Below are 72,089 nucleotides of genomic sequence, written 5' to 3' on the forward strand. Positions count from 1 at the left end.
CGAGTGGGACTTAAGGGGTTATTTATCAGGGTGGTGTGGTGCTCTCCCCATCATGGAGGCACCCCGTTGGCAACAGGCTAGAGATATCTGGCTATCCCGTGTTTTGAGACTCGTAACTGAGGCTCCACGGACTCTTTTTTTGCATATTTACCACCATTCATACCAGTAGAACCATCAAGACCTCTATAAAGATCCGCACTCTGTGACTCAGCAGTAGTACGTCTATATGCTGGAAACCTCCTATTTCGGAGTTTCCGTGATTATGTGTTCGCTGTTCTTATAGGTCGTGGATTAAAGAGATTTTGGCAACCACACACGCTGGTCCTATCTTGTTTTCTGGCAGTTCGTCAACACGCAATTAAAATGGAGGATCATGTGTATTGGAGCCTGGGAGCGGTAAACTGGCATCACACTCAGTTTATGGAAACCTCCTATACCATACGTGGGACCGGTATGGGTTACATCCTCATTGTGATATTTCTTACCAGCTTAGAACCCCCAACCCCCCCACCCCCCGGCGTCCCCAGCTGTAATTGTACAGTGCAGGGTGAGTATAGGCCTCTGGCCTTATATTCATATTTATTGCCGATTATTCAGATCTGTTTGTTTAAAATTTCTACAGCAAATCGGCAACTGTTATAATAATAAGCCCCAGAATCTGCTCTGGTTTTTGTGCAGAGTTGCTGTGGATGTTTTTCACAGGTAATCTGGCTAATGTGCATTTACACTTCTGTTTACACCTCCTGTTAGGATCAATGCAGACAGACGACAGACCTTGCCCTACAGGGGGATTCCCATGAAGACTTCTTCTCATGACGGGTTACACAAGATCCAAAATATTATTTAACTATCGGAAATTTACATTTTTACCCCCTATATCTCTGGCTCTCTGCTTCTCCTGGATTGACTACTTTTGGAGGATTGTGCCGTGGGAGTCATGTGGAGGAATCTGTATTCTCAACAAGGTCTGTGTTCAGTGGTTTTATACCTGTGATAGGACCCCATCCAGTGCCATCACTGCAGTGAACCAGGGAGTAGCCGATCGCCAGCTCTTGGGGTCAGGAAGGAATTTATCCCCCTTGTTTCGCCTTCCTCTGGTTCGCACCTTCTATTGCAGTAAATACCAGTAAATCCTATAAATTAGGAATTTCCCCTCATTAGTTATAAAATTATTTATTTCCACTCAATGTGTCGGTGTCTTCTTTACTGTGTAGTGTCGTTCATGTTAAAAATCCCTTGAACGCTTTGGAGATACAGAGGGGTTAATTTGTCAATATCAGCATCTCCCATGCTGGTCTTAAAAATCCCCCACCAGCACCCAGGTATGCAGTAACACCATTTAATTTTATTAACATATCGACTATGGCTGATATAGACCTCCCTCTCTGGTCATACGGGTTATGTCTCTGTGCAATGACTTAGCGCTTTTAACATAAATCAGACCCATACCCTTTGGGGAAAATTTATTAAACATGGGGGGAGATTTATCAAACATGGTGAAAAGTGAAACTGGGTCAGTTGCCCCTAGCAACCAATCAGATTCCACCTTTCATTTTCTTAACAGTCAGCCAAGAATGAAATCTGATTGGTTGCTAGGGGCAACTGAGCCAGTTTCACTTTACAACATGTTTGATAAATCTCCATGGTGTAAAGAGGAATTTGCTCTGTTGCCACTAGCAACCAATCAGATTCCACCTTTCATTTTCTAAATAATCTGATTGGTAGGGGCAACTGAGCCAGTTCTTCTTCACACCAGTTTGATAACTTCAGAAATAAGAGAGACATTGATATGCAGCAGATTTATTAGGTAATCACAGTGAGAATAGAACTCTCATAGAATATAGATGAAAGGTAATCTCTCAAGATTAAAGGGGGTTATCCAGCAAAAATCTTTTTCTTTCACATCAACTGGTTTCAGAAAGTTATATAGATTTGTAATTTACTTCTATTTAAAAAATCTCAACTCTTCCCATACTTTTCAGCTGCTGTGTGTCCTGTTTTCTGTCTGACACAGTGCTCTCTGCTGCCACCTGTCTGAGACAGGAACTGTCCAGAGCTGTAGCAAATCCCCATAGAAAACCTTTCCTGCTCTGGACAGTTCCTGTCTTGGACAGAGATGTCAGCAGAGAGCACTGTGTCAGGCTGAAAAGAAAACATTTCCTGCAAGACACACAGCAGCTGATAAGTATGGGAAAACGGAGAAAAAGATTTTTTTTTACCAGATAACCCCTTTAAAGTTGACTTTATTTGAGATTGAAGATTTTCTGAGTTCAGTCCAATGTCTGTAAAAATAAAGAAAAAAAAAGTGAATCATATTACATTGTGTATTATCTCTTTGGTACATGGTACATGGTTCAACTTCAAGGTGGAATATAATGGACAGCTATGACTGAATAAGCTATATTCCCTTTAGGTATGCACATTCTGATTTTTTTGGACAGATCCACATAAGGTGCCCTGCCCATACATTTTCCATCCTCCCTATTTACATAAATGTAATTGGTTTCTATTTTAGTCAATCTGGTTTCCATAAATTTTTTTCTAAAATATGAATTAATGGGTAAATGCTTTTTATTTTTTTTATTTTTTTTATTTTTTTGCTGTAAGATTTTAGGTTGGATTTGAAGGACCTTTTTTTTTATATTTTTTTCCCTTATTAAACCATGTGCCTTTTCCGTCATGACTGTGCTTGGAGATAGAAATGATCTGGCAGTGGGTTATATGAAGGAAATTGGTAACAAGTATTTATAAGGTAACTATATGAATATAAACATCTGACATATCATGGCAACAGTGGAGATTGGTAATGGATGTCCTCGTCCCTAAGACTACAGCTGAAGGTGATGCTTCTGTTCACTTATTCAGCTCTATTGGCCATATACAGTACATTGCAGGAAAGCAGAGCACACTTTGCGCTAGAAATTCTTAAAGGGGTCTTAGCATTTGGATCCCATCCAAGCATAATGGTCCTGATTTACTAACGTGTTTCCATCATCAAATTGACGGTTGTTACTAGTTGTTCCCTGACTTTTTTTTTTGTTTCACTATATTTACTAATGTAACGCACCACCGAAATCTTTAAAATACGACACACCCTTCGATTTGTGCTTTAAAGGACAACTCCCCCCTTAATTAACAAACATTACAAAGTTCTATAACTTTGTAATGTGTGTTAATCATTAACTTGGAACCATCCTGGCTCTTAAACCCCCCACCTCACTGTCGACCACGTCCTCTTCTCCCGCCACCATTTTGTGACAATGTTGTCACAAGCGTGGGGCGGGCCTGGTCTTACTCTTCTTCAGCTTTTTCCTCTAGAATAAACAGGAGCGAAAAGGCTACTGGTGCGTGTGCACACCGGCAGCATTTTTATTGGCTGAAACACATTATGTGGCTTCCAGCTTGATCAGCTCTGATTGGCTGAGCAAGCTGAAAGCCATGTGATGTGATCCAGCCAATGAAAATGGTACCAGTGTGCACGCTCACCAGTAGCCTTTTTCACTTCCATTTATGCCAGAGGAACCCGGAAGTACAGAATATCCAAAGACGGGGACCACGGCCGGCGGGAGTTTTGAATGGTGATTGACCCAGGACGGATGATGAGTATAAGATCTGTGTCTCTTAGGGTCCTATTCCACGGGCCGAGAAGGGCCCGATCAACGATGTAAACGAACGGTGATCTGCTAGATCGCCGCTCGTTTACTGGGCCTATTCCACGGCCCGATGATCGTTGAGCGAGGGCTGCAGGGACATCGTTACCGATGTCCTTGCAGCCCTTGCAGCATCATACATTACATGTCCAGGCTTCTTCTCCGCGTTGTCTTCATCCACCGGTCCCGCGCGCTCTATCTTCACAATGGCCGGTCAGCTGACAGGCCACACTCAGCCAATCACAGGCCGCGGCGGTCCCGGCCTGTGATTGGCTGAGCGCTCCGTCAGCTGACCGGCCATTCTGAAGATAGAGAGCCCGGGACCCGGGGATGAAGACAGCGCGGAGAAGAAGCCTGGACAGGTAATGTATTGCTGCTGCTTGTCAAATCGTCGGTCACCCGTTGCTCACCGCTATTCAACCGTAGCGATGCGCGGTGGGGGAACGATGATTTTAGGTCTGGCCCTAAATGAACGATTAGCCGATGACACCATCATCGGCTGATCGTTCTATTTCACCGAATAATAATCGGCCGAATCGGGCCAAATGGGGCCGATCCGCCCGATTATCTTTACTGTGGAATAGGGCCCTAAGTGTGTTGTTTTTTTTTTTACTGCTGGAGTTATCCTTTAAAACCGAAAAGTGGATGGGTCTCTTTATAACTCATCATAATCTACATATTTATTAAACAGGTTTTACATTCTAAATATCAGCAACTTCTAATGTGACGGGATGGTCGTTTGAAAAGCCCACCAGATTTACTAAGGGTGATAGGACACATTGATAGATCTGACAGTTCGGGAAACTAAGGGCCCTATTCCACCGGACGATTATCGTTCGCATAATCGTTAACAATCTCAAACGACCGCTATTGCAAAAGACCTGAAAATGTTTACTCATTTCCATGAAACGAAAATAGTTACTTATGATCGTATTTGCGATTGTTTTTTCTTCACTATTTATTCGCAATTGTGTTCGTATCTACTGCGAACGACCGAACAACGTCTTATTTAATGCGAACGTTTTGCAACGACCAACGATAAAAATAGGTCCAGGTCTTATAAAGCGATCAATGATTTCTCGTTCGGTCGTTAATCGTTAACTGCATTTCAACCGAACAATTATCATTTGGATTCGAACGATTTAACGATAATCTGAACGATAATCGTCCGGTGGAATAGGGCCCTAAAACCCTGGGGTGTAGGGTTCTTGAAAACCAGACAATCCTAGTAACTCAGGGCCAATGTGTGAAACAATTCGATAACACTATTTCATTTAATACATACGTTTCTCATTCTTTTTTAACGGAGTCGACCTTTAACGTCTCCCACTCCGCCAACTCCCCCAAGAACATTTTTCTGGTTGAAAAAGATACAGAAATATAATTTCAACTAGATGAATAAGTGTGAAGAAAAACATACATCAGTATAACATTATTTAACACTAATTCCATATCATGTCATACAATTACCATAGCGGTTCTTTTAGCGATAATAAATGATATACTATTGTGTGGCATTACAATGCCAGTGTGAGAGAGTCCCATAAACTATGCCCTTACCAGAGAGAGCCTACCTAGAGAGCATACCTAGTACCCCAGGGCAATAAAAAAAACAAATGTCAAATGTTGAAAATGTAAATATCCTTCTGATTGATGACCCCATGATGGCGATTATTTAGGTATTACCCTCTCCTTCCCCCACGACACGTAAAAACTGGCGCACAAGAAGCACAAACATTGTCCCAACAAGAGATATCTTGGATAGTCAGAATAGCGACCTTTAAGATGTTTATTCTTCTCAAGTTTCTCTACCTTTTTAGGTCTTTTTCGAATTCCGTGCCATCTTCTCTCTTTAAGCAAGCACAAATAAGCCTTTCATGCTTTATCTGAAAGGACAAAAAGCCGAGAATTGCAATGTCATTGACCAGGCATAAAAGTATAGAGAGGTGGGTATCCCAAATTTATATAACTATTACATCTGTACAGTTGTTTAATTACCGATATGGCATGGATCAGCATTGAAAGACATGTAGTACTTCCGATTACCCTAAGAACATTATTATCAATACCTTTCTGGCCCACAAAATTACCAACCAAACACCCGTTAGTGGTGTCCTCATGGGTATTCTATCATAAAAAATGTTCAACAAGCAAACAGGGTTCTAAGGAACTGCTTCCTTTAGACCATGGGTCTCCAAACTGCGGCCCTCCAGCTGTTGCAAAACCACAATTTCCATCATGCCGGAGAGCTAAAGCTTTCAATTTGGCTAGCCAGGCATGATGGGAAATGTAGTATTGCAACAGTTTGAGGGCCGCAGTTTGGAGTTTTAGACTAATTTGCTTACCTAGCCTAGGAAGGCCAAGGGCATAGCAATGATTAGTCAAGTGTTGGACAAGACTCCATTATTCCCTACCAACAACCGAGCAACAAATATTCTCTACCCTCTTCAGATTTCTACAAATACCTTCAAATCTGACACCTTAAAAATTATTTAACCCATTTTGAGCTATTTGTTTCTAGAGAAGCCCTGCAATTTCTCTCAACGAATGTTAAATGTTTAAATAATCTATATAAATATCTAGATGGAAATGATACATTAGTAAAGCCTATCCTATGAGAATGTGGCAGAGAGACCTTGACACCGCTTTCTCCAGTGAAGAATGAAGAGGAGCTTTTAGAAAAATACATGGATCCTTTTGTTGCTGTGCTCATGTGGAATCAGCGTTGAAAACCACACTACAATGGTATCTTACCACCAACAGACCAGCTATCAAGTACACCAATTCCTTAAACCTATGTTGGCGTGGCTGTGGTCATAAAGGGACATTATATCAGGTCCTGGGGCAATGTCCACTGAGACAGACATACTGGTTATTTTTGTTGTTTCAGCTAATATCCAATGGTCGTCATCTACAGTGTTAGGCTACAGTGTTAGGCTATGTTCACACAACATACTTTTCTTATTTCCACAGCCATTGTTGCTGATTGCAACAACGGCCGTAGTTAATACGAAAAAATATGTTGGCTTGCTGTCTATGAGGTCCCGGCCGGGGCATATACACATAATATACGTTCCGGCCGGGACCCCTAGCAGCGCCGCAAACAACACTGTCAGTTTTTTGCGGCCGCTATTCAATGAATAGCGGGCGCAGAAAGCTCTGTCAGTGAACACTTTGGAGCGAGTGGTTGCGGCCGCAAGCCTCATAGCGTGCTGTGGGGAGTAGGGATGGTGCGAACCTGCCGAGGTTCGAGTTCGTATGAACCTGGACTCTCGGCAATGATTCCCGCTGTCTTCCCACTCTGTGCAGCGGGTGGATACAGCGGGAGGATCGCCTGGAAAACTGGGATACAGCCTATGGCTATGGCTGTATCCCAGTTTTCTTGGCAGTCCTCCCGCTGTATCCACCCTCTCCACGGAGCGGGCAGACAGCGGGAATCATTTCCGAGAGTTCGGGTTCTCTGCGGCTGGGATGATCTTTTCAGAGACCGGCCGCTCTGTGACCTGGCCGGGTCACGGAATGTCTGGTCTCTTATGCTATGTGAACATGGCCTTACTCTTCTTAGGCATGGACCACTAATCAATCCACACTCAAAAATTTTACCATTGCCAAAACAGTATTAGCTAGGAATTGGAAATCACCAGATGTCCCATCTCTGGAAGAAGTGATAACTACAATTAATAGAACATGCACCTATGAAAGTATAATAGCATTAGGTGAATGCTCATATACCAGTCTACCCACTATACGCCTAGCTTCCAGGCTACCAATAAAATGGATAAAAATAATTATTTTCTTATTTCTTTACTACCTTCCCTCAAAAATGAATCCGGAACTGCTCAGACCCACACAATTCTTGCATACAATGTAATGCATCAGTTATAGCTTAATTCACACAATAGTAATATTTGGTTACTATCACCACAGCTTACTCTTTCGCCATCAGGAGAGCAGCGAGTGGCATCTTAGATATGTAAATGAGGCTGATCGTCCCTTCTGATGAATATTCATCATTCAATATTTATTAGAAGAGGCGGGCCCGCTGGGGGCGGATCGATGCACTGAGAGTGGTAGTCCCGCCCCCAGTGCGCCAAACCGCCCAGATTACATATCTAATAAACTACAAAGTCCCTAAAAATTTGCGCCAAAGATCGAAATAAATATAAAGGAACTCTGTTTCTTACCCCAGTACACAGCGAATTGTTCAAAGTGCCTTTAACAGTTGTATTATCCTGAAAAAAGAGAATAAAATATATATATTTATAATCCTAATCATCTTGAATCAGAAAAATCTGAATTTTCTATATTCATCATCAAATCTGTCATCTCTAAAGGCTATCTTCCCACACAGTAATCTAATACCATGCAAACTCAGGTTGGAATTAATAAGCACATTCATTATTTTGATGTTTATAATCACTTAGGGCTGTAATTCTACGCGGTCTGTGTGCACTGCCGGTCAATTTCCCATTGATTTCAATGGAGCTCATTATTATATTGAAAATCCGGCCACATTTTTACTAGAGATGAGCGAACTTGCCGGATTTCTGGATTTCTGCCGGAGATCAGAAATCTCGGCGTCTGATTCCCGCTGTCTGTTCGCACCATGCAGCGGGTGGATACAGCGTAAGGAACGCCTGGAAAACTGGGATAGAGCCTGAATTTGCTGTATCCCAGTTTTCTAGGCGTTCCTGTCGCTGTATCCACCCACTGCACGGAGCGAGCAGGGAATTCGTACGAACCAGAAATCCGTCAAGTTCGCTCATCTCTAATTTTTACCTCAAAATTATGTCTGTATTATGCTTTTATTTTTCTGTGTGTGGGAACATAGCCTAAGGCTGTACAACAGCCAAATACATGAATGTTATGAATCTTTTAACAAATTGCTCTGACTTTAAAAAAAATAAATAAATAAAAGTTATGATGTCATCAGATTGAGGTAGGTCCCGATAAACTCCACAGTGTCAGGGCCCTTCTTACACTTCCGTTATTGGTTGTTAAAATGCAGAATGACTGTTCATAGGAACGCTCCCTCCTAATAATTAACCAGTGATCGGGCGATGAAAACTTTATTGGCCAAGGTAAAGGGGGGCTGTGATGAAATGAATCGGCCGTGCAGCTCAGACTGTAACTGATGGGAGAGCCGCGGGAGGCAAAAAAAATCAGCGCTGGGTATAGGGACCTGCTTGGCCTGTGTAAAAGGGCCCATAGAAAATGCTCTTAAGTGGATGAAGTACAGACATAGAAGGCTCAGAATAATTACCAAAATATCGTGAAGTAAGTGTTTCAGATCTTCCTTGACCAACTTTCTAACGCCATCAGTAGCATTTTCCTGAAAAGCATCATTATGAAACCAGTCAGTTCTTTGGAAGAATAAGGAACACATTCAGATACAAAAAGGAACATGTCAGCTGTGATTAAAATTCTTCCATATATCTGCATAGGCACGAGCAGCAGAAAGTCATTCACTTCGAAAAGGGGTGAAGTGGAGTCATAGTGCAGAAGCCTACTCTACGCTGGATTTATTAAAAGGCAAGCACCTCTTGATAAATTCAGCAACGGGAAACCAGCAAAAGCACACATTGATACATGTGTCCCTAAGTAAATTGACTGTAATCCATTAACAAGGATAAAAAGACAAGTTTGGTCAGCTTTCCTAGAACACCATTCACACTAGGCAGGAGCACGTTGCTATGGCTGAAATTGTAAACACAAAAACACAGAAAAATGCAACAGCTCACCACAATGCAAAGATGCAACGTGCTCCTGCCTAGTGTGAATGGTGTTCTAGGAGAACTTTTTTTTTTTCTGTATTCCAGATGGGGGGGAGTGGCTGCCTCTACTTGGTCGGGCACTCCACCCATCCCACCCAGGTGGTGCAATTATTTTTGCAGGTATAAGGGTCTATTTACACAGAAAGATTATCTGACAGATTATCTGCCAAAGATTTGAAGCCAAAGCCAGGAATTAATTTGAAAAGAGGAGAAATCTCAGTCTTTCCTTTATGACCTGTTCCCTGTTTATAGTCTGTTCCTGGCTTTGGCTTTAAATCTTTGGCAGATAATCTGTCAGATAATCTTTCTGTGTAAATGGACCCTAATGCTGGGTTTACACGGAGCGATTATCGGGCGAATTTTCGCGATAACGATCGAATTGGAACGATAATCGTACGTGTAAACGCGGCGAATGATCGAAAAATCGTTCATTTTGATCTTTTAACATGTTCCTAAATCGTCGTTTGTCGTTCTCAAAAAATTCGCCGATCGTTCCGTGTAAACAGTCGTTCACTGATTTTACCTATGTGTGAGATAGGCTTAAGCGATCGCAAAACGATCGCAAAGCGAATTTTCTGTACGATATATCATACCATCTAAACGCTGATCGTTATAAAAAAAAATCGTTACTTCGAAATCGTACGATCGGGCGAATTATCGCTCCGTGTAAACTTAGCATTAGGGTCCTTTTACACAGAAAGATTATCTGACAGATTATCTGCCAAAGATTTGAAGCCAAAGCCAGGAATGGACTATAAACAGAGATCAGGTCATAAAGGAAAGCCTGAGATTTCTCCTCTTTTCAAATCCATTCCTGGTTTTGGCTTCAAATCTTTGGCAGATAATCTGTCAGATAATCTTTCCGTGTAAAAGGTCCCTTATGGTGCGTTTACACAGACAGATTTATCTGACAGAGCTTTGAAGCCAAAACCAGGAACAGACTATAAACAGGGATCAGGTCATAAAGGAAAGACTGGGATCTATTCTCTTTTCAAATCCATTCCTGGCTTTGGCTTCCAAAATCTGTCAGATAAATCTTTCTGTGTAAATGTACCATTAGACAGATCTTGCATGCCCAGAGCATAGGCGTACTATACGCCATAGAGAGGCCATAGTACAGTGTAGGGTCTGCCCCGAGCATGAGGCTACCTTATCGTGGTGGTTTATACTGTTTGCAAATGGTAACCAAGAGCCTCATTATTTTTGTGGGAATTTTTTTTAGCAGTTGGGGGGGGGGGCTGCTTTTAACTAATTTTTATGTCTGTAGTGGGTCTGTATCTTGCCATTGTGGTGAGCTGTTGCATTTTTCAGTGTTTTTGTGTAATCCATTAACGTCACCATAGACTACGGAATAATGTACAGAAAATTAAGCATATATATATATATATATATATATATATATATACATATATATATATATATATTACTGTAACTTACCAGTGCCTTCAGTTCCGAAACTTCCCCCACATCACACATTGCTTCATCCTTAAAGATAAAGTGCTGATTTTAGTATGTGGCTGTACATGGTGGTGACCCTTTAGTCTCGGTCTCAAATAATAAAATACAAGCAAAACACGGCAGTAAAATATGTAGACATTCAACCATATATCTAATGTAATAATGTGCTACATTAACCCCTTAGTGCTGCAGCTAGTTTGGGCCTTAATGATTAAGCAAAATTTTTAAAGAAGTCTGACCTGTCTCACTTTATGCGGTTATAGTGCTGTAATGCATTAACATATGCTAGCAAATCTGAGATTTTTTTTTCCATGACTTATTGTACTTTATATTAGTGGCAAAATTTGGTCACTATCTTTTTCAAAATATCATGAAAAATCACCATTTATTTTTTCTGTTTTTTTAAAGTAACAAACGTGCTATTCAGCATGTGGTAAAAATAACATAATTATTGTATTCTCTGGGTCACTACGGTTATGTCGATACCAAATTTGCATAGTTTTTTTTTTTATAACTATTACCAATTTTTTTTTTTTTACTGTTCCCACTTTGGCACAATAGAAGCTATCTTCCTGAAAAAAATGACAAAAACTGTCGCCACGTTGCATGATCCATAGCGTTCTTATATTATACGCAACAGAGCTGGTTTTGGGCTCATTTTTTGCGGGAAGATGTGTAGTTGTTATTGATGCCAAGATTTAGATATATACAACTTTTTGATCTCTTATTTTCTGAAGTGGATTGATAAAATACAGCAATTCTGGTACATTTTTTTTACATTTTTTACAGCATGTGTCTTGCGACATAATTAATTATGTAGTTTTATAGTTTGGGTCGTTACGGACTTGGAAATACCAAACATGTATAGGTTTTGTGTTTTCTATGTGTTTTTATGTAACGCTTTATTATATATGGGGAATGTAATGCATTTTTATTATTGGGGATGGCTGGGGTCAAACTGTGCTCCATGCTCCCTCCGTACCAATATTTGGTGTCTTCTATATTTTGGCCTTAAAGCGAATGTACCAGCAGTACATTTGATTTAAGTTTATCACATGGATACACCCACTTCACAAAGGGGTTTTCCCCAACTGGCGGCAGGTCGCCCCCCCCCTCCGGTGCTTTAGCCCCAGCCAGTGCCTGGACATAGAGCGGCCAAAATTTACCACTAACCTAAAGTACAATATGTCATAATCTCAGAATCAAAAAGAAAAGTTATGGTTGGGTTGTGATTTTTTTGTCGCAATCTTAAGTTTTTATTAGTTTTTATGTTAATATTTTTTTAAATAGTTTTGTTTTTATAAAAATTTTTTGTGACAAATGTGACAAAAAGTCTGCAATTCTGGTGCCTCTTCCTCTTTTTGTTTAGGCCTTTCACCACACAGAAATAGTATGGTTATAGCTTAATAGATTGGACAATTGTGCACGCTATGATGCTTATTTATTTTTACATGTTTTATCTGTAAAACAGTAAAATGGGATGATTTTAACTTTTATTAAGGAGGGCTATGTCATATTTTTTAAAACTTTTTTTAATACTTTTTTTTTTTATCTTAGGGGACTGTTACATGCAATGATTAGATAGAACAAAATAACCTTCATGCTTATGTATAGAACCTATACATCCATCATCTCCTTGGTTGAACTTAATGGACATGTGTCTTTTTTCAACCATACTATGTAACTATGTTATCAACTCTGCATGCTTACCAGGAGACAATGCTCTTTGTTATGCAACCATTCAATCAGTATAATGTCAATGTGTGCTTACAGAGGTTTTGGTGCTGTGCGACAGGAGAGCTGACCATACAATGCAAGCATTCCCAGGATTTCCTGCTGTACACATGCACAGTGAAGACTTGTCCCACTCCATCTATGCTCAGGAATAGCTGTCAATACCAAGTCATGTCTGTGAGCCCGCAAAGTACTGACACTCTCTGTGTTTGGTCTCTTTTTTTGAGCAGAGAAAAGACCAAATATCGGCATGGAGGGTGCCAGGTCCACACTTTTACAGGGAGGGAAAGTGATTTAAATATAGAAAACTTTTTTGTGACAGTGCCACTTTAAAGTCTATGAGAAAACTGTCTGTGCACACGTTGTAAACAAAAATGTTCAGTTTTACAATGTGTGTAGAGACTGACAATTTTGTAATACCGCAAACAACCTGAGGACATGGGTGGCGCTGTTTTTTTTTTTTTAACCTTTAAAACTAAATAGTCTAAATAAAAACTCATTTAGATAACTTTGTGGTACATCAAAATATATAACTAACACAAAACTAACCACGACTATACAAATGCATGTATGTAAATCTCACCAAAATGTCTTTGACAGTTTTCCAACTCAGACCAGCCCCCTTTCTAACCTGTATGAACAAAGCACAGCTTATAACATGGATGTGAAAAACTGTTATCTATTCAACACGGACGCTAATTTAATTAGTCTTCTTAGATTGATATGGTCTGTGTAATCTGCATAATATTGTATTTAAGAACCTTCTATCTGACCTAGAAGAGTCCTGGGTCCCTGCTTATGTCACATATAGTGCTATAGTGCATAAGTAATGGCCGCAATTGGTGCATGACTACCAGAACTAATCATATCCTCTCTCTGTCAGTTCTTTTGGATAATACATTTTCCAGTTTGTAGAGGCTGGTGCTAAAATGACACTGCACATAATGATCTCTGCATAGGATGAAATGTCAGCATGAATTCAGCGTTTTTGGATAAAACTTTCCTCTAAGCCTTAGGCCTGGTCACACCTGCATTTGTCTCATTCACGAAACGATCCGTCCATACTAAATAAATAAATAAGCATTAGCTGATGACCAAACTGATTGCAACATTATCAGTTTTTTTAATGGTCCATTTGAGGGCTGGACTGACCATCTGGCATTTTGGGCAAATGCCAGACGGGCCAGTTCCCCTTCATGGGCCGGTCCAGTCTTCCTCTGGGACTTGCTACTTCCCACACATACCAGCTGCACAGCTGCTCAATAGGTTGTGCAACAGCAAGTATGCTTCAGCCAAAGGCTCACTCACCTGGGCCGTTTCCGTCTTTAGGCCAGCCTCCGCTTCCTACTCTCTCTTCTTACTCTCTCAGATGCACAACAGCGCTCAATAGGCTGTTCAGCAAGTGGGGAGGCTCACTTTCCGCCCACACATCACGAATGCTGTAAATCCTCCTATATTACTAAAACTAGCCTCCTGCACAGCTGCTCCTGTTCTCCAGAAGGAGCAGTAATACTAGTAGCACTACAGTTAGTAGCATTAGTAGCCAATTGTTGGGTACATAGTTTTTCTTTTTTACATGAACAAACCAGTGGCGGCCCGGGAATGCCGTTGCTGCTGCCCTTTTTTTGGAACCGCAGCCCGGTTCCCGCGTACAGCGCCAGTCTATTCCTGAGCACTGGTCCAACATGAAGCACGGGATGGGCCCGATGTGACAACCTCCCCTCTGTGACATGACTCCATTGATTCTAATGGAGCTGTGTCACACAGAGGGGAGGGGGTTTTGTCAAACTGGGGGCCGGCAAGCCTGTCTCCAGTGCTTCATGCTGGGCCGGTGCACATTACTGACCCTATGATTGGGCCAGCATTTATAAATAACAGTCATGCCGCTAATAATTATTATGGAATCACAACTTATGATATTTGATCATTGAGCATCTCCTTTGTTTGGCTGTGTTCACACACGCAGTGGAAAGCATATGTTCTAAACCATGGCCCCTTTTGTTCACCAATAGTCACATGATGTTGTCAATAATCCCAGCCACTTTGCCCATGGAGTTTTGGCCTCAAGTGTTGCTCTGCGTTTGCAAAAGCAGCTTTAAGGCTATGTTCACACATAATATTTAAGCCTATTTGGCAGCATAAAGAAAACATTTTCTTACTTACCTCACATGAAAGTTGCTGTGCTAGGGATAGTGTGTTCTGAAAAATAGAGTGCAAACAATCACCCAGTGAGGCAAAAAGTATATTATATCAGTGTTGTTTGTGCTTGAGCAAATTCCACTAAAATAGAGATTCTTACTATAGATGAGCGGATCGCTGTTTGATCTGCGCTCCACTCATCAAGGCACCACTTTTCAACACTGCTCCACTCCCTGCCACTCCACCTCAGGTGCCAGGGAAAAGCTGGATCCAATCCTCGGAAACTGGCAGAAGTTTCTCAGGATTCGCTCATCTATAATTTTTACTAAAAACTGGAGAAAAAAAAGCCCTGTTTATACGCTGGGGTGTCATCAAACTGTCCAGGCACTGCTAGTGGTGTAATCCCTGGCCAGTTGCTCTGTCCTATAACTTCTCAATAAGACCACATTCAACCTTAAAAGGTTCAGCTCAAACATAACTTTTGATTTGTTGTTGCCCATGGTGAGACTAACAATACCGTCTAAACTTGTTATTGTCTATTCAGTCTCCTTCCCCCAGTTCTTAGCTGTTGCTTTCTGCTGAAGACACAATAATCTGTGTGTCAGCTTTTCTCTTCATCTCCCTCCTCCCTTCTGAGATGGCTGATGTAAACAAGGCTGTATCTGCAACCGTGTAGCTTCTAGATGCTGAGAGGGTTAATCTGAGGTCAAGTAGCTAATGAACTCACTGTGATTAATTCTCCCGGTATTACAAAGTTGCCATTTCTGAAAGGAGGGGAAGGTGTGAGAGACAGAGAGAAAAGCTCACACACAGTTATTTGTGTCTTCAGCAGAAAGCAGCAGCTGAGAACTGGGGGAAGGAGAATAGATAATAACAAGTATGGAATGAATTGTTAGGCTATGTTCACACTACGTTAAAATAAGGCCGTAGTTCTCGCCGCAGAACTACGGCCATAGTTTTGAGGGGTGGAACATAGCCTTATTTTCAATGGGATCTTGGCCGGAGCGTACACACATCATATACGCTCCGGCCGAGATCCCATGCGGCGCCGGAAAAAACTGACAGGTCAGTTTTCTGCGTCCGGAATTCAGTGAATTCCGGCCGCAGAAAGACCTGTCAGCCGCTCCGGCGGCTTGCTTCACTGTGTGCTATGGGAAGCTCTGATGCGGGCTGGGATGATCTGGGCTGAGACCGGCCAGGGTCACGGAACGGTCGGGTGTTCACGTAGTGTGAACATAGCCTAAGGCCGGGTTCACACTACCGTTTTTTTATTTGCTAATGGAAAGCATAAACTGATGAGCAGACTGATGGCAAACCGATTGCAAAATGTACATTTTTTAATGGTCCATTTGCATTTTGGCTTTAAAAAAATGACTTTTGTACATCGATCAGCATCCATTTGCATATCCGTTTATTTTTTTTTCTTTTGGTTTGTCACTTCTGTGCACGCTCAGTAAAAAAAAACTGATGAAAACTGTTAACTTGCAAACGGATGTAAACGGAAATACTTTCTGTCTAGATCCGTACTCATTGACTATAATGTAAAAGAAAAAACAGAAGTGCACTTTCCATTTGTGTTCCGTTTTTTTGAACGGAGAAAAAAAGGTGCATGCAGGATTTTTTTTCAGTTAAAAAAAAAAACAATAACAGAATACTTACACAAACAGAGCTCAATACAAATACATAGAAATAAATAGGGCGTTGGACAGATATGTCATATTATGTTGATCTACTTTGAAAATAGAACAGCTAAACAAAACTGTGGTGGAGAGAATAACGCCAGTGTGAACCAAGCCTTAGTCTCAACAACAGATATTTGAGTGGAATACCCTTTTAATTTGACTTCTGTCACTATAGATCACCTTATTAAAGGAGAAGTCCAGCCAAAACTATTTTTTTATATTTTAGTACTTATGGAAAGTTAGACAAATTTTTAATGTACATTAATTATGGGAAATGCACATATAGGGCTATTTCCCTTAATTTAGTAGATCAGGGAGACTTCAGATTTGCTAAAAAAAACGTGACGTCACGAACCAGGGGTGTAATTACAATGGAGTGTCCAGCAGGGGCGCACTATATATAGAAGTCAATGAGTACCATTGACTTCTATATATAGTGCGCCCCTGCTGGACACTCCATTGGAATTACAATGGATGTGTATGTAAATGTAATATACAGTGTTTTTGATTGAATACATTTATGGAATACTTTGGGGAGCAAGTGTCCTTGCTCCCCAAAGTATTCCATAGATGTAATCAATCAGTACATCACAGTAAGCCCGCCGAACCGCCGCCGCCAGCCACCACCGAATGCCCGCCGCCGCTCTGGACTACACTCAACCACTACTCTCATCACCTGCTCATAGCATGAGCAGGTGATGGGAGGTAGTAGCTGGGTTATATCGCTGAGATCGCGGCTGCTGATGCCGTGCAGAGGAGCCGCTCATCACTGTGCAGCAGCTATCATCCCCCTCCGCTCCCCCCTCCTGCTTCTTCCGGGATCCGGGCAAACTTTACACTATCTGATGGCTGACTCCCCACCCGGCCGCAGCTCTCCGATCACACGTGCCGGCGGCCAGGCGGGGTGTCAGCCATCAGATAGTGTAAAGTTTGCCGGACCCGGAAGAAGCAAGAGGGGGGAGCGGAGGGGGATGATAGCTGCTGCACAGTGATGAGCGACTCCCCTGCGCGGCAGCATCAGCGGCGGCGGCGATCTCAGCCATATAACCCAGCTACTACCTCCCATCACCTGCTCATGCTATGAGCCAGGTGATGAGAGTAGTAGTTGAGTGTAGTCCAGAGCGGCGGCGGGCGTTCGGTGGCGGCGGGTGTACGGTAGCGGCGGGCAGCGGCGGTTCGGCGGGCTTACTGTGATGTACTGATTGATCAGCTCTCCTAGAACACCGTTCACACTAGGCAGGAGCACGTTGTCATGGCTGAAATTGCAAACACACAAAAACACAAAAAAATGCAACAGCTCACCGCAACAGCAAGATACAGAACCACCACAGACATGTGGGGACCGCAGCCCCCCCAACTGCCAAAAAAAAGTTTGGGGGGTTTGGGGGGGGGTTGGGGGGGGCTGCTTTTAACTATTTTCATGTCTGTGATGGGTCTGTATCTTGCTGTTGCGGTGAGCTGTTGCATTTTTTTGTGTTTTTGTATGTACTGATTACATTTATGGAATACTTTGGGGAGCAAGGACACTTGCTCCCCAAAGTATTCCATAAATGTATTCAATCAAAAACACTGTATATTACATTTACATACACATCCATTGTAATTCCAATGGAGTGTCCAGCAGGGGCGCACTAAATATAGAAGTCAATGGTACTCATTGACTTCTTTATATAGTGCGCCCCTGCTGGATACTCTATTGTAATTACACCCCCGGTTCGTGACGTCACTTTTTTTTTTAGAGAATCTGAAGTCTCCCTGATCTACTAAATTAAGGGAAATAGCCCTATATGTGCATTTCCCATAATTAATGTACATTTGAAATTTGTCTAATTTTCCATAAGTAATAACATATTAAAAAATAGTTTTGGCCGGAGTTGTAATTTAATGTTAAAACACTTGTGGTTGACATGAGCAAACACAAGAAATACATTAATATGTTCATTATAGCCCCTATATAAAAAGTGATTGTGATGTGGTCTTGAATCTTTTTTTGGGCCTGACCAGTCATCTAGAGTTTCGGAAGCATTCAGAGTAGCCGGCTGAGTGTGGACCATTCACTACATTGAATGGAATTGGAAGCCTGTAGGAGACCTGTTGTTTGTCAGTGGTTACCTTTACTGTGGTGCCTGGTTCCTGAAAGAAGATAAAGAGAAGGTGGATGAGCAGATACCATGTGAAGTTTGTGTGACTTTAAAATTATTGCTGATTTAATAATGAAACATCTGAACATGGACTGAATGATTGAACAACATAGAGAGAATGGCCCAACACCAGAGGACAATGGAGGATTTGTGTAATAGGATCCATGGTATAACATGCTTTATGAAGGTTAGTTCAGCTGTCATATTCAGAACACTGATGTATATTCCTACCTTGACAAGGTTATTCAAACATTCTGATGTAAAAGTTGGGTTGGCCTAAAAAACATAAAGAACATATGATCACCTGAATTTATATACACTTGTGATAAACTCTCATTGTGGCTTTGTATTATTATTATTATTATTATTATTATTACATTTAGGTCTTTTTCTGATGATATACCAGTTTTACTGCACACACATACATTTGGGACATCACTTGTATGTAGTCATTTGCTAACTACGTTCAGGCCATTGAAATGAATGAGACCTGTGCCTTTCCAAGTACAGATATGTTGGCACTCGGCTTTGAAATTTTTCGTGTCTCCGTTCCTTGGAGGCAGAAATCATAATGTAGATGAGGCCTAACACATGGTATCTCCAAATATTCTATTAGAGTATGTGCACACTGAGGAATCCGGGCAGATCACCCGCCACGGATTCCGCAGCTCGCCCCCTCTAGCATCTCTGCCCTTGCCATAGACTCTATTCTATGGTCAGGCAGCAGATTCCGCCGTCTACCTGAAGAATTAATGGGTTTATTCTTCGGGTGGACAACAGAATCTGCCTGAGCATAGAATGAAGTCTATGGGACCAGCGGAGATGCGCCCGGCCTCGAACGGGGAGCGAGCTGCAGAATCCGTGGCGGGTGATCTGCCCAGATTCCTCAGTGTGCACATACCCTTATAGTAAAATGACATTTACATAAAATACTACAATGTAAAATATGGGATATAGAACTTACCAGTTTACATAACACATTCAGGATAGATCTTTTTAATCCTACTTCATCCTAGAGAAAGAGAGAATAAGTTTACTATAAAATCTAAAATGAGAAAGCTAAAAAATCAGTGCAAAGAAAAGGGACGGACTGACCCTTCTAAAGAAACACCATTCCTTCAATTTGTTCAATTATGATTCGGTGTCCATAGATTGAAGACTTGAAGAAAATATATATAAACTATATACAGTATATGGCTATGTTCACACGACATATATTTTCGTAAAATCACGACCGTTGTACAACGGCCGTGATTATTACGAAAATATACGTTACCTCGCTGCCTGTGGGATCCCGGCCGCAGCGTGTACACATGGTATACACTCCGGCCGGGATCCCTAGCGGCGCCGTAAACAACTGACATGTCAGTTTTCTGCGGCCACTATTCATTGAATAGCGGCCGCAGAAAACCCTGTCAGTGCACACTATGGAGCGAGCGGCCCCAGCCGGTCGCTCCATAGTGTGCAGTGAAGAGTTCTGATGCGGGCGCGCACAGATGCGCCCGCATCAGAACTCTGCGGCTGCAAAGATCATCCAGCCGGTACTGATGATCTTTTCAGAGACCGGCCATTCCGTGACCCAGGCAAGTCACGGAACGGCCGGTCCCATACGTTGTGTTTATTCTCCCTGAAGCATCTGTACTGCACAATGCTCAGTGCTTCAGTGCTGCACTCAGGGCCATTTGAGCATTTGAGCCAGATTGGGGGATCCTATGAAAAAGGGGTGCTCCTTTGCATTGGTGCATACAATGACTTACCAAAGATGGCTGCAGTAACTTCACAACATCGCTGACAGTCTCAGAAGTAGTGGATGCGGTGTCCTGAGGAGAAAACATAAGAGGGAAGTATATGCTGAATTGTCACAGATATCCCTAATCAGACTATGTTCACGAGGGGCAAGATGTTTTGGTGGCTAAGAATACTGGAAAAAATATTATCCCCTAACTCAGACCCATGATGCTCTCAGCTTTACTATGGTAAAAACCATGCTACGTATAATACCATCAACATCAGTCTCCAAAGTGCTACCATATTACCAATGTATTGCTGCTTTCTTGCTCTGACACCAGACTGTTCTTCTTTGTTGCTCAATGTAGATCCTACCATACCCTACTCATAGGCCTCTCATATAGTATATTATATATACTGTAGTCTGGATAACAGACTCCTCCTGGGGAAACTAGTTACTTTGTACAATATATGAATAGATAGTACAGAGATCCAATTACCAGGCCTGTAACCATGACAAGGGGGCATCCTCTACATCTAGAGAACATCATTACAGACAGGGGTTCTTTACAGTAAGAGCAGAGAGACTATGGAACTCTGTGTCACATGATGCTGTCATGGCTGATTCATTGAACAAGTTAGAAAAGGCCCTTTCTGTCTTTATTTAAAAAATTATAATATTAGAAGCTATGGCTAGTAGATTTCTGGAGGTGAGACATTGATCCATTAATTTAGTATGATAATTTAGTCTCCCCATGCCCTGGTTTAGAAACTGTAACATTCTTCCTGCCACAATGATGTTGTACTGACTTTTTATACAAGGATTATCTGTTATCATTAAAGCGTAGCCAAGAAAAGTGGGTAGAGTTCTGGCCATATTACACAGCCCAATGATTGGGGTAAGCAAGCACTGATCTCCTAGATCATGGGAAAAAAAAGTCTGGGGAGCCTCAGTTACAAGTCTCAAAATGCAGGATTAGTCAAATATCCGTCCAGGGAAGGACCTAGCAAAGGAATGGCTCCTGTACAGAGACCACCAAAACCACCATATAAGTGGCCCTTTCAGTCAATATCCGTCTCAGTTACGAGTCTGAGGATATGATAAGGAAAATATCAAAGCCAGGTATCCATCCACAGACAGCTGTTTCGGGGTGTTGCCCCTCATCAGTGCATCGGAGCAGGATTCTGGCTAGGCGGGAGCAATGCCTAGTAGACAAATACAGTAAACTGATCACTGATCTCAGGGAGACCAGCTAAAGAAGGCAGATTGGCACTCGCTTTAGAGCCTAATAGACAGCTTGATGATCATGGGGCAAGGGCTGCACGGACATTATCAGAGACGTCTGTACAGCTACTGCTTTAAAGGGGTATTTCGGCGTATATAGAAAATGATAAAGAAGCATAACTCTCCACACTCCACGGTGTCCTTCTGCCTTGCCTCTGCATTCCCTACTGACTGCAGCCACCACCGATACTTCTAAACCGGTCTCTGGGGTAACAGTAACAGCCCACTCAGCCAGTCATTGGCCGCAGCACTATCCAATCTCGGAGAGTGATTGGCTGAGCGACCTGTCACTGTAGAGACAGATTTGGAAGTGTTGGGGGTGGCTGCATTCAGCTGGGAAAGAATAGACAAGTCAGGAGGTCACTGGGGGAGTGTGGAGAGGAAAGCATACCTTCTTTATTATTTTCCATATGTATTGGAATACCTATTTAATCATCCGACAAGTAAACAATAGCTCGATCCTTGGCTGATCGTTGTCTTTATTACATGGAGCAATACAGTATCTGCCTGATTCAGCAAGTAATGGCTCCATGTCATATGACCCTTAGATGGGGTTCACACTGCGTTATTGTCTTTATTTCAATATTTCCATTACAGTACATTTCATTTTGCTGAGTAAAAAATCATAGTGTGAACCTAGCCTTAGTATACTGGACTATTTCTATTTTAACCTTGTACTTTTATATAGGCCCCTACCTCGAACCCCTCCATTTTCAGCCAGAGAGAAGAGCGCTGTAAGAAGCTTCTTCTGCTCTGAGGCCTTTGAAACAACCAAATATTTCATGAAAGATGACGGACAAAATCACATCTTCTCATCTGCAGGGGGTTAGCTATTTACTACTGTCATACCAAAATGGATTGTGTTGCTGCCAAAACCCAATTTATATTGTTATAATAGTTTAGCAGACAGATTTATTATGTGAAAAAATCATTTCTATCACTATAAAGACACAATAATACTTACAAGGTCTAATCCAGAGATTTGTTGATCGGCACAACCTATTTCAGTCTGTAAAATGGTAAGAAAAGAAATGACATTACTATGTATTGTAATTTTTTTACTTTTTATTATTTCCTTATATAATTGATAGTTTATCGTGGTGTACACTATATACAATTCACATTTGAAAAGAATGATATAGTAATACTTAATTTATTATATGATTAAAAAGTCCTAAAATGTTCTGGCTATTTTATGTCTATTATCAATTGGACATTCACAAAAGCAAACTAACAGCAAATTATAAGAATCTAACCTGTTGTTAGGACGCTGAGGAAGAAGGGAGTTTTCCTACCTTCATCCTAAGCACTGTTTTCCTAAAAATACTATATTTTATTAATATGTTAATGCGTGGTGCACCACTTAGTCTATACCGTCTGCCCGACCCTCTTCATGAATATTGAGGCAGCACTGACATACTTGAATGTCCAGTCTAAAAGTTATCCACACAAAATCTAATGACTGGCTGATCTGTGATCTGAGTCCAGCTGAATGCGGCCATTACATTTGGTGGGTTTTGTTGCTTCTATGCCTCAGGTACCACCACTTATGCTGTAACAAATCTTACCAAAACTGATTTCACTTCCGTCTTCAGTTCTGTCACTGGGTCCTGATCATCATCTGTCTATGACAATAAACATAAGATGTTATAGTTATACTCTTGTTATGTTATGCACTGCTCATTCACAATGGATGCTGTATATACAGGTGAATTGTCTACCTGCTCTTCATACTTATACTGCCTGCTCAGATAATGTGCATTGTATCGGTGGTCCAATATAATATTTACAACTAATAACTGGAAGTAGATACTAACATTGTTTTGGTAGTGAGCTCTGTGAACCAGGATGTTAGGACACTTCTCTGGCCAATCACAGGACAACGCATATTATCCTCTGCTGTATCATGGCGGAGTGCTTTGTCAGGGAACCCTGACGAAGGCGGCTGCAATCACTGAAACGTGTTGGAACTTTTTGATCTACGTAAGCACCTTACTCACCTGTACTGTGTATAAATACCTCTATGTAATAGTATAAGTATTCAGTGCTGCATGAAGCTATGGTATTATCGATTGCTAATAGCATGCAAGTATATCTCTATAGTGTATATATGAGCGGAAGGTAGGTATTAATGGTGCCTATTTATCCTTCTAAAAAGTCTTGTTGTGATGTTTTTACTGTTATATTGTAGTTCCTCAGTTTGCATAGTATTCCAGATAAAAGGTTCAGCTGGGAACAGGCCCCGGTCGGTGGCTCTTCTACAACCAGCTTTCAATGTTCTGCATGTTGTCAACTGGTTTCAAGTGACGCCACTGGGGTGCTTTTGTAGATCAAAAAGGTCCAATGTGTTACGGGAATTGCCTAAACTTTATGGGTGGTCAGAGATGAGAAGAAAGCCTTGATTTACCTTTGTAGAACAGTGATGAGCATCTTCAGCAGGCAAACTCAGCCTGCATCTAGCACATGGTAAATCCCACCCCCACTTCCTATAATTTTCACTGATCTGTCTGTTACTAGAGACAAATATCATCTGACAACAGCCAGTGGAAATGCACATTACAGAGAAGACTTAAGAACAAGATTTAAGATTTTTTTTCCAAAGAATTTACCTCTTCTGCTTTCTCATACTTGCAGATGGCATCTCTCACTTTTTTAAGCACCCCTGGTGTTTTCTGTTAAAGGGCAAAAATATAAATATTTAATATAAAATCAGTAGATATTTAGAGTTCCTTATGTCTAGGCAGAGAAATATGCAGGTAAAGTCCTGAAGTACCTATTGTGCTTTGGTAATAGGTAATGTCATGTGAATGCCAAGTTGAAGTCTCAGCTAAAACCCTATTCTCACTGTGTCTGAGACTTCTTTTTGAGTATAGAAATATTTCTTGACTCAATCATCTCAACGGCTGAATTTGACTAATTATTTGCCACTTTGCATAAGCTCACTGTGTTTTTTTCTGGTATTGCTTGTATGAACAATCCCATAGATTATTAACCCCTTAGGGGACGCAGCCAGTTTTGGCATTTATGACACGGCCAAATTGTTCAAATATATGTGTCACTTTATGCATTAATAGCTTTGGAATGCTTTTACCGATCCTTGTGACTCCAAGATTATTTTTTGTGACATATTCTACTTTATGTGAGTTGTAAATTTAGGTTGATACCTTTAGAATTTTCTCATAAAAAACTCCAAAATATTGTGAAATTTTATTAAAAAATAGCATTTCTCTAAATTTGAAAGTCTCTGCCAAAAAGGAAAAAATAGTAATACTACATACAATATTTATTAATTCATATCTGGAACATGTCTACTTTATATTAACAACATGTGGTGAACAGGCCGTAAATGTTTAGTAGCAATTTTCAAAATTTTCATGAAAATTTCAAACTCAGAAATTCTTTAGGAACCAGTTCAGTTTTGGAGTATATTTTAGAGGCCTGTATACTAGAAACCCCCATAATTCACCCCATTTTGAAATCTTCACCCTTTCAAGTATTCAAATTGTCATTCATACATCCATTTTTTTTAACTCTTTGGGCATTTCACAGGAATAACTGCTAAGTAAGAGCGAAAAGTTAAAATTTGCGTTTCCTTTGCAGAGATTCCAATGTAATCCTATGTATTTTTTACCACACCAATTACTGTTACCAATCCACCAATGCCGGCAATTGTCGGTGCTGGACCCCTGGCAGTAACACTAAACTGTCAGCTATCAGTTGCGTCTCCCGGTCACTGTTTGTGGAAACAGCGAGCATCGGAAGCAGGTCAGTAATAGCATGTGCTGGTGCTGAAACTAGCCTCCTACAAGGACGTACATGTACTGACTGGCGCTGGAAGGGGTTAAATGCTTTATGGCCTTTCAGGCTTTTGTGTGTATGGCCGGATTCATACTTCCTAGGTTTAACATAAAGAACGTCATTCTTCAATAGAGTTTTATATTAAAACATATGTATGCAGTGCTGTATACTATTTTTTTTACTATATCCCTTTGCATGGAATAGTACACTCTACTACGCCAATATATACAACAAAGTTAAAGCGACTCTGTACCCACAATCTGACCCCCCCAAACTGCTTGTACCTTCAGATAGCTGCTTTTAATCCAAGATCTGTTTTGGGGTCCGTTTGGCAGGTGATGCAGTAATTTTCCTGAAAAACAACTTTTAAACTGGCAGCCCGTGCCCAATGGCCGGGGTTTAGATTGTGTATGCATTAGGCTGGCACAACCTCTCTGTCCCTCCTCCCCTCCCTCCTCATCATCATTAGGAATGCTCCAGGCAGATTGCCTCCTATTCCCCACCTGCGTGAATACTGAACATGGGCTGGATCGTTAAGGCACCTGTGCAATGTTCAGACAGGAGAAAATGTTGCAGTGGCATTCCTAATGATGAAAAGGGTGGGGAGGAGGGACAGAAAGGTTGTGCCAGCCTAATGCATACACAATCTAAGCCCCGGCCATTGGGCACGGGGCTGCCAGTTTAAAAGTTGTTTTTTTTAGGACAAAAACTGCATCACCTGCCGAACGGACCCGAGGACAGATCTTGGATTAAAAGCAGCTATCCGAAGGTACAAGTGGTTTGGGGGGTGGTGGTCAGATTGTGGGTACAGAGTCGCTTTAAGTATGATTTGTAGATGTATGGTTTGGGAACGTTCCCACCATGATTCTCAAACATAATGTAAGCAGAGCAATCTCAGTGCTGTCACTTAGGGCTTTTGTGACATATGAACCTAATTCAGAATAGTGGATGTAACCAGTTTGCTAAAGTACATGTTCCTGAGAATACAATGGGGGTGTAACGCCTGGAGTAGTGGATCCACTGGACCGTCACCAGCGATGGCACTAACCTCACCAGGGAGCGGAGTCTAAGGGGCCGCTGGTTTTCACCAGAGCCCGCCGCAAGGCGGGATGGACTTGCTGCGGCAGGCGACCCCCAGGTCGCTACCCCTGGCTTGGTTGCTGGTGACGGCAGGCGAGGCGTGGCAGGAGCAGTAGGCAGGAGATCGTGCAGGCAGAGGACAGAAGGCGTGCTCGCAGGTGGCGGACAGGACTCAGGAACAATGGGAAGGCAGCGGGCAAGGATAGGGACAAGGACTAAGGACAGGAACCAGGGACAAGGACTGAGGTCAGGAACAACAGGGAGCTGGGCCAAACGCTATGGGAAGCATGTAGAGGCTCCAACCCAAGGGACAGGGCATGCTGGGATTTATAGGGGAGTGATTGGTGCAACTAACCAATTAAGGGCGGACTGGCCCTTTAAATCTGAGACAGCCGGCGCGCGCGCGCCCTCGGAGGCGGGGACGCGCGCGCCGGCCGGCACAGACCGAGACAGGAACGGAGGAGAGGTGAGGCGCCCCAGGGGCCGAACTAGCAGCAGCGCCGGGTCCCTACACAAGGACCCCGGCGGCTGCATGGGACAGGAGGCGGTCGCGGCGGCGACCCGGAACACGGGAAGCCGCCGCGGCCGTGACAGTACCCCCCCCTTTGGCCTCCCCCTCTTTCTCGCCTGCAAATGGCACAGGAAGCCACAAAGTCTTTGACATCTTGGAACAAACTGGGCCACCAGTAGTGGCGGGAGATCCGTTGCCCGGTCTTTCGGACTCCAGGGTGCCCGGCCTCCAATGAGGAATGTCCCCACTTCAAAATCCCTCTTCGAAGCGCAGGGTGAACATGGGTCTTTCCGGGGGGTATTCTCTGAAGAGTAGAGGTGACGACTGGTACTAGGCGATCAGGAGGTATACTGTGGCGAGGGGATGTGGGTTTGTGGATGAGATCCTTCTCGGCAGAGAAGGCATCCGCCAAGTCTTGGTCTTCTGCCGGTAGGCCGGATAGAGGCTTGGCGGGGTCAGGTGACGACACCGAGTACTTGGTCTGAGGTGACTTGAGACACTGGTTGGAACAGTCCTGACCCCAACTGATAATCTCCCCGGTTCTCCAGTCCAGCTTAGGAGCATGTAATTGCAGCCAAGGGAGTCCCAGGAGGATGGCGGGGGATGAATGGGGCAGGACGTAGAAGGATATCTTTTCCTGATGTAAAGGACCCACCTGGAGGACTAGAGGTGCGGTCTGGAAATATATCTGGTCGGTAAGAATCTCGCCCGTGACCGAGGAGATAGTCAAGGGCCTGGCTAGTTGGATCACGGGTAGCCGCCATCTTTGGACCAATGTTGCCGCAATAAAACTGCCTGCTGACCCAGAATCGAGAAAGGCAGTAGTCTGGTGATTTTGTCCTGAGGGTGTCTGGATGGAAACCGGCATAGACAAACTTGGAAAGGTAGCGTTCACGCCTAGGGACACCTGTCCCACCGGACCTAGGTGCGAGCATTTCCCGGACGTTTGGGGACGTAGGGGACATCTCAGCCGAAAGTGATCCGAACCACCGCAGTAGAGGCAGAGATTCAGCTCCAGACGACGAATTCTTTCATCAGGCGTCAGGTGAGCCCGTTCCACCTGCATGGGAATCTCAGGAGAGGGCTGGGGCACCGGAAAGTCAGGATTCTGGAAAACCGGCGCCAGCTGGTGATGGCGACGGGGCAAGCCTAGTAGATGTTCATGCCGAACCTCCCTCCTCCCTCTCCGAAAAACGAGTATCAACTCTGGTGGCCAGTAGGATGAGTTTGTTCAGGGAGGTGGGTAGGTCTCGGGCGGAAAGCACGTCTCTCACCCGACTAGACAGGCCCTTCTTGAAGGTGGCTATTAGAGCGGCTTCATTCCAGTCCAATTCAGCCGCCAGGGTACGGAACTGGATGGCGTAATCGCCAACAGAGGAGCTCCCTTGAGAGAGGTTGAGGAGAGCAGTTTCAGCTGAAGAAGCACGGGCAGGTTCCTCAAAGACGGAGCGAAACTCGAATAAGAAGGTTCGGAGATTGGCAGCAGCAGGGTCATCTCGGTCCCACAGCGGTGTGGCCCAGGCCAGAGCTCTACCCTCTAATAGGCTGATGATGAAAGCCACTTTAGAGCGCTCAGTGGGAAACTGATTGCTTAGAAGTTCGATATACATAGTGCATTGAGTCAGGAATCCTCTGCACAACTTGGAGTCACCAGAGTATTTGCTTGGGAGAGCCAGTAGAAGTCTCGAGGTAGCTGCAGGTGGTGATAGGCGCTGGGCTGTAGTATGCTGCTGTAGGGCGGCAGTCAATAGCTGGATTTGCTGAGCCTGTTGAGCGACCACTCTGGCGACGTCACGGAGATCAGGCACCTCGCCGGGATCCATGGTTGGAGCCTACTGTAACGCCTGGAGTAGTGGATCCACTGGACCGTCACCAGCGATGGCACTAACCTCACCAGGGAGCGGAGTCTAAGGGGCCGCTGGTTTTCACCAGAGCCCGCCGCAAGGCGGGATGGACTTGCTGCGGCAGGCGACCCCCAGGTCGCTACCCCTGGCTTGGTTGCTGGTAACGGCAGGCGAGGCGTGGCAGGAGCAGTAGGCAGGAGATCGTGCAGGCAGAGGACAGAAGGCGTGCTCGCAGGTGGCGGACAGGACTCAGGAACAATGGGAAGGCAGCGGGCAAGGATAGGGACAAGGACTAAGGACAGGAACCAGGGACAAGGACTAAGGTCAGGAACAACAGGGAGCTGGGCCAAACGCTATGGGAAGCATGTAGAGGCTCCAACCCAAGGGACAGGGCATGCTGGGATTTATAGGGGAGTGATTGGTGCAACTAACCAATTAAGGGCGGACTGGCCCTTTAAATCTGAGACAGCCGGCGCGCGCGCGCCCTAGGAGGCGGGGACGCGCGCGCCGGCCGGCACAGACCGAGACAGGAACGGAGGAGAGGTGAGGCGCCCCAGGGGCCGAACTAGCAGCAGCGCCGGGTCCCTACACAAGGACCCCGGCGGCTGCATGGGACAGGAGGCGGTCGCGGCGGCAACCCGGAACGCGGGAAGCCGCCGCGGCCGTGACAGTACCCCCCCCTTTGGCCTCCCCCTCTTTCTCGCCTGCAAATGGCACAGGAAGCCACAAAGTCTTTGACATCTTGGAACAAACTGGGCCACCAGTAGTGGCGGGAGATCCGTTGCCCGGTCTTTCGGACTCCAGGGTGCCCGGCCTCCAATGAGGAATGTCCCCACTTCAAAATCCCTTTTCGAAGCGCAGGGTGAACATGGGTCTTTCCGGGGGGTATTCTCTGAAGAGTAGAGGTGACGACTGGTACTAGGCGATCAGGAGGTATACTGTGGCGAGGGGATGTGGGTTTGTGGATGAGATCCTTCTCGGCAGAGAAGGCATCCGCCAAGTCTTGGTCTTCTGCCGGTAGGCCGGATAGAGGCTTGGCGGGGTCAGGTGACGACACCGAGTACTTGGTCTGAGGTGACTTGAGACACTGGTTGGAACAGTCCTGACCCCAACTGATAATCTCCCCGGTTCTCCAGTCCAGCTTAGGAGCATGTAATTGCAGCCAAGGGAGTCCCAGGAGGATGGCGGGGGATGAATGGGGCAGGACGTAGAAGGATATCTTTTCCTGATGTAAAGGACCCACCTGGAGGACTAGAGGTGCGGTCTGGAAATATATCTGGTCGGTAAGAATCTCGCCCGTGACCGAGGAGATAGTCAAGGGCCTGGCTAGTTGGATCACGGGTAGCCGCCATCTTTGGACCAATGTTGCCGCAATAAAACTGCCTGCTGACCCAGAATCGAGAAAGGCAGTAGTCTGGTGATTTTTTCCTGAGGGTGTCTGGATGGAAACCGGCATAGACAAACTTGGAAAGGTAGCGTTCACGCCTAGGGACACCTGTCCCACCGGACCTAGGTGCGAGCATTTCCCGGACGTTTGGGGACGTAGGGGACATCTCAGCCGAAAGTGATCCGAACCACCGCAGTAGAGGCAGAGATTCAGCTCCAGACGACGAATTCTTTCATCAGGCGTCAGGTGGGCCCGTTCCACCTGCATGGGAATCTCAGGAGAGGGCTGGGGCACCGGAAAGTCAGGATTCTGGAAAACCGGCGCCAGCTGGTGATGGCGACGGGGCAAGCCTAGTAGATGTTCATGCCGAACCTCCTCCTCCCTCTCCGAAAAACGAGTATCAACTCTGGTGGCCAGTAGGATGAGTTCGTTCAGGGAGGTGGGTAGGTCTCGGGCGGAAAGCACGTCTCTCACCCGACTAGACAGGCCCTTCTTGAAGGTGGCTATTAGAGCGGCTTCATTCCAGTCCAATTCAGCCGCCAGGGTACGGAACTGGATGGCGTAATCGCCAACAGAGGAGCTCCCTTGAGAGAGGTTGAGGAGAGCAGTTTCAGCTGAAGAAGCACGGGCAGGTTCCTCAAAGACGGAGCGAAACTCGAATAAGAAGGTTCGGAGATTGGCAGCAGCAGGGTCATCTCGGTCCCACAGCGGCGTGGCCCAGGCCAGAGCTCTACCCTCTAATAGGCTGATGATGAAAGCCACTTTAGAGCGCTCAGTGGGAAACTGATTGCTTAGAAGTTCGATATACATAGTGCATTGGGTCAGGAATCCTCTGCACAACTTGGAGTCACCAGAGTATTTGCTTGGGAGAGCCAGTAGAAGTCTCGAGGTAGCTGCAGGTGGTGATAGGCGCTGGGCTGTAGTATGCTGCTGTAGGGCGGCAGTCAATAGCTGGATTTGCTGAGCCTGTTGAGCGACCACTCTGGCGACGTCACGGAGATCAGGCACCTCGCCGGGATCCATGGTTGGAGCCTACTGTAACGCCTGGAGTAGTGGATCCACTGGACCGTCACCAGCGATGGCACTAACCTCACCAGGGAGCGGAGTCTAAGGGGCCGCTGGTTTTCACCAGAGCCCGCCGCAAGGCGGGATGGACTTGCTGCGGCAGGCGACCCCCAGGTCGCTACCCCTGGCTTGGTTGCTGGTAATGGCAGGCGAGGCGTGGCAGGAGCAGTAGGCAGGAGATCGTGCAGGCAGAGGACAGAAGGCGTGCTCGCAGGTGGCGGACAGGACTCAGGAACAATGGGAAGGCAGCGGGCAAGGATAGGGACAAGGACTAAGGACAGGAACCAGGGACAAGGACTAAGGTCAGGAACAACAGGGAGCTGGGCCAAACGCTATGGGAAGCATGTAGAGGCTCCAACCCAAGGGACAGGGCATGCTGGGATTTATAGGGGAGTGATTGGTGCAACTAACCAATTAAGGGCGGACTGGCCCTTTAAATGTGAGACAGCCGGCGCGCGCGCGCCCTAGGAGGCGGGGACGCGCGCGCCGGCCGGCACAGACCGAGACAGGAACGGAGGAGAGGTGAGGCGCCCCAGGGGCCGAACTAGCAGCAGCGCCGGGTCCCTACACAAGGATCCCGGCGGCTGCATGGGACAGGAGGCGGTCGCGGCGGCGACCCGGAACGCGGGAAGCCGCTGCGGCCGTGACAGGGGGACATTTATGAAGTCCGGCATCTTTTACGCCGGTCTTACAAATATCCCCGCAGCTCCAGAGCTCAGGGGATTTATGTAGAGGCGCACAGAGCCCGTCCATGTGAAAATTTTGAAACCTACGCCAGCTCAGAGCTGGCGTAGGTTTCAGTGTCATTTTTCCACCAGAAAAATGATAAATGCGGCGCACGCAGAGGCCTCTCCGCCCCACTGGTGAAGGTGGCGCAGATGCGAATAAAATATATCTATTATATATGCTAAATATTAGTTCACTCTTATTCTTCCTTATTCTGCCCTCTGACCACTTTGTCTTGGTTTAGTATACGCCAGTTTTATAATAGTGTATACATATATCATATAAACCCTCTGTGGACGTTGTTGCCCTTTGTCTCTGCACCCAAATTCATATTCATTCATATACTCAATGTGAATTATATTGTATGTATAAGCATAGTAGGACTATCTGATGTAAGGGTAAAAGCGCTCCAATAACTCACCGATAACCTGACACTATCACTCTCAGTGTGAGAACAATGATTCAATATTAGAAAAAAACCTACCTTGATACCATTGGCCAAACATTCATTTGGTTCAGCGTTTGCCTCCACATCAACACAGTGTCCTGAAGGAGGAAAAACACAATTATAAACTTTATATAAGACTAAAGCATTACATGTATTTTACTATTCTCACATATAAGCCATCATACTGCAATTGGCACAAGCAAAGCTGCAGTGTAGAGCATGGACAATGGGTAAAGCAGCAGCCTGGGGATGTTAGGAGCTGGAGGTATTGTTCATAGTTAGGTCCTAATGGATAGGAGCTAGAAACCAGCAAAGAAACCAGCAAGGAAGTAAATAATGTTTAGAGTAATTAAATTAAAATGAATAAATACAAATAAATAAAATATTCCTCCCCTCCCCCCACATCCAAAGCTAGAAGGACTAAGAATACTGTAATAAAATAAACCACTGACCACCTCTCAATCATCCTGTCTACTTTTCCGGTGTATTATTAGTTGGGGGAGTTCCCTTTATGGGAAAACCCCTCTCCTGTCCACTGTCTGAGCTCGCCTCCAAGCACATCTATTATGCCCTCTTCGCCTGTACCCTATCTTTCCTTTACATCATATATCTACTATATATATCTACTTTCCTCACCACCTTCCATGGGGGGCTTAGACTTTAAATTGTTATTCTCTATTCATCATTTCAAAAATCTTCTGGTCATAAGGGATTAAAGGGAACCAATTAGCCAATTGGGCTGATATGGTTCCCTGAACTGGCCGGTACGTGCCGCAGCTGCAGCAGGAGCTGTATGATCAAAAAAAAAAGCACTTTAATCCCCCGGGGCGCGTGACAGGCACAGGTGGGGAGGTAGTCACCTGGGAGGCTCCCCGTCCGTGTCTAGTCACTGCACTCTGTCATTCAGCGCGCTCCGACGGGATGAATGACAGGCAGAGAGGTTCGTTACTGGCCTCTCTGCCTGTCAATCATCCCTCAGAGCGTGCTGACAGGCAGAATGCGGTGACAAGACACCGGCGGGGAGCTGCCCAGATGACTACTTCCCTGTCGCTGCCTGTCATGCACCCAGGGGATTAAAGTGCATTTGTTTCGATTATACAGATCCTGCTGCAGCCGCGGCAGGAGCTGTATGCAGTGGTTCAGAGAACCATATCAGCCTGATTTGGCTGATTGGTTCCCTTTAAATCCCTCAAGGAGGAACAGTGGGGAGAGAGAAGGAGGGGAAAAAAAACACAAAAACACACACAAAATTTTTTTATTATTTTTATTTATTTTTTTTCTCCTTATTTATTTATCTTTATTTTTTTTTTTTTTTTTATTTACTAATTCTCCTGGTGTGTAATAAGATAATAGAAAGGAGTTGGTTGGGGCTGCAGCGAATCCCTTCTCAGGTAGGAACAGTTATATGGATGTTTGCTTTTGGTAATATGGAAAAATTTTAAGAATATGAATGGAAGACAGTAGAGAGGAAGGGAGGGGAAGGGGAAGGGAAAGGGGGGGGGGGATAAATGTTTGGTATAAAATGAAAAATAGACATTTAAATAAAAAAAAAATTAAAGTTTAGAGACCATCATAGAACTGTCCAGTGCATTAAGTATAAACTCCCCCATTTAACACCTTACAGTATTAAAGGACAACTCCGGGCAAAATGTTTTTCCTTTTAATATGTTATTACTTACGGAAAATTAGACAAATTCTTAATGTACACTAATTATGATAAGTGTACATATAGTGCTATTTTCCTCAATTTAGCGTGACGTCACGACTCGGGTGTATGTACCTGCAGGGAGCGCAGTACATGTTGTCTATATAGAAAGTGTATGTAGTGGAATCAGTGCGTTCTCCCTCCCTCCCGTCCCTTGCTGCCAGCTGCTTTGCGATGTCTCCCCTCCCTCCCCGCTGCCTGTCCATCTTCCTCTCCCTCCTGGCCGTGCTGCTCGGTGCCAAGCAGGGTGAGCGCTCCTTATCTGCCACTCACCCTGCTGCACGGGAATGGGCAGCACGGCTAGAGGGAGATGGAGACGGACACGGGCAGCGGGGAGGGAGGGGGGACATTGCAAACACTGGGCAGCATGGGGAGGGAGGGACGGGCGACATAACAAAGCAGCTGGCAGCAAGGGGCGGGAGGGAGGGGACCACACTCATTCCACTACATACACTTTCTACATAGACTTCTATATACACTGCGCCCCCTGCTGGACCGTGGAGTCGTGACGTCACATTTTTTAGAGAAATTGAAGCCTGACTGACTATTAAATAGAGGGAAATAGCACTTTATGTACATTTCCCATAATTAGTGTATATTAGGAATTTATTTAACTTTCTTTATGTAATAACATATTAAAAAATACATTTTGCCAGGAGTTCTCCTTTAATATAATGTAGGATTTATCATGAAATAGTTATTAGTAGACCCGGTAACTTACCATTACCGAACAGGCTGAGACCAACCAGGATAAAGATTGCAATGCTCTTCATTGTGCAGATAGGTGACTTCTCCTTGATCTACTTACGACAACTACTTCCAGCTCCTGTTTTATACTATTGAGAAGCGCTGACATCACTAAGGAGAGAGGATGAGAATAATGATCCTATCATGTGCCAAAACCGCAATCTCCTTTAACATTTAAGCTTAAACATAACCATTGATGTTATCTAGGAAAACCAAACAGCCCACACCGGGCAATCGTCCATTTTATGACTTGTGATCAAGGGATTAAAATCACATTGTGCTTTTTCAACTACTAATCCCTTTATTAGAGAATCATGTTAAAGGGGTTGTACGGTGAAAATCTTTTTCTTTCAAATCAACTGGTGTCAAAAAGTTGTATAGATTTGTAATTTACTTCTATTTAAAAATCTCAAGTCTTCGCATACTTATCAGCTGCTGTATGTCCTGCAGGAAATTATGTTTTCTCTTCAGTCTGACACAGTGCTCTCTGCTGAAATCTCTGTCCGAGACAGGAACTGTCCAAAGCAGCGCTATTTCTAGCGGCGGACGGGCCAGGCGACCACACAGGGCGCCGACAGCTAGGGGGCGCTCGTGGCACCTCCCCAGATCTCACCTAGCCGGGCGCGCCTCCGCCCGCTGCATCATCTGCCTGTCCGCCCGCCCCACCACCTGCCCCCCACCCCCATCACCTGCTGGAGCGCGGCTCCGCCCCCCGCCCCCATAACCCGCTGCACATTTACAAGTAGTAATCCGACTTAACTATATTCTAAGACTCTGATTATTCACCACCACCGACACAGCACACGCCACGACCTTGGGACATTCTCCCCTTTCTGTGGGTGGTGGGTCCTACTATCCGGGAGGGTCATTATACCACTCGACCATCCGTGACATAACCCCAAGGGACCCAGTAGCAACCCGGCAGGACACTGACCACAGGGGAAAAGGGTACAACCGGTCTCAAAAAATAAAAGCAGGCGTGCCACCAGGCACTGGCGTCATGTGACTACATCCCAAGGTCCGGCTGTATCTCTGCCATCCACCACCGAAGTGGCGTCACACTTCACCATCTAGCGAGTAACCGGCCGCTCCTCCGATATAACATCACACCGGGGGTACACCACACAACCCCTTTAAGAAGCCTATTGCTAATGAGTGGAATAAATGATCAGTACTATAAGGAACATATTAGTAATGCATCATGGGGAATACCACACTAAACATGGCGTCCTATTAGTATATTCAGTTCTTGCTGAAAGAAACTTTCACAAAATTAATTTCAGAGGGGAGAATTTATCAAGAGCGGCGTACAAGTACACTGGTCTAACACAAAGCCCACCCCCATGCACTCCGGCGGGTTTACTGATGTACTATTTTTTTTTTAAACCAGCGGATCTGTGGCTGCCACACTGCAGGTTCAGAAATCTACAGCTGCTTCATGCCTCCCGAACGGGAACTGAGCACTCGGGGAGAATGTATCAAGACTGGTGTTCAAGTATGCTGGTCTCACACAAAGCCCTCTCCCCATGTATGCCACTGCCCGCTGGATTTACTAAGAGGTGCACTCCCCATAGTAAATCTGGTGGATCTGTGGCTGCCCCATGGTGGGTACCGAGATCTACACCAGCTCTGGAGCTAGCAGGCATAAATCCTGATAAATGAGGTGTGGAATGAAGCAGCACCTCCTCCCCAAACTACCACGCTCCCCTACCCGCCTGTTTTGGCGCTCTGACTGCTAAAATGGCAGACACCATGATGGATACCTGATGGATTAAATTCAGAGGGGTCCCTTAAGCACCACTGGTGTCCAGCACGTAATGAATCCAGAGATGCTTATTATAAGCGATAACACAGATAGTGGTGTGAACTCTTATATTACATTAATGTTTAAAATTCTGAATGTCTTTTGACCTTAAAGTCCCGCTTGCTCTACACAGTTTGGCGTTAAGAGACACAGCTCACGCCAGGGGCGTAGCTAGGGGTTCAGCCTAGGGGGGGCGAGCAAGTCTGAGTGGGCCCCCAACCGATTATGTTACCCAAAGGGAACCTCGCTTGACAACAATGCTTTCTAAATAATAAAGGGTATATTCTGCTCCATTACTCATAGTGAATTAAGAGCAGTGTTAGAGGCTTCTACATTTACATATATAGACACATAAAATGAAACAGTGACTTACAAGGGGTGTCTTCTCATCGGAGTCGCTCACTATCCCAATGTCATGGATGTATGGGCAGTATAACAGGTTCACCTGAGATCTGTAGTTAAAACTGTAAAAAAAAGTTAAATCCATTATGCAAAGACTATTATTTTCCCTATACACTGACTGACCCATATACCATAGAGGTAGATAATTTGCATTCTGCCTAAGACAGGTGCATCACTCACAGGGAGGTACCGCAGGCTCAATCACTAGCTGCCACTACAAAAGACCTCAGGCTGCTGCACCCTGCTCTCTGTGATCCGAATCACAGCTTTCTGATTTAAACATACTTGTCCCTTATCCTGTAAGAGACTGGGGTGGAGGGGTCGGACCTCTGCCCCCATTCCCCCAGGATCTCCAGATCAGCCCCCAGCTCCTCTATGAAGCTGCCAGAGAGAACTGGGCCAAATAGGGTTAAATCAGAAAACCACTGTTTTCCACATGTCCAGCTCCCCCTGGTTTCCACATGTCCAGCTCCCCCTGGTTTCCACATGTCCAGCTCCCCCTGGTTTCCACATGTCCAGCTCCCCCTGGTTTCCACATGTCCAGCTCCCCCTGGTTTCCACATGTCCAGCTCCCCCTGTTTACCAGCTCCCTCTGTTTCCACATGTCCAGCTCCCCCTGTTTCCACATGTCCAGCTCCCCATGGTTTCCACATGTCCAGCTCCCCCTGGTTTCCACATGTCCAGCTCCCCCTGTTTACCAGCTCCCTCTGTTTCCACATTTCCAGCTCCCCCTGTTTCCACATGTCCAGCTCCCCCTGTTTCCACATGTCCAGCTCCCCCTGTTTCTACATGTCCAGCTCCCCCTGTTTCTACATGTCCAGCTCCCCCTGTTTCCACATGTCCAGCTCCCCCTGTTTCCACATGTCCAGCTCCCCCTGCGTCCACATGTCCAGCTCCCCCTGTTTCCACATGTCCAGCTCCCCCTGCGTCCACATGTCCAGCTCCCCCTGCGTCCACATGTCCAGCTCCCCCTGCGTCCACATGTCCAGCTCCCCCTGCGTCCACATGTCCAGCTCCCCCTGCGTCCACATGTCCAGCTCCCCCTGCGTCCACATGTCCAGCTCCCCCTGTTTCCACATGTCCAGCTCCCCCTGTTTCCACATGTCCAGCTCCCCCTCTTTACCAGCTCCCCCTGTGTCCACATGTCCAGCTCCCCCTGTTTCTACATGTCCAGCTCCCCCTGTGTCCACATGTCCAGCTCCCCCTGTGTCCACATGTCCAGCTCCCCCTGTTTACCAGCTCCCCCTGTGTCCACATGTCCAGCTCCCCCTGTTTCTACATGTCCAGCTCCCCGTTTCTACATGTCCAGCTCCCCCTCTTTACCAGCTCCCCCTGTGTCCACATGTCCAGCTCCCCCTGTGTCCACATGTCCAGCTCCCCCTGTTTCCACATGTCCAGCTCCCCCTATGTCCACATGTCCAGCTCCCCCTGTTTCCACATGTCCAGCTCCCCCTGTTTCCACATGTCCAGCTCCCCGTGTCCACATGTCCAGCTCCCCCTGTGTCCACATGTCCAGCTCCCCCTATGTCCACATGTCCAGCTCCCCCTGTTTCCACATGTCCAGCTCCCCGTTTCCACATGTCCAGCTCCCCCTGTTTCCACATGTCCAGCTCCCCCTGTTTCCACATGTCCAGCTCCCCCTGCGTCCACATGTCCAGCTCCCCCTGCGTCCACATGTCCAGCTCCCCCTGTTTCCACATGTCCAGCTCCCCCTGTTTCCACATGTCCAGCTCCCCCTGTTTCCACATGTCCAGCTCCCCCTGTTTCCACATGTCCAGCTCCCCCTATGTCCACATGTCCAGCTCCCCCTGTTTCCACATGTCCAGCTCCCCCTGTTTCCACATGTCCAGCTCCCCGTGTCCACATGTCCAGCTCCCCCTGTGTCCACATGTCCAGCTCCCCCTATGTCCACATGTCCAGCTCCCCCTGTTTCCACATGTCCAGCTCCCCGTTTCCACATGTCCAGCTCCCCCTGTTTCCACATGTCCAGCTCCCCCTGTTTCCACATGTCCAGCTCCCCCTGCGTCCACATGTCCAGCTCCCCCTGCGTCCACATGTCCAGCTCCCCCTGTTTCCACATGTCCAGCTCCCCCTGTTTCCACATGTCCAGCTCCCCCTGTTTCCACATGTCCAGCTCCCCCTGTTTCCACATGTCCAGCTCCCCCTGTGTCCACATGTCCAGCTCCCCCTGTTTCTACATGTCCAGCTCCCCCTCTTTACCAGCTCCCCCTGTGTCCACATGTCCAGCTCCCCCTGCGTCCACATGTCCAGCTCCCCCTGTTTCTACATGTCCAGCTCCCCCTCTTTACCAGCTCCCCCTGTGTCCACATGTCCAGCTCCCCCTGTTTCTACATGTCCAGCTCCCCCTGTGTCCACATGTCCAGCTCCCCCTATGTCCACATGTCCAGCTCCCCCTGCTTCCTCATGTCCAGCTCCCCCTGCGTCCACATGTCCAGCTCCCCCTGCGTCCACATGTCCAGCTCCCCCTGCGTCCACATGTCCAGCTCTAGTCTATTCCTAAAGATACAGACTGCCTGTGCAGTCTGTATCTTATGCTTTTACCTATAGCTGTGTAGCGGAGCGGAGCAGTAAGGCCGGGGGCGGCCATCTTGATGACGTCAGTGGTGCGTTCCAGCGCTGGAACGCAAGGGACGTAATCAAGATGGCGCCCGGCTTTACTGCACCGCTACAGAGGACTGGGTAAAGTATAAGATACAGACTGCACAGGCAGTCTGTATCTTCAGAAATAAACTTCATGAAGATACAGACTGCCTTTGCAGTCTGTATCTTATACTTTACCCAGTCCTCTGTAGCGGTGCAGTAAAGCCGGGCGCCATCTTGATTACGTCCCTTGCGTTCCAGCGTTGGAACGCACCACTGTGACGTCATCAAGATGGCCGCCCCCGGCCGTACTTCTCCGCTATACTGGATTAGGTAAAAGCATAAGATACAGACTGCACAGGCAGTCTGTATCTTCAGGAATAGACTTAGGGAGAGAAAATTCAATAGCGATCTGAGTGGGCTCCTGCCAGAGTGGGCCCGGGGGCGGCCGCCCCCCCTGCCCCCCATCAAATTTCGCTACTGGCTCACGCCAAGGCAACCATACAACACCCAGCAAGTTCGATGCATGAGCCCTAACCTAATTAATAGGACATGTGCACAGAAATGGCTAGATGTACAATTGCCTCGGTTATCTGACTGCCATGCATGAGCTGTGTTTCTCTATGCCAAACTCTGCAGAGCACAGGATCACTTTAAAGGTGAAGGTCCGGGTTCCGAGACCCTCACTGAATACGAAAACAAAGAGGGAGAAGTGATCGGCTAAGTGCTGTTTCTCCCTCATTTCCTCACTGCGTGAGATGGGTCCTATAAAATGTCTATAAGACTGTCAACTGGTGTCAGACAGTTATACAGATTTTTCATTTACTTCTAGTACTTCCAGACTTGAGATTATTAAATAGAAGTAAATTCCAAATATATATAACTTTCTGACACCAGTTGATTTGAAAGAAAAAGGTTTTAGCCTGAGTTCTGCTTTAAAGTTAGCCCCTAACTAAAGATAATGGCGAGGATCCCCGCTGATCACCAGAACAGGTTTTAGTTCCCTGCACTGGAAGAAGCAGACACACCTGCATGGCCAGCACTCCATTTGTGGTACTCGGCCAGTGATGTTATGATGTTACTCGTGACTCCAGTCGTGTGGTACTATACAATTGTGATGTTGATACCCGTTTGGTCGGCTTATTGTCCTCGTATGGTCGGTAACCTACGGGCTTGTTGCAGGTCCCTTGGGCACTTGTCACGGTAACCTGGAGTGGTAGTAGACCCACCTGGGATGTCGGTACCGCCACCCACAGAGGAGGGGAAAAATAACCCATGGTAGGCGGTGGTGTGTGTATGGGTGCAGGTGCAGAAATATAAGACAGAGTTCTGTGCGTTCAGTGTATAAAAATAGAACACTTTACTGGATAACAGTGCAGTTAATACAGGTAGTGCAGAGACTTAGCTGCTGACCATAGAGTGAGAACTTGTGCTTTTAGAAGTAGGTGCTTGCTGTAGTAAGAGCTTTTATAGAAGTAGTAAATGCTTTTGTAGAGAAGCAAGAGGAGAGGAGTTGCCAGAGGAGGAGCCCTGCCCAATGTAGACTCTGTAGTCTGCCAGAACTGAAGCGTAGATAGATGAAGATATGTGATACTGGTACTCACATATAGACTAAGTCTAACCACCTTCTGCCCCCTAGTTGCATAGAACCCATCCTAGGTGGGAAGCACAAGCCCCAGCTGTTGTTTATCTGGGTGTAGCAGACTTCCAAGATTACCGTTTGTCCTGCACTGCGCAGTAGGATACGTAGACCAATTCTGGTAGCTTAGTCCTAATGGGGTCGATTCCTCTTTCAGGAGATCACCCTGCACTTTTTAGACACGTTCCTGGTATGGGCTAGGTTGATCCTAGGTGGTTTCTCTCCTCTTCTCTCCTCTCCTCTAGCACTGTCTAATTGTAGTGGGTGCTTGGATAAAGAAAGTCTTTTGTTCCATCTGTCTCTGGTCCCTGTCAGGGGTTCTGGCCACAGACAAGCCCTGGCTTAACTTCAGCAGGAACTGTTTTGTTGTGTCCTCTCTCACTAGAAACTAGTCTAAGACTCAACCCACTTCCTTCATCAGTTTAACTCTTCCTACAGGGGCTATATCTAAATCCTTCTGTGAGTGGTGGGGGTGAGCTTGTGCAAGAGAAAAGAAGAGGATAGGATAGAGAGAAAGAGCACCTGTAACTGGTCAGCAGAGAAACAGATGACACAAACAGTTAACCCATGACTCTTCAGCTGTGTACATAAGTTATAAAACAGTAGAGACATCTAGTGGGGAAAATGGATTACTTCATTTCCCACTTTAAACTGAGTGAAACACTTACTGGGGTGCATACAATACATCCGTGGTGGGACACCGCACATTCTTTGTCTATGGAGCAGTTTTGAATGATAAACTCAGGACTTGTTAAGATAGGCAGTTAATTCTTTATGGCCATGTTCATCGCTTTACAGAATATGTTTTCTCTGCTCCAGTGTCAGCTCTGCACTCCATCTGATGCTCGGCAGTGTGCTTGCTGATGTAAGGCTTGAATGCAGCTCCTTGGCCATGGAAACTCTCAACATCTATGAACGTCTATGAACAAAGCCTCAGGAATGTACATGTTGCAGCGGTAGGATCCTATTACAGCTACAATTCATTGAGCTCACTGGGCCCGGTCTTTCATAAATGTAGAGGCTGGATTAAATATACTGAGAGCAATGGGACTACATGAAAGCCCTGAATTCGATGATTAAAAGGTGGGGCCCTATATTTTGGCCAGACTGGGGTAACTGTGCATAATATGATCTGTGATTTCCTACTAGTAGTATCACTAGTACTGTTTAGCCTCCATTATATCTACTCTGTGGACCTTTTACCCAGTGTTATCCATTGCTTTGGTTTATTTTGGTCCCAACAAAGATGTATGGTCATCCAACATGGATACTGTATACTTGTGATGATCTTGGGTTATCGGACGCCATTGAGTGTAGATATTCTTTAGCGGACTACTCTCATAATGAGACACCTTTGGCTTATTGTACCACATAAGAGTCATATATGCAAGTACAACTTAAAATATCTGGCAATATATTGTTTGATTCTTTATCGCACCAAATTTGGCATTAGAACAATTTTTATGAATGGCCTAAGTGATCACATATATTCCTCATCAGTGTAAATGTCATATTTATACAGCGAGGGCATTGAAGATAAGATATTGCTGTTATATTTATTCAAGAGGCTAAGAAGTGTCCATCAGAGGAAGAGTATAACTACACAAAGAATGTAACTGTTCTCAGAGGTTATATTGGTATCTTATTCATAGGACAGTTAACCCTTAATAACAGTTTTGCCCTTCTGGATGTAAAACGTCTGACTCCCTTAAAGGGGTTGTCCACCCTAAAAAATTTTCTTTCAAATCAACTGGTGCCATAAAGTGCCAGAGATTTGTTAGTCACTTCTATTAAAAAAGTCTTCCAGTACTTATCAGCTGCTGTGTGTCCAGCAGGAAGTGGTGTTTTCTTTCCTGTCTGACACAGTGCTCTCTGTTGCCTCCTCTGTCCATGTCAGGAAATGTCCAAAGCAGGAGCAAATCCCCATAGAAAACCTCTCCTGCTCTCCAGACTGGAAATAATACAACTTCCTGTTGGGCATACAGCAGCTGATAAGTACTGGAAGGCTTGAGATTTTTTAATATAAGTAAATTACAAATCTTTGGCACTTCATGGCAGCAGTTGATTTGAAAGAATTTTTTTTTTGGTGAACTACCCCTTTAACCCTTTAAGGACATGGCCCATTTTCGTTTTTACGTTTTCGGTTTTTCCTCCTTGTGTTTAAAAGGTCATAGCACTTGCATTTTTCCACCTAGAAACCCACATGACCCCTTATTTTTTGCGTCACTAATTGTACTTTGCAATTACAGGCTGAATTTTTGCATAAAGTACACTGCGAAACCAGAAAAAAATTCGAAGTGTGGTGAAATTGAAAAAAAAAACGCATTTCTTTTATTTGGGGGAAATGTGTTTTTACGCCATTCACCCTGGGGTAAAACTGACTTGTTATGCATGTTCCTCAAGTCGTTACGATTAAAACGATATATAACATGTATAACTTATATTGTATCTGATGGCCTGTAAAAAATTCAAACCGTTGTTAACCAATATACGTTCCTTAAAATCGCTCCATTCCCAGGCTTATAGCGCTTTTATCCTTTGGTCTATGGGGCTGTGCGAGGTGTCATTTTTTGCGCCATGATGTGATCTTTCTATCGGTACCTTGATTGCCCATATACGTCTTTTTGATCGATTTTTATTACATTTTTTCTGGATTTGATGCGACCAAAAATGCGCAATTTTGCACTTTGGGATTTTTTTGCGCTGACGCCGTTTACCGTACGAGATCAGGAATGTGATTAATTAATAGTTCGGGCGATTACGCACGCGGCGATACCAAACATGTTTATTTATTTATTTATTTGTTTACTTTTATTTAAAACCTGGGAAAAGGGGGGTGATTCAGACTTTTATTAGGGGAGGGGGCTTTTTACTATTAACAACACTTTTTTTTTTTTTTTTTACACTTATACTAGAAGCCCCCCTGGGGGACTTCTAGTATATACACTTGGATCTCTCATTGAGATCTCTGCAGCATAGATATGCTGCAGAGATCCATGAGATCGGCACTCGTTTGCTTTCGGCTGCTGCAGCCGGAAGTAAACGAGTGCCGAGCCGAGGACGGCGCCATCTTGGACGCGTCCCCGGCCGGCATCAGTAACGGAGATCGCTCCTCCGGGACAAGGTCCCGGAGGAGCGATCTCCCCCACTAGACACCAGGGAAACGTTGCCTCCGGTAATCGGAGGCAGCTGTCAACTTTGACAGCTGCCTCCGATTAGCTAATTAGCGGGCACGGCGATCAGACCGTGCCCGCTAATAGCGGCGGTCCCGGGCTACACGCGGCACCCGGGATCGCGGCACTTCAAAGGGGGGCCGCCGCGCGGCCCCGCTTTGAAGTGCAAGTGAGGACATAGGACGTACCGGTACGTCCTATGTCCTTAAGAGGTTAAAGCGACTCTGCCCCCCCCCCCCCCCAAACTGCTTGTATTTTCGGATAGCTGCTTTTAATCTTTTAGCTTTTAAGATCTGTCCCTTGTCTGGACACTGCACAGGTGCCTTAACGATCCAGCACATGTGCAGTGATCAGACAAGTCTTGATCCTGTCTGGGTTGTTCCTAATGATGAGGAGGGTGGGGAGGAGGGACAGAGAGGCAAGGCAGGCCTAGACCATGATGATTTGACACAGGACTGTAAGTTTAAAAGTTTTTTTTTTAGGACAATAACTGCATCACCTGCCGAACGGACCCCAGGACAGATCTTGGATTAACAACAGCTATTCCAAGTGGTTGGCGGGGGGGAGACAGAGATTGTAAGTGCAGAGTCGCTTTAAAGGGGTTTTCCAAGTTTATCCTTAGGAATAGGCCAGCCATATCAGATTAATAGGGAAAGACTCTTGGCACCTCCAAGCCATTTAGCGGTTTGAAGGGGCCATGTAGTCTGGGGCCTTCAACAGCCAACAGCATCCATAGTGAAAGAAATCCAGTTTCATTCAGCCAAGTTTCATACAACGTTACAATGGTCCAGAAAGGACCATTGTATGTTGAAAATATTGTAACCTGAGGCCTCCCCACTCCCTGTTCATTAACCTTTACATAGGTCACAGAGCATGCCTAGAAAACTCTCCCATAGTTCATGGGGCATGCTGTAAAGCATATCTTTAATGAATGTTAAAAAAAGCTCAGATAAGATGTCTGTCCCCATAATGCTGTAATAATTTTCTCACTGTCAGCTTACACAAAGGAGATAGCAGTATCAGGCTATGTTCACACTGCGTATGAGTCCGGCCGCATTTCGTACGCCGAAGTACATGTGCGGCTGAAACTACGGGCGTGGGAAAAATCGACATGCCGCCGGATGCATACGAACCGCGAACATACGCCCGTAGTAGAGTTATGCTTCCCTAGCTTGTTTCGAAGCGATCTGAAACAGGTCATTTACTTGGAAATCTTCGCCCAGCCCAATAAAACTCACAGAACCTTTTGGATTGAAAAATCAAGTTCAATTTGGCTGAAATAAGTACTTCGTACGGGACCGCATGGAAATCCACAGCCGTGAGTTGGAACATTTCCGTCCTCAAACAAAAAAACACCGGACTTCATAAATGTCCCCCGATGTGTATCTCTTGTGCAGATATAATATCGTCAGCGGTATAGAAGGGACAAATGGAGACATTTATTATAAGGCTAAAATCCCTTTTTTGATGCAGATTGTTCGGATTCACATAAAAATATTCACAAATGCTGTTTTTGTGAATATTTCATTCACATTGGGCCCACCTGTGGAGTTGGGAGAGGAATTATCTAATGCGCCAGGAGGGAATTGATTGGTAATTATGTCATCATGTAGTTCACAAGAAGTCAATGGCACTGAACTCCTGTCTATACTTTATAGGGTGCAGTTTTCTGGTGGTCACATGACCCAACCACAGTAATACAATGTATGTTTTCAGCCGAGCTGGGATGAAATAGAAGGCACTGAAGGAATGCTGGTGGTAGGAATTAAGGTCATCTGATGTTCTCTTCCTCTTAGGAGCATTTAATGTCTCTTTCTCCTGGTATACCCACTTTTCGGGTTTTTGGACAAAAAGACAAGTTGGTAAGATTTTGGGAAATTTTGTACCATACACTATTTGTAAAGAAGGTGGAACACTAAACCACCAGGGAGAAATTAACAAAACCCAGTATTCTTCTGACGGGACAACAGTAGTAGTAATAGTAGTAAATCAGCCCCAATGTATCTAGTAGAGGGTCCAGGACTAACATCATTTATCTAGAAGAGGGTGATATTATTATGAGGATACTGGTATTGGCTGCCTGTTGTATGGTACACGCTGGACCTGATATAATACATTACTGCAATCTCTTTTACCATTGTGGCCAGTTCACACTGTGCAAATTTGGCAGAATTCCACCTGCCTCTGTGTCAAACGGAGACTCTATCTGAGGGCTCGCTCTACTCTGCTCTCCGCTGAAAGGATTGACTTGTCAATTCTTTGAGCGGAGAGCGGAGGCGCGCAGGCCCTCCCATAAAGACGCTGTTTGACACTAAGACAGGTAGGATTCTGTAGTGGAGAGCGCTCCGTCGGGGAATTCCGCCAAATTTACTCAGTGTAAACTGGCCCTTACACCTGTAATCTAGTTGCTGTTGTTAGGACACTGCTGCCCCTAGCCCCTAGCAACCAATCAGATTCCACCTTTCTTTTTCCAAAAAGTCTGTGAGGAATGAAATGGTGGAATCTGATTGGTTGCTAGGGGCAACTGAGCCAGTTTCACTTTACACCATGTTTGATAAATCTCCCCTAAAACGTTTGATGCTGATGTTATTGATAATTGGGTCCAGGGTAAAACTGTTCCTTTTAGTTCCTGTGGGATTTTAGTCACATTTTCTCCAAATTTTATTTAAAGCGACTCTGTACCCACAATCTGACCCCCCAAACCACTTGTTCCTTCGGATAGCTGCTTTTAATCCAAGATCTGTCCTGGGGTCCGTTCGGCAGGGGATGCAGTTATTGTCATAAAAACAACTTTTAATCCGGCAGCGCTGTGTCTAACGGCCAGGGTTTATATTTGTATATGCATTAGGCTGGCACCACCTCTCTGTCCTTTCTCCCACCCTCCTCATCATTAGGAATGATCCAGGAACATTTACTGCTGTTTGAGCTTTGCACAGGTGTATTAACGATCCAGCCCATGCTCATTATACACACAGGTGGGGAATAGGAAGCAATCTGCCTGGAGCATTCCTAATGATGAGGAGGGTGGGGAGGAAGGACAGAGAGGGTGTACCAGCCTAATGCATATACAAATGTAAGCCCCGGCCGTTAGACACAGTGCTGCAGTATTAAAAGTTGTTTTTAGGACAATAACTGCATCCCCTGCTGAACGGACGCCAGGACAGATCTTGGATTAAAAGCAGCTATCCGAAGGTACAAGTTTGGGGGGTTAGATTGTGGGTACAGAGTCGCTTTAAGTTTTCTAACAATGCAGAACTCTGTTATTACATGTTAGTGAATGGCAAATATGTTATTCATAAGTATTGGAGTCAAGGTCATCAGGCCGCTCTGAAAAGAAGCCTTGCCCAGAGGTGCAGCATGGCAGCAAAGGTAATAAAGACCAAAGAAAGAGGCAGAGATTAGACAACGGCGTGAATGGACCCCAGAAGATGATCAGGAAGAGTGGGTCAAATGCTGAGGACATGAAAGACCAAGAGCCCAGGCCAGTACCCAGCAGTGAGAGCTGCCCTGAATCCACTATCATCCTTAAGAGATCCTGAAGCATACCTCCCAACTTTTTGGACGGCGAAAGAGGGACACTTGTGGTTCACTGTAGGAAAATCTTGCAGACATTTCTATACTTTTTAATTCAAGGATGCATCCACACATCCAGGATCTGCTGCAGATTGATGCATTTAGCAAAACCAATATCTGCAAATCTGCAGCAGATCCTGTATGTGTGACTGCATCCCATTCACACATCAGTAACCCTGTCTGTAATTTCAGACCTGCAACCACGGACACGATTATGAATGCGTTTCAGTAACTGTCCATCTTTGCAGGGACCCCCTGTCAAGCGGGTGACCTTAACGCGGAATGGCTTAATAATTTTTTATGGTACGGATTATGGCCCCAAAATGGAGGCGTAACACCTACAGCTGTGTGTGTGGGGTGTGAGTCTGCATGTGGGAAATTATGTGTGAAAGGGACCATAATGTCACATGATTCATCTGAATATAACAATTTTTAAGATCCAATTTGCACCATATGATGGAATAATATGCAAGTTTGGGTTTATTATACTGTAAGAAACCAGACTCTTTCTAGAGCAACATAAAAAGTTAATTAAAGTGTCACTGTCGTTATAACTTTCAAAATCCAAATAAACAGTAGATGTGAAATAAAGCAAATTTGCAATTTACACTCATTATTATTATTATTATTTTTGTTATCATGGAAAACACAGCACTTCCTGTTTTCTGACTCTTTTTTTCTCAAAGAACACAGAAAACAGCAAGTGCTGTGTATCCCAGGCCATCTGAGCGCTCACAGAGAGAAGGCAGTCATGTGACTGATGGACACAATGAGCCGTGACTCTCTGTACTGGCCGGAATTCCTGTGTTTAGTCTCAACCAGCACAAGTCAGAAAATCTGCCTTCAGGAGACTGGACCTGGATTTCTGGTAAGTTCAGCTTTGTTTTACAGCATGCTAACAACAAAACAAATAATGAATATAAATCGCAAACTTGCTTTATATCACATCTACTGTTTATTTAGAGTTTGAAAGTTATAAAGACAATGACACTTTAATTCAAATCTAATTACTAGCTCAAAAAGAAGGACACGTAAGGGGCAAAGAGGGACAGAGAGACATGGGTCAAAAGTAAGGACTGTTGCTCCGAAAGAGGGACACTTGGGTGGTATGCTGAAGAGATACCATCTTAAGAGCAATTCTGAAGACATCTTAAGGGTGGTTTCACACCTACCGGATCTGCAGCGGATCTCACGCTGCGGATTCGCAGCGAGATCCACTGCGGATCCAGTACCATTCACCCCTATGATAGCACATACTCGCAGCGGGATTGACATCCCACTGTATGTGCTTTAATCCCCTGCCGCCCGCATCCCGCCAACTGCAGCCCCACCGCCCACATCCGCAATCGCCGCCCGCATCCCCAATCGCCACCCGCATCTCCCATCGCCCGCATCCCCCATCGCCACCCCCATCCCCGCAGCCCGACGCCCGACGCCGAGGGCATACATTACCTGCTCGGTGGCGCGGCTGCAGTGAGGTTCCCGGCTCCAGTACCGCTCAGCCGATCAGTGCTGCCGTGTGCTGATCGGCTGAACAGGACCAGGGCCGGGAGCCTCACTGTAGCCACGCTGAGGAGCAGGTAATGTATGCTCTCAGCAGCGAGCAGTGGGGCTGATGGGGGTGGCGATGGGGGATGCGGGCGGCGGTGGGGCTACTGGGGGTGGCGATGGGGGATGCGGGCGGCGGCGGGGCTGCAGGAGGCGGGGATGCGGCGGTGGGGCTGCGGGCGGCAGGGGGTTAAAGCACATACAGCGGGATGTCAATCCCGCTGCGAGTATGTGCTATCATAGGGGTGAATGGTACTGGATCCGCAGCTGATCACGCTGCGAATCTGCAGCGTGATATCCGCTGCGGATCCGGTAGGTGTGAAACTACCCTTAAGGAGCTGCTGTGTGAAGACCCAGAGAGAATACTGGGACATGGCTGCATTAGATCTCATTCTTTCTTCAAAGAAATTGATTGGGTCGAACTGGAGTGACCCAGAATACCACCACCATTCATACCAGCAGAACCATCAATAAAGATCTATAAAGATCTGCACTCTATATCTCACCAGTAAGACACCTATATGCTGGAAACCTCCAATACCATACCTGGGACCTGTTACATTCTCCTTGTGACCACCCAGGTGTCCCCTCCATTACTGGACAGCGCAGGGTGAGTACAGGCCTGCGGCCTTATATTCATATTTATTGCAAATTATTCATACAAGATCGGTTTGTAAAATTCCATAAAATATTTGCAGCATTTCCACAGCAAGTCTGCAACTGTTATAATAATAACTAATAAGCTACAGAATCTGCGCTGGTTTTTGTGCAGAGTTGCTGTGGATTTTTTATCCATGTGTCCACGTCTTCTTTACTGAGTGATGTCTATCATTATAAAATTCCCTGAACAGGTTGGAGATTCGCTGAGGAGATTTATCAAGATCAGGATCTTCTGCGCTGGACTTAAATATCCCCCCCACCAGCACGCAGACATGCAGTAGTGTGGTGTCCCACTATTAAGTGTTCTATGCACCTGTTGCAAAGTTCTCACTCCAGGTTAAGTGGTGATGAGGTATTCTAAACTTTTGCCACTAGGTGTCGGTGTTTTCTATATGTCCATGTATTGCACAGCTGAAGTCAGTATTGGGTTAATGTTTGATGTATGCCATGTGTTTATTACTGACCTATAGGAGGTGCTTTCTCTTTCTGCCTATCCCTGCTATCTACACACTCACCCTCAGTAGGAGGAGTTAGCTCCATGTGGGAGGAAGTAAGCAGTGCAGTTTAGTCCAGATACAATAGTGTATAGATGCAGCAGGAGACAACCAGTTCTTTTATTATTCCTACCACGTTTAGTATCCAGTGCTAAGCACTTTAGAGGGAGAGGTAACCAAGGAACACCCGGCCCACGCCAAGAACACATCTACACAGAGCAGGGCAGTATCCTGAGCACAAGAAAAACTAGCCTCGATAGGACAAAACAGCCAGTACTGAAGGCCTACGTATCCAATTGCGCAGTGTAGGTAACTGGGACATCCCAGACACTTAGCTACACCCAGATAACCATGGCTGGGGCTTGTATTACTGTGACAGGACGGGTAGCTAACAACTGTAGGGCAGAAGGTGGTCAGACCAATGTCTATACACAAATATAAGTGAACACTTGACTACAAAGTATTTCTCCAGGTTCCAGCAGAGTACACAGCTACACTGGTTTGGGACTCCTCTGGCCAACTCCTCTCCCCTACTCTACTTTTCAAGCACCGCTACAATTACCTCTCTTTCTCTTACTACTCTCAAGCACCTCCGCCAGCACAAGGTCAAGCACTAAAGTCTGTGTAAAGTTTTATCTATTTTGTGAAATGTGTGCTGTTTGACTAAGAAGCCTTACAGTAAATCTGTTCTATTTTTACATCACCGAGACTCTGTCATCATCTGTACGCACCAGCACCTATACACACAGCACCGTACACCTTGGGTTATTTTTCCCCTTTATGTGGGTGGGGGTACCAACAGTCCGGGTGGGTCAGTTGCCAATTAGGACTGCTGTGACAAGAGCCCAAGGGACCCCCCTACAACCCAGCAGGTTACCAACCATTTGGGGAACACAGCCAGCCACACAAACAAGCAGGTACCAACATCACATTTGTGTGCTGGACAAGCACTGGCGTCACAACTATAACATCACTGGCTGAGCTGACTGGCAAACACTAACTGGCCTACCACAGAAGCGCCATCTATTTTTATAGTGCTTAAAAAAGCACTATATTGTCATCCGTATACTTCTTCTTCTTCTTCCGTTTCTTTTTCTTCCAGCCATTTTTCTGCGATTAATACAGCCCGAACCGCTTTGCGCACAGACTCCGTTCAAACTGTGTTTCAAAGCCCTTGGCGGTGTGAGGTGTGCTATCTACCCAAGACGCTCTTAAAGGGACAGTACCCAAGTCGCTATGTAAGGGGCATTACATAAGTCGCTCGTAAAGGGACAGTACCAAAGCCGCTCTTAAAGGGACGATACCCTAGCCGCTCTTAAAGGGACGGTACCCAAGCCGCTCTAAAAGGGACGGTACCCAAGTTGCTCTTAAAGGGACGGTACCCAAGTCGCTCTTAAAGTGGCATTGCATAAGTTGCTCTTAAAGGAACGATACCCAACTCGCCCTTTAAAGGGAGGGTACCCAACCCGCTCTTAAAGGGGCATTACATTATTCGCTCTTAAAGGGAAGGTTTCCAAATTGCTCTTAAAGGGACGGTACCCAAGTTGCTCTTAAAGGGACAAAACCCAAGCCACTCTTAAAGGGACAGTACCCAAGTCCCTCTTAAAGGAACGGTACCCAAGTTGCTCTCAAAGGGACAGTACCCAATTCGCTCTTAAAGGGATGGTACCCAAGTCGCTCTTAAAGGGACGGTACCCAAGTCGCTCTTAAAGGGACAGTACCCAAGTCGCTCCTAAAGGAACAGTACCCAAGACGCTCTTAAAGGAATGGTACCCAAGTCGCTCTTAAAGGGATGGTACCCAAGTCGCTCTTAAAGGGGCGTTACCCAAGTTGCTCTTAAAGGGACGGTACCCAAGTCACTCTTAAAGTGACGGTACCCAAGCCGCTCTTAAAGGGACGTTACCCAAGTCGCTCTTAAAGGGAAGGTACCCAAGTCGCTCTTAAAGGGACGGTACCCAAGTCGCTGTTAAAGTGGCATTACATAAGTTGCTCTTAAAGGAACGGTACCGAACTCGCTCTTAAAGAAAGGGTACCCAGCCCGCTCTTAAAAGGGCATTACATAATTCGCTCTTAAAGGGATGGTACCCAAGTCGCTCTTAAAGGGACGGTACCCAAGTCGCTGTTAAAGTGGCATTACATAAGTTGCTCTTAAAGGAACGGTACCGAACTCGCTCTTAAAGAAAGGGTACCCAGCCCGCTCTTAAAAGGGCATTACATAATTCGCTCTTAAAGGGATGGTACCCAAGTCGCTCTTAAAGGGACGGTACCCAAGTCGCTCTTAAAGGGACGGTACCCAAGTCGCTCTTAAAGAGATGGTACCCAAGTCGCTCTTAAAGGGACGGTACCCAGGTCGATCTTAAAGGGACGAAACTCAAGCCGCTCTTAAAGGAATGGTACCCAAGTCGCTATTAAAGAGATGGTACCCAAGTCGCTCTTAAAGGGACGGTACCCAAGTCGCTCTTAAAGGGATGGTACCCAAGTCGCTCTTAAAGAGATGGTACCCAAGTCGCTCTTAAAGCGACGGTACCCAGGTCGCTCTTAAAGGGACGAAACTCAAGCCGCTCTTAAAGGGACGGTACCCAAGTTGCTCTTAAAGGGATGGTACCCAAGTCGCTCTTAAAGGGGCAGTACCCAAGTCGCTCTTAAAGGAACGGTACCCAAGACGCTCTTTAGGGATGGTACCCAAGCCGCTCTTAAAAGGGACGGTACCCAAGCTGCTCTTAAAGGGACGGTACCCAAGTCGCTCTTAAAGGGATGGTACCCAAGTCGCTCTTAAAGGGACGGTACCCAAGTCGCTCTTAAAGGGACGGTACCCAAGCCGCTCTTAAAGGGACGGTACCCAAGCCGCTCTTAAAGGGACGGTACCCAAGCCACACTTAAAGGGACAGTACCCAAGTCCTTCTTAAAGGGACGGTACCCAAGTCGCCCTTAAAGGGTCAGTACTTGAGCTGGTTTTCAAAGGATGGTACCTAAGTCTTTTTAAAAGGGATAGTCCTTAAGCTGGTGTTAAAGGGACAGTATATAGGTTACTCAAAGCGTTGTTACCAAAGTCGATCTTTAAAGGGAACCTGTCACCCCCCGTGCCGGGGGGACAGGCTCCCGACCCCCCGTTAGAGCCCCCTATACTTACCTAATCCCGCCGGGTCCCGCTTCTGGAGGTGGTCGGGTGATGAAGATCTCAGCCGCTGCAGCCCGGCACGCGTGCTGAGAGATGAGCCCAACACCCATAGAGAATGACAGGAGAGTCCATCGCTCCGTCATTCTCTATGAGCGTTGGACTCATCTCTCAGCGCGCGTGCCGGGTTGCAGCGGCTGAGATCTTCATCACCCGACCACCTCCAGAAGCGGGACCCGGCGGGATTAGGTGAGTATAGGGGGCTCTAACTGGGGGTCGAGAGCCTGTCACCCCGGCACGGGGGGTGACAGGTTCCCTTTAAGGGACTGTACCAAAGTTGCTCTTAAAGGGACTGTACCAAAGTCGCTCTTAAAGGGAGGGTATCAAGGGTTAAAGTATCTCTTAAAGGGAAGCTGGTAAAGGGGCGCTCTTTTCAAGCACTTTGTATTTCCCTGGAAATGCAAATCTAGTTTTATTAACATATCCACTATGGCTGACACAGACCTCCCGCTCTGGCCTTGTGGGTTATGCAGTGAAGGCTCCTGCTGGTTGTTCGGATCCCCAGAGAACAAAGGCTGAAAGCTGAGATATTTTTTATAACACAAACCGGACCCAGACCCTTTGTGTATATGTTCTCAGTTATCAGACATCAGGAATAAGACAGCACATTGATATGCAGTAAATTTATTTGGTAATCACAGTGAGGAAAATTTAGGTAAGATTGACACTCTCATAAAATATAGATGAAAGGTAATCTTTCAAGATTGACATTGATTTCATTTCAGATTAATGATTTTGTTTCTAATATCTAAGTTGAGTCTGATGTCTGTAAAAAAAAGAAAAAAAAAGAAAAGAGTAAATTATCACATTACATCATGCGTGTTATTTCTTTGGTACATGATACATGGTTCAACTACAAGGTAGAATATATCAGACAGCAATGACTGAATAAGATATAGGAGACTTTATTCTCATTCGGTATCAATAGAGAAATAGATAAGTCACTGGCTAGACAAGAATTCACTGGGATAGGCAAAGCCTTATTCCTTACTATTGAGGATTGCATTACAAGAATAGGGAGAAGCCAATGTGGCCTCAATAATAAAGACCGAGACCAAGACTATAGAGCAATAAGTCTAACCTCCATTGTAGGTAAAATATCTGAAAGTTTTATCCTTATCTGAGCAATGCTGTAAGATTTTAGGCTGGATTTGAAGAACCTGTGTCATTTCTCTATATAAGCCATGTGACTATCCCCCAAATTGGGGGGGGGGGGCATACATACATTCGTTCTCATTATCTTTTAAAGGAGTTTTTTGCCGTCGCCTCCCAGTCCGAGGAGTTTATTAAGTGGTTTAGCTGCTTTATTCTGGTTGAAAAACAAAAAAAAACAAAAACGAATTCATTAAGATGAATAAGTGAGAAAAAAAAACATACATTTGCATGACAGTATTTAAATCATGAAAATCATACAATTATACTATCAGATCTTTAACCCATAATAAATTATATTCTGTGCTCAATAATATGTGCTGTGTGGCATTACAATGCCAGTGTTAGAGTGCCCCATATACAATGCCAGTGTGAGAGTGCCCCATATACAATGCCAGTGTGAGAGTGCCCCATATACAATGCCAGTGTGAGAGTGCCCCATATACAATGCCAGTGTGAGAGTGCCCCATATACAATGCCAGTGTGAGTGCCCCATATACAATGCCAGTGTGAGAGTGCCCCATATACAATGCCAGTGTGTGAGTGCCCCATATACAATGCCAGTGTGAGAGTGCCCCATATACAATGCCCTTGCCAGAGAGAGCCCCCATACCTAGTGCCCCAGGACACTATTAAAAGATGTCACCTTCCTCTTTCACCATAAGGAGAGCAGTGAGCGGCAGCTAGTGACTGCTGACATCTCACTTTATTAGTTTAACGGGAAACTTAAAGCTTCTAACTTGCCCATATGTCCCTATAATTTTCTTACCTTTATCCTCAGCGATATGTTCGAGAACTTTGAACTTTTATTATAATATATGTAAATGAGGCGGCCCACCGCTTGTAATAAATATTTATCTGGCATTCAATCGACGGCTGTCCTAAAAAAAACGGACTTGTGCAATATTAGCCGCCATTATTAAATAACATGTTATGGGCTCAAAGTGACAGCCGCCCTAAAAAACGTCTGTCAAATTGCCAAAGAAAGGCGGTGTGTGAACATGGCCATACACAGCTATGTGAAGTCCTGTAGTCTGCAGATCAGCTAATTGTCTATGATACACAACCTCTTGATAACCATATTATGATTTAAAATGTGATGTAAACCTACATAAAAAAAGGCCTGTTTAGTAAATTTAAATATAAAGCACAAAAGAAGTCTGTGCGGGAACTCGATTTCTTACCACAAGACACAGATTGTCCAAAGTGCCCTCAATACCTGCATCCTTCTAATAAAAAAAGAAAAGAAAACGTATTGTTTATAATCCTAATCATCTGGAATCAGAAAAATGTGAATTTTCTATAGTGGTATTCCTTATAAAATCTACAATCTCTTCCCACACGGTAATATAACACCAAGATACAGGTATCATTTTATTAGAAAAGGTGGAACAGGTGGAAAAGTTTCTGTTTGTTGCAAAAGCGGGTGGTGATTAATGAGCATGTCCATTATTTTGATTGTTATAATCAATTTCCCATTGACTTCAATGGGGCGCATTATTAAATTGAAAATATGGCTGCATTTTTACCCCAAAACTACGTCCGTATTTTGCTTTTATGTTCACACACTGTTGAAATTGAATGGATGGCCGACATTTAATGGAAAATAATTGCTCTTATTTTAGAACAATGGCCATTGTTTTGAAATAACGGCTGTTTTTTTGCCATTTCTTGGTGACCATCAAATTCAATTACAACAATGTGAACATAGGCTTTCTGTGCTTTCAAACCACTCCTGGTTTTAGTTGCAAAATACTGAGCAAAAATACTGTGTGGGAACATAGCCTAAGGGTGCCCAACAGCCAAATTCATGAATATTATGAATCTTTATATAAATTGCTCTGACTCTTCTGATGTCATCAGATTGAGGTAGGTCCCGATACACTCCACAGTGTCAGGGCCCTTCTTACACTTCTGTTCTTACTGACTGTTCATAGGATAATTGACCAGCGATCGGCTGATGGACAAGAGAACACTTGCTTGTCAGCTGATTGATACTCCTATGCAGATATTACAATCATCTTCATCAGCCGCACATCGGCCGAGGTAACAGGACGTGCAGCCGACAATGATGAAATGAATCGGCCGTGCAGCTCAGACTGTAACTGATGGGAGAGCCGCGGGAGGCAAATAACATCAGCGCTGGGTATAGGGACCTGCTTGGCCTGTGTAAAAGGGCCCATAGAAAATGCTCTTAAAGAAATGACGTATAGACATAGAAGGCTCAGAATAATTACCAGAATTTCCTTAATTAATTTGTTCAGATCATCCTGGATTATGTTTATAATGCCATCAGGAGCACCTTCCTGAAAAGCATCATTATGAAACCAGTCAGTTATTTGGAAGAATAAGGAACATATTCAGATACAAAAAGGAACATGATGTCAATGTAACATGTACAATATATGTAATGAGCAGGAATATTAACTATTTAACCAGGGGCGTAACTATCACCATAGCAGCCATAGCAGTCGCTATGGGGCCCACCACATCTGGGGGCCCACCCCTGCAATACATTGGGCCCCCTGATTTCTCATTATACTACCAAGGAAATTGGGGGACACTATGTACTGGGGGGGGTGGAGATAAAAGGGAAAATGTCTATTTTGGGGGACACTATGTATGGGGGGGACACACTAGGGGAGGTATCTACCATGGGGGCACTATCTACTGGGGGAGAGGGATACCAGGGAAGATACCTATCATATGCTATCTACTCTGCAGAGTACCTACAGTGGTATAGGGGGGGCCCAAACAAGAGTTTGCTATGGGGCCTAGCCTTTTCTAGTCAGTGCTTGCTTGCTCCTTGTTCCCTGCTCGTTGTCTGTGCTATTACGCGCACCAACAGCGAAAGGGGAGCTGGGGGGGTGGGGCTGCCCAGATGATCCTTAGTGTGACCCACAGGAGACAGTGGCGGATTGCTGCCGCTGCTCCAGTTACACGGGGTGACGCCCAGCAGACCGCCGCTATCAGCATTGTTTTGACAGACAATGATTGATCGTTGCCTTTTAACACTACCTAACTACCTAACACTAACCAAGCGATCATCGTCAGTAAAGGGAAATAATCGTCCAAATACTGCCGATAATCGCTTAGATAATATGTCCTTTTGGCTTCTTCAGCCACCGGTGTTTAAATGCCAAATGATCGGACTCGAGCTTTACTCATGAGCTGTGCTCATCTTTACTACTGAGCCTTAGCAGACCCAGATCAGCCCAGCAGTGCCTAGTGTAACATGGACTACACCTCAAGCTGCATATAGGAATATATTTGTAGTTTTAAAGACTTGTTGTCACATTGTCTCCAGGAGAATAGGTGAAGAATTGTAATACATTAAACTTACTGTAGAACACTGAATAATATACTGAAAATTAAAAAAAAAAAAAAAAAAAAAAGAATATATATATATATATATATATATATATATATATACAGTGGTACCTTGGTTTAAGAGCAACTTGGTTTAAGAGCGTTTTGGTTTAAGAGCTCACAGTTTTTCAAAATTGTGACTTGGTTTAAGAGCATTGCTTTGGTTTAAGAGCTCCCTGTACTGGGTGGGAGCGCGAGTGGAGGAGGGGAATGGTCTGCATAGCGGGGTCTACAGCCCTGTACTCTGATCCAGGAAGTCTCTCTCACCTTCCAAATCATAGCAGATTCACTTCAGGCTGGGGCTTACATCAGGGGACAAGACTGTAGAGGTAACCACTTCATAGCTGTAACCCTTCTCTCCCCGGACAGAGAGTGTTGCATTATGTGCCCATTTCTTCCCTGCTCATTCCTTCATGCTCCCTGCTGTCTCTGGCCGCCCTTGTGTTTCCCATCCTCTCCATTACTGTACAGTAACTTATAATATCACATATCCTGCTGTTTATGACTGTTTGTTTAATCTGTTTTACATGTTATTCATAATAATAAATCATTATTCTTGGGGTGTGGAACCAATTGTCTGCATTTCTATGATTTCTTATGAGAAAATTTGCTTTGGTTTAAGGGTACAAACCCACTTGACGTATTTGCTGCGTGAATCAGTCTTAAAAATAAGCAGGCAAAACGCAGGTTAGCTTTATACAATTGTTCTGAGTTAAAATACGCAATTGCGTATTTTTGAAGCGTGAAGCTACATGCGTTTTTCGCACAGGTTGTTAACAACTGATGCTTTGCTAACAACAAGCTTCACGCTTCAAAAATACGCAATTGCGTATTTTAACGCAGAACAATCGTATAAAGCCAACCTGCGTTTTGCCTGCTTATTTTTAAGACTGATTCACGCAGCAAATACGTCAAGTGGGTTTCTACCCTTAGAGTGGATTTGGTTTACAAGCACAGTCCCAGAACGAATTATGCTCGTAATCCAAGGCACCACTGTATATATATATATATATATATATACTCATTCTAACTTACCAATGCCTTCAGGTCTATAGCATCAGCCATAGCACATGTTGCTTTACGCTTAAAGATAAATAAAGTGCAGATTTTAGTATGTGGCTGAACATTTAGACAATGTGGTGACCCTTTATGCTACGTCACAAACAGTATAAAACAAGACAAACACAGCAGTAACTTAGGTATAAGCCACGACTGTATTTTTTTTAACTAATAATGTGCTACTTTAAAGTCCATAGAGAAACAGCTGCTGTGAACACATTGTAATGAAAAAAAAGTGCTGTGCAGAGACTGACATTTCATGTAATACCGCACACAACCAGGGTCAGGGTTGGTGCTGTTTTTGTTTAAGACTAAACAGTGTAAATAAAAACTCATTGAGATAACTTCATGGGACATCAAACTATATAACTAACACAATACTAACCAAGACTATATAAATGCATGCATGCAAATCTTACCAAGCCATGTTTGATAGTTTTCACATTCAGGTAATCCATCTCTGCCTTCTATAAAAAAAAAAAAGTACAGCTTATAACATGAGAGTGAAAAAAACATTTTTTATATGCAACCTGAACACTTATACCAGGTCAGGAGAGGACACAGCAAGCCTTTACTCCTTCTCCCTCTTCTAAAAATCCATTGACTATACGGCTCCCAGATACGGGACGAATCAGATATTGATCAGAACAGATACTACACTTGATCTTAGCGGAGAAGAGATTTTCTGGAACCTTCTAACCATGTGACCTAGAAGATTCCTGGCCTGTTTATGTCACATATAGTGCAGTAATGGTCATTATTAGCGGATAACTACCAGAACTAATTGTGGCCTCTCTCTTTCAGTTCTTTTGGATAATAATAAACCTTCCAGTACGTAGAGGCTGGTACTAACCTGACTGAAGGTGAGGAGGATGTTACTAGGGATGAGCGAACTTTTGAAAAGTTCGGTTCGGTTCGATCTGGCGAACTTTCGTGAATTTCGGAACCGAAATTTCGAACCGAAAACGAACCTTGCTCTAATGGCTGAATAATTGCAGCTACAATAGTGGGAGTGTGATAGGGTATAGTTTCGTTTAGTTGCAGTTGATATTACAATGAAAAAAAGTGGGAAAAAAAATTTCAAAAATAATGAGAAATAATAATTATAATAATAATAATAATAATAATAGGAATAAAGTTAATAAAATATAGTGAATCAAAGTGCCAACATAGTGAAAAAAAATATTGGAAAAAAAAGTTTACAAGGAGGATGCGGCAGCACTTGATTGCACCCAGGCCAGTATTGTTGAGAAGAGACAAGTCGAGAACCAGGAGGAGGCAGCAGTAGATTGCTCGCCTCTCAGTCCAGTATTGTTGAGAAGAGATAAGTTGAGCAGCAGGAGGAGGCAGCAGTTGATTGATTCCAGTCCAGTATTATTGAGGAGAGGCTACTTGAGGAGGAAGCAGCAGTTGATCGATTCCAGGCCAGTATTATTAAAACCAGACTACTTCAGGAGCAGGAGGCAGCAGTTGATCGATTCCAGGCCAGTATTATCGAGGAGAGGCTATATGAAGAGGAGGCAGCAGTATATTGATTCCAGGCCAGTATTATTGAGGAGAGGCTACTTGAGGAGGAGGATGAGGCAGCAGTTGATCGATTCCAGGCCAGTATAATTGAGGAGAGGCTACTTGAGGAGGATGAGGCAGCAGTTGATTGATTCCAGGCCAGTATAATTAAAAAGAGACTACTAGAAGAGCAGGAGGAGGCAGCAGTTGATTGATTCAAGGCCAGTATAATCGAGGAGAGGCTACTTGAAGAGGATGAGGCAGCAGTTGATCGATTCCAGGCCAGTATTATTGAGGAGAGGCTACTTGAGGAGAATGAGGCAGCAGTTGATCGATTCCTGGCCAGTATTATTAAGGAGAGGCTACTTGAGGAGGATGAGGCAGCAGTTGATTGATTACAGGCCAGTATTATGAAGGAGAGGCTACTTGAGGAAGATGAGGCAGCAGTTGATTGATTCCAGGCCAGTATTATGGAGGAAAGGCTAATTAAGGAGTAGGAGGCAGCAGTTGATTGATTCCAGGCCAGTATTATGGAGGAAAGGCTAATTAAGGAGTAGGAGGCAGCAGTTGATTGATTCCAGGCCAGTATTATCGAGGAGAGGCTACTTGAGGAGGATAAGGCAGCAGTTGATCGATTACAGGCCAGTATTATGGAGGAGAGGCTACTTGAGGAAGATGAGGCAGCAGTTGATTGATTTCAGGCCAGTATTATGGAGGAGAGGCTAATTAAGGAGGAGGATGCAGTAGTTGATTGATTCCAGGCCAGTATTATCGAGGAGAGGCTACTTGAGAAGGATGAGGCAGCAGTTGATCGATTACAGGCCAGTATAATTAAAAATAGACTACTAGAAGAGCAGGAGGAGGCAGCAGTTGATTGATTCCAGGCCAGTATAATCGAGGAGAGGCTACTTGAGGAGGATTAGGCAGCAGTTGATCGATTACAGGCCAGTATAATTAAAAACAGACTACTTGAACAGCAGGAGGAGGCAGCGGTTGATTGATTCCAGGCCAGTATTATCGAGGAGAGGCTAATTGAGGACGAGGAGGCAGCAGTTGATCTATTCCAGCCCAGTATAATTATTAAAAGACTACTTGAGCAGCTGGAGGAGGCAGCAGTTGATCAATTCCAGGCCAGTATTATTGAGGAGCGGCTACTTGAGGAGGAGGAGGCCGCATTTGATTGATTCCATGTCAGTATTTAAAATAGACCAGTTGAGGACCAGGAGAAGGCAGCAGTTGATGGCTCTCAGGCTAGTATTTTTACAAACAGACAAGTTGAGAAGGCAGTTTCCACCCAGTATGTTTCCAAATAGACAATTGACTGTGGGGGCATTAGTAGGAGTACTATTCTTTTGGACCCAGAAGGACCTAGTACAGACAACTAAAGTTTGAAGCTAAGGATATGCATGTGTGTAAAAATCATTCTTTAACCCTTTAAGGACAGAGCCAATTTCGATTTTTGCGTTTTCGGTTTTTCCTCCTTGTGCTTAAAAGGCCATAGCAGTTGCATTTTTCCACCTAGCGACCCACATGAGCCCTTATTTTTTGCATCACTAATTGTACTTTGCAATGACAGGCTGAATTTTTGCATAAAGTACACTGCGAAACCAGAAAAAAATTCAAAGTGTGGGGAAATTGAAAAAAAAACGCATTTTGTTTATTTGGGGGAAATGTGTTTTTACGCCATTCGCCCTGGGGTAAAACTGACTTGTAATATATGTTCCTCAAGTCGTTACGATTAAAACGATATGTAACATGTATAACTTATATTGTATCTGATGGCCTGTAAAAAATTTAAACCATTGTCAACAAATATACGTCACTTAAAATCGCTCCATTCCCAGGCTTATAGCGCTTTTATCCTTTGGTCTATGGGGCTGTGTGAGGTGTCTTTTTTTGCGCCATGATGTTTACTTTCTATCGGTACCTTGATTGCGCATATACGACTTTTTGATCGCTTTTTATTACAATTTTTCTGGATTTGATGCGACCAAAAATGCGCAATTTTGCACTTTGGGATTTTTTTGCGCTGACGCCGTTTACCGTGTGAGATCAGGAATGTGATTAATTAATAGTTATGCACGCGGCGATAGCAAACATGTTTGTTTATGTATTTATTTATTTACTTTTATTTATAACCTGGGAAAAGGGGGGTGATTCAGACTTTTATTAGGGGAGGGGGCTTTTTACTATTAACAACACTTTTTTTTTTACTTTTACACTTATACTAGAAGCCCCTCTGGCGGACTTCTAGTATAAGTGCTTTGATCTCTCTTGAGATCTCTGCAGCATAGATATGCTGCAGAGATCCATGAGATCGGCACTCGTTTGCTTTCGGCTGCTGCAGCCGGAAACAAACGAGTGCCGAGCCGAGGACGGCGCCATCTTGGACGCGTCCCCGGCCGGCTTCAGTTACGGAGATCGCTCCTCCGGGATAACATCCTGGAGGAGCGATCTCCTCCACTAGACCCGAGGGAACGGCTGAATCCGGTAATCGGATGCAGCTGTCATGTTTGACAGCTGCATCTGATTACTGTATTAGCGGGCACGGCGATCGGATCGTGCCCGCTAATACCTACGGTCCCAGGCTACACGCGGCACCCGGGACCGGCGCGGTTCAGAGCGGGGTCGCCGCGCGGCCCCGCTCTGAACTTCCTTACCGGCATCAGGGCGTAAATTTACGCCCGATGTCGTTAAGGGGTTAAACATGACAACATGTTAATGTAGAGTTCAGCACAGGACAGTCAACGTCAAAAAACACCCCCTCTAACATTACACATATTCTAGCAGGATACGGATACAGTAAAATAGACAAAGAACCTCACCCTCAGAATCCATGAGGTGAAGAAAGGACATTTAAAAAGGTACAGATTCAAGAAGGCTTTACCCCAGTTCCATTATCCAAAAATACGTGTCCAATTTTCATTAAATTGACACCACACTGGCACTTGCTTTACAAATTGACGCAACTACTCTGGTGTCAAACCTGTTGAATCTGGGCCTATGGCTGTTGGCGATACACATATATATATTTTTTTTCTTAACACCAGTTTGATGTCCTAACCGGGTGTAGCGTCCAATACAATGGATGTATGCTTTTGTGTTTTTTAAGTGCTGTCACCAGCTGGCTTAAAGGATAAGTCCGGTCAATTAATACGTTTCTGGGTCAAGTAAGGGTACAGAAAGTTATTGACTGCCTGGACTTATTTTTTAAAGTGGGTAGGGGAAAAACCCCTCCCTTTTGTCACTCCCAAAAACTGAACTGGGTATTTGCGCCCAGCCCCATAGTCCTGAAGGTGGCATAAAATCAGCCAATGATGCGCTGTGGATTTTAGCCAGCAGGGAACCACAAAAAAGCCTCCTATTGTAAAGGCACCCGTAAAGAAGGCAAGATAACCTGCCTTTCAGCAACTGTTTGTTGCTGTAACTAACTGTGGTGGTTTTTTATATCACAGTTGAAGGACAGCAGCCTCCGTGATATATACCCCATAGGCAGCCTTATTCCACGCTTGACTGCATGAGAGGCGTGAAATAATTTGCACACAGAAGAACCCCATCGGGATTTGCGGTGCAAGATTTCACTACTGTCATGATATCCACGAAATACCTCAAGAACAGTTAGCACCCGCTCACAAAACGGTGAGTAGTGTTCCCTGGCACGGGTGCCAGGGATAGAACCCCACGGCTATAGTTCACAAAAGGTGAAATCCACACTTTTTGAAGCATAGTCGTGGGGATTATTTTAGGGTTGCTACTGTTCTTGGGGTATGGGTTGGACGGTGCACTGGTGCAAGGCATTAATCTGGTGTGGAGATGTTAAATGGCCAACACACCATGGGCATCAAATTTGGAAATGGGGATCTGTTATTTCAAATGTATCCGAATTAAGATGGGAATTTTTAAGGTGATTTTTTAAAAAAATTTGGGGTCTAAGGGGGGAACATTACTTAATAAGTTAAATTATGGATTTTTTACGTTGGGCACATATTTAGGATATCAAGGTCAATTTCTTGGACACACGGATTGCCATGCAAGACGGGTGACTGATGACTTAGTCATTCACATCAGGCAGGGGGGTGGTATAATCCGATGTAATCCAGGCACGATTCATCTTAACAAAAGTGAGCATCTCCACACTGTGGCAAGAGATCCTCGTTCTTTGCGGTGTTATGATGTTACCCGCCGCACTAAATACCCTCTCTGACGCCACACTACTGGCTGGGCAGGACAGCAGAGCCAAGGCAAACTCTGCCAGTTGAGGCCAAATCTCGAGTTTTTATGCCCAGTACTGCACGGGGTCGGTGACACTTTGGGGCAAGGTAGAATCAAGGTAGGCAGTGACCTGGTGGCTGAGCTCATGCTGGTCCACGCCATGGGTCCGGTGCTGTGTCCTTTCTTCACCAGCTGGCTGCATGAAATCGCTCATGAGGGCTTGCAGGCTGTAGCGACTTCTGATGCCTCCACTAGTGGTGGTGGGAGTGGAGCGCGCTGGTTCCCCCCCAGAGGATGTTGTCTGGGAACCTGGCTGGTCTCTCAGGTAAGTTGAGACCAACTGACTGGTGAGCATGTCCCTGTAGTACACCAGTTTATCCTCCCTCTGTGATGGCGGGAAGAATTCTGCCATTTTGCGGCGGAAGCGAGGGTCCAACAGGGTGGCCAGACAGTATTGGTCCCTCTGGCGGATGTCCACAATCCGGCTATCATTCCGCAGACACTCCCGCAGAAACCTTACCATCTGCACTAAGGACAATGACCGCCTCTCCTCTCCACTGTCCTCTGTATAGTTCCAGGGTCTGCTGGGGTCTTCCAGCTCTTCCTCTACCACCTCATCCTCCATCTCCTCCTGTGATGGAGAGGCAGAGAAGCCAGGTGGCGGTGTGCGAAATGGCTGGGCGTAGACATCTTCCTCCTCCTCAACCTCCATCTGCACTTCATCCAGCTCTGGGCTCAAGGCGATGTTCAGCCTTGGAGTTGTGGCCTGGGAATCCTCGATGGTGATGTTGCTCAGCGCACTTTCGGGAACATGGAGGAGTGGGATGATGTCATTGATGCCATAGTCCTGCCTGCTCACAAAGAGAGTTGCGTCCTCAAAAGGGATCAACAATTGGCAGACTTCCCGCATTAACTGACAGTGTGTTACTTGGAAGTCGCAGTGTGGCGTGAAGCTGCCTGATTACCCCATGAGGTAGTCTGTTACGGCTGACCTTTGCTCGTACAGGCGGTCGAGCATATGGAGGGCAGAATTCCAGCGGGTTGGCACGTCGCAGATTAGCCGATGTTGGGGCATACCGCGCTGTCTCTGTATTTTGAGCAGGGTGTTCCTTGCAGCGTAGGAGTGGCTGAAATGTTTGCACACTCTACGTGACATCCTCAGAAGGTCATGTAGTGCATGAAATGATCGGAGAAACCTCTGCACTATGAGGTTGATCACATGTGCCATACAAGGTGTATGAGTCAGCCCTCCCCGCTGAACTGCGGAGACAATGTTCCTCCCGTTGTCCGCTACGACACTTCCCACCGTTAGTCGACGTGGGGTCAGCCATTCAGCTATCTCCTCCCTGATGGTCCGGAGGAGCTCCTGCCCACTGTGGCTTTGTTGACCCAGGCTCACCAAATGGAGGACAGCCTGAGAGCGGCGGGCCTGACATCGGTGGTAAGACACTGGGTCAGGTTGGACTGCAGTGGTGGTGGAGGCAGAACTTGTGCTACCCGCTGCTGGCCCCATAAAGCACCGTGGAGGTGACAGTGGCAAGAATGGGCCAAGTTCCTGATGGTCTCCTCAGAGGATGTTGACCCAATGGGCAGTAACTGCCATGTACTGGCCTTGCCCATAATTAGAGGACCAGACATCAGCACTCAGGTGCACGGTCTTGGACACCGAGAGTCCCAATGAGTTGCCAAACTTTCTCTTCACATAACTGTGCAGTGATGGGACAGCTTTGCTCGAGAAGTAGTGGCGGCTGGGGACTCGCGATCTGGGGTGCACACACGCCACGAAATCCCTGAAAGGCTGGGAGTCCACAAGATTAAATGGCAGGGACTGAAGCACCAGCAGCTTAACCAGGTGTCTGTCCAGTTTCTGTGCCATGGGATGGCTGCTGGAGTACACTTGATGTTTGCCCATGGACTCAGTCAGGGATTGCTGCCTCATTAGGGGTGTAGATGGCAGGGAGTGCGATGCCCTGGCCCCTGGGGGCCACTTCCGCAGTGCTGGTGTTATGAGCGGGCAATGACCGGGGCAGCTGCAGGGGTTATACTTGTCACTGTATAGGCCTGAGGGCAGCACAGCTGTAGGGCCGGTCTGTGGAATCTGCGGGTGATGATGGGCATGCGATTCTTCGCTGCACCTAGTCAGGGCACCAGTTAGTAGACACCAATGCCAGGGTTCAGTAACAGCGGTTTTATTATAGATGAGGTAACTAGTAGCAACAGTTCTGTCCGGATGCAACCGGGTATATAACAGGCTTTGACAAATAAAGCAGGAGTGGTGCTGCATAGGCTGTGAGGATACGTGCCGGGTGATGGGAGTAGGAGTATGAGAGAAATAGCATTGCTGGGTAGTTTACTGGAGAAGAATACTTGCTGTGAATCCTTGCAGCGATGAGGAGAGATAACGGAATGACACCCAGATGAGAGAGAAGACTCCGGACACTTGAGCAGGCAGATACAGCCGAAGACTTGAATACAGCAGAGCACTCGATCCACACTTCTAGTGGTGAAGTGGGAGCTACAACATGTCCAACTCCTCTGAGGCAGGAGAAGGAACACACACAACCTCCTTGCTTGGAAGCAGGGGGAAGACTAACTTGTTAGGAGGAAGTGGGAGGTCACATGGTTGCTCCTGGCCAGAGCTAGTCGGCCATTGGAGGAACCATGGTTACAGGGCACTGGCACGGTCACGTGATCAACAGCCTTGCATACCACTGTACAATGTAATAGTACACAGGAATACACAAGAACATACATGAGAATGCACATTACCAGAGAATACTAGGGGAAAACCAGCAGCAGTTGCAGTGCAAACACTTACCAGAACAGGCATGGACACAGCAATAGAAATGGCCATAATAGGAGTAGTAGTCCTTGCGTTCTGGGACACTGCAGGAGACTGTGCTGCTTCTGGCAACTGAGGCTGACGAGGCCTGAGTTGCAGTGACAGGATGCTGCATGATGGGATCTGCAGTGTATGGTGCATCCTGACAGGAGGTGGTATTGGGGTCACGTTTTTTCCAGGCCTGTTGGTGTTGCCTTTCCATGTGCTTCCTCATGAATATTGTCCCAAGATTATCACCCCTGCCACAACTGACCCTCTCGTTGCACAGCAGGCACAGAGCGATGTGCTTATCTGTCCCCAGCCGAAAGAACTGCCAGACGACAGAGGACCGTGGTTTGCTGCCAGCCACGGGGGTTCTTGCGGCCTGTTGGCTGCCACTGCTGCCTGAGGGTCCCCTCTCAGGACCAAGGCTTGGAGGTAATGGACTCTGCCTGGTAGATTGTCTTCTACCCCTCCCTCTTGTGCCTCGCTTCCTTGCAGCAGTGGGATGTTGCTGCTTCGGTAACACCTCACTTTCCTCCCCTGATGACGCTGAGGATAATGGTGCTTGGGGGCGCCACGTCCGATCGGTGACATCATCATCACCACCACTGCTACTGTCCTCCAGTGGCTGGGACAGGATCTCAGGTGTGGCACTGGATGCCCCTCCCTGGCTTACAGCCACCACCTCCTCTGCAGTCTCTGCACGTTCCACCTGCTGCCTTTGGTGGACTACCTCATCCTCCTCCTCATCATCACTAAAAAGTGGTAGAGAATCCAAAGGCAGATCAAGATTTGCCAACAGTTCCCTGGCAGAAGGTGCCCCAGAGGTGGGTGGCATAGTAATAACAGGGGACGGGGCAGAGGACTGTCGCTGACCCTCCCATGTAAAGGTGGTGTCGGATGATCCAGCCGACCTCGTTTGGGAGCTTTGGGCGGTGGAAGTGGAGGATTGGGTAAGCCAATATTGAACCGCTGGCTGTGTGGTTCTTACACAACCACTGGGTGTCTGGGGTAGCTGCACCCTGCTGCCACACCTGTTGCCCCGGCTGCCGCCGGGCCTGGTGCTGCCACTTCTCCTACCCTCACCGCCTGCCGTTGCAGTCCTTGCCTGGGAAGTGCTGGAAGTAGGACGCTTGGATATAGTTCTTTGGTTGGTATAAATTTTGAAATAATCTATTGGGCAGACGGCACAAATTTTCAGTGACTATTGCTTTGTGGGTTGGAGGCACCCAGCAAAGGAGAAATTTACAGGTTATCCCAAAAAAAAAACAATTTTTTTTTTCATTTTTAACTTTTTTGGTTGCGGGTGGCTAGAGGGGTTTGACGGCAACCAGCAGAGCACAAACGGACAGCTTTTGTGGGGTGCTGACTTCGCCTCAAATAGAACAAGCTGATCACAAACAAACAAACAAACCAACCAACTTTTTTTTATTTTTTTTTAAAGTTTTTTTTTTTTTACTTTTTTGGTTGCGGGTGGCTAGAGGGGTTTGACGGCAACCAGCAGAGCACAAACGGACAGCTTTTGTGGGGCGCTGACTTCGCCTCAAATAGAACAGCTGATTACAAACAAACAAACAAACAACTTTTTTTTATTTTTTTTTAAGGTTTTTTTTTAACTTTTTTTGTTGCGGGTGGCTAGAGGGGTTTGACGGCAACCAGCAGAGCACAAACGGACAGCTTTTGTGGGGCGCTGACTTCACCTCAAATAGAACAGCTGATCACAAACAAACAAACCAACTTTTTTTTATTTTTTTTGAAGGTTTTTTTTTTTAAAACTTTTTTGGTTGCGGGTGGCTAGAGGGGTTTGACGGCAACCAGCAGAGCACAAACGGACAGCTTTTGTGGGGCGCTGACTTTGCCTCAAATAGAACAGCTGATCACAAACAAACAAACAAACAAACTTTTTTTTGCGTCACCTAGAACAGCTGATAACAAACAAACCAATTTTTTTTTTTTAAGGTTTTTTTAAAACTTTTTTGGTTGCGGGCAGCTAGCCGGGGTTAACGGCAACCAGCAGAGCACAAACAGACAGCTTTTGTGAGGCGCTGACTTAGCGTCACCTAGAACAGCTGATAACAAACAAACCAATTTATTTTTTTAAAGTTTTTTTTTAAACTTTTTTGGTTGCGGGCAGCTAGCCGGGGTTAACGGCAACCAGCAAAGCACAAACGGACAGCTTTTATGAGGTGCTGACTTAGTGTCACCTACAACAGCTGATCACAAACAAACAAACTTCTAGCGTCTCCTCTCTGTCACGGAACAGTAGCTGGTTCAATGCTACGTGTCCTGACTCCTGAGTGACTCTTCTCACTTTTCTCTCCCTATTTCTTTTTTTTATCTCCCTATCTCTCCCTAGATATCACGTTTTTTGAGTTAGATGGCTATCTCTCCCTCTCTCTACCTAACTCTTGATTTCTCAGCCTCACTATGTATGAGCTTATCAAGCTTTCCATGTATCTTGCGATTTTTTTTTTTATCTTCCTCTCTCCGGCTTCTCTCACAAACAATATATACTCCTTCTCTATCTCTCCCTGTACTTATCCAGTTATTTTGATATGTAATCTATGTGTTTTCCCTCTCTGCCTAACGTACACCTCCTCTCTCTCTCTGCAGTCTAGACACACAATGAGAAAGAACATGGACGCTCAGGCACTTCCTGTTCCTGGAGTGACGTCACACACCTTGATATTCACATAATAACAGGATACAAAGGATTATAGGAGTAATAATCCCTTGTAGACTGTTCTATTCTCTGATTAAAGTACAGTTTTGCGACGCCGTTGTGTTTTTAACGAACTACATGACAAACTTTTTGAAAGTTCGGTTCGGTACCGAACCGAACTTTTTGCAAAGTTCGTAACAAATCTGATTCGTAACGGTTCGGTTCGCTCATCCCTATTACTAAATTCTATTAAGTACAGTCTGAGCTGGGTTCACTCTACGTATATTTCAGGCAGTATTTGGTCAACCAAAACCAGGAGTGGATTGAAAACACAGAAAGGCTCTGTTCACATAATGTTGTAATTGAGTTGATGGCCGCCATATAACCGTAAATAACTGCCATTATTTCAATATAACAGCCGTTGTTCTAAAATAACTGCAAATATTTGCCATTAAATGACGGCCATCCACTCAATTACAACATTATGTGAACAGATCCTTTCTGTGTTTTCAATCCAATCCTGGTTTTGGTTGACCAAATACAGCCTGAAATATACGTAGAGTGAACCCAGCTCAAGGTGGTCTTCTTCCTGTCTTCCTGTGATCTCTGCATAACATGAATCATTAGAAGGAAAACTGCAGAATTCACAAATTTTGGGAAAATAGGAAAAAAGACCAAAGAAATTTTCCGCTACCAAAATTTCTGGAAACGAACCAATTTGACAGCATAAAGAATATGTTTTTCTCCTTACCACACATGAAAGGTCCTGTGCTGGGGATAGAAAGTTCTGAAAGATAGAATGTAAACCATTACCCAATGGTTGAAGTACAGGATTAGGCTATGTTCTCACAATTTCTATATAAAATAAATTTAAAAATGACCACAAAGTAAGAAAACAATATTATAAAAAATGGTGTCAGCTAATATAACTCATTGACAGTGCTGCGACTGTAAAACACACTCTATCATGACCTCCAACTAAATGGCATAATGGGGATACACATAATCTTATTACATGAGATTCCTAATATAAAAAGTCTTATAGTGCATCCCTATATCTTTCCTTGTGTAGTGCCAAGGAGTCTATAACTGGTTACTATCACAACCTCACTCCATATTGCACTCACCTATATTGCTGCACACCAAAGGAGCCGTCCCTACGAACGTTTCGCTAAATGAGCGTCATCAGGGAAGCTCTTTTTAATATATATTAAAAATATCAATTGATTTTTATGAACTCTTGTGTAATATCTTAGTGGGTTGTTTCAGTATTGATAGGGCGACATCCAGTGGTGAAGTTTAGTACTGCAGCCCAGGTTTTAGATCACCTCACT

The 72,089-nt window shown here is 45.2% G+C and overlaps 1 protein-coding gene and 1 pseudogene across 1 annotated transcript; both read right to left on the bottom strand.

Moving 5' to 3' along the window:
- Positions 1–2,217: 2,217 nt before the first annotated feature.
- LOC138800087 (uncharacterized) lies at positions 2,218–34,950 on the bottom strand. Its single transcript, XM_069981894.1, has 17 exons — positions 34,877–34,950; positions 32,487–32,548; positions 24,201–24,263; positions 23,160–23,216; positions 22,556–22,600; positions 20,336–20,398; positions 19,543–19,590; positions 18,810–18,854; positions 18,550–18,570; positions 14,780–14,815; positions 13,200–13,247; positions 10,862–10,909; positions 8,914–8,982; positions 7,835–7,882; positions 5,463–5,536; positions 4,936–5,007; positions 2,218–2,282 (listed from the first exon to the last, which is right to left on the bottom strand). Exons 1-16 carry the CDS (start codon positions 34,926–34,928, stop codon positions 4,941–4,943), a joined length of 846 nt encoding a protein of 281 aa, XP_069837995.1. The 5' UTR covers positions 34,929–34,950; the 3' UTR covers positions 2,218–2,282; positions 4,936–4,940.
- A 25,122-nt stretch (positions 34,951–60,072) lies between these two features.
- Positions 60,073–60,233, bottom strand: LOC138800245 (U2 spliceosomal RNA; annotated as a pseudogene).
- Positions 60,234–72,089: the final 11,856 nt, after the last annotated feature.

The sequence above is a fragment of the Dendropsophus ebraccatus genome, chromosome 8, assembly GCF_027789765.1.
Source record: "Dendropsophus ebraccatus isolate aDenEbr1 chromosome 8, aDenEbr1.pat, whole genome shotgun sequence".
NCBI classification, from domain to species: Eukaryota; Metazoa; Chordata; class Amphibia; order Anura; family Hylidae; genus Dendropsophus; species Dendropsophus ebraccatus.

Coding starts and splice junctions, on each gene's coding strand:
- LOC138800087 (XM_069981894.1), bottom strand. CDS start 34,928: ATGAAGAGCATTGCAATCTTTATCCTGGTTGGTCTCAGCCTGTTCGGT. Junction 24,264..32,486: donor GTTTGGCCAATGGTATCAAG/GTAGGTTTTTTT, acceptor GCCCTTTAACAG/AAAACACCAGGGGTGCTTAA. Junction 18,855..19,542: donor TGAATGTGTTATGTAAACTG/GTAAGTTCTATA, acceptor TATGTTTTTTAG/GCCAACCCAACTTTTACATC.